Genomic DNA, 70,404 nt, shown 5'->3' with positions numbered 1-70,404 from the left:
AGAGAGTACCTGCAAGAATTGGGCCAGTAGATTCCTGCAGAGTGGATTAGATTAATTCCATTACAAAACCAAGCTTCTCTGGAATCATGGAATAAAAATAACTTTAAAATACTTTTTTTGCAGGGGGGAAGCATGGTTCTATGTTGTAGGTTAATTTAGTACCCAAACCCTGTCAAGTGCATGTGTGTGCACTTACTCACACAAAATCTTAAAATGTGCCTTGCTGCTGCAGTTGCATTCAAGTTCAGTTTGCAGAGGTGAATGCATCCTCAAAATACATATTATTGAATGTCAAGTTTGCCTGAAGCAGTACAGATATCTTCCAAGTATACAGTAAGTAGATGGCTGTTGCCCTTCTATATTCTTCAGGATACAATCTGCATGAAGCAAGTACTGGATAGTCCTTGTTGAAATAAAATACTGACATTTATCAGAACAAACATTTTGAAGGAAAGTAGCTGCCAATAACTTCAGTACATATTTGGATCTGCTTTCTCTATAGAACAGAGTGGGGTGGAGTATTGGACTTTTTTTTACAAGATTAGCCATGTGTACTACACTATCCAGCAGATCTACAGTAATGGTCTCTAGGAAAAGCAAAGGACAGATGGAGAGAAGATGGAAGTTAGAGGAGAGACTACCTTAGACTTTTTACCCTTTGCTGGTTTGGTCTACCCCTTCTTCCACATCATCTAGTGCAATTTTAGATTCTGTAGTCCCCCTAAGCTATACAGACATGGTCATGCGTTCTCAGTAGCTTTGATTTATCTGATCAGAATAGCTGAATACAATTTCCCCTTGACTTCTATGGCACATAGACTAGAACCAAGGCACAGATTTATCTCAACTTTGTTGATAGTTCCAATTTACTGGGACAATTGGGAATAGACTATGCAGAGCATACCACCGATCAGGAAAAGTAGGTTAATGCACATAAACCAGACTCCCCTAAGTAAGATGAGTTTAGTAATTTTAATAAGTTATTCTAGGACAGCAACTGAATGCATATGGATCACTCCTCACCAGAAATATTGCCTGCATCAGTTCAAGACAGAGTTTTCTGTCCTGAATAGTAAGTGGTACTAAGACAAACTGCATAAATGTCTCTCCACCTATGTAATTTTCTGCAATAGTCTTCTCATATGTTTTGGATAGTTAGGTCCTTTTGTGCAAGTCTTCAGAAAAACCTTCAGTGCAGATTCAAAGCTGATCTAAGGAAAGAAAGGGGAGAACTGGATGATAGGAAGAAATACCTGGTAAAATGCAAAGGTTGCTTTTTTTTATTTTTAAGTTCAAAATTGTAACATACGGGTTAGTAAGAAAGCAAACCATGGACCGGTGAGACAGGCTGAAGACTAGGTGCAGTTTAGTATTTTGTCCTATTTGGAACCTTTTCCTACAATAACTTTCAGAGAGCTGGAACCTTTTATGGGAACTCCAACTTGTACCAAGTGTAACATGCATTTAGACAAACTTGCAGATGGCTGCGACGCAAGGCAAAAAGGTAATTACTAACAGACAAACTATATGTTTAAGATCTTTGACTCTAGAGCCTGCACATTCAATTGTATTCAAGGATGGATTGATACATTGACCTACAAATCTATCTAACTCCAACTCACTGAGGGTATATCTACATTGCAATTAAACACCTGTGGCTAGCCCATATCAACTGACTCAGGCTAAGGAGCTGTTTAATTGTGGTGTCGACATTCAGACAAGGCTGGGACCTTCCCCCTTGCAGGGTCCCAGAGCCCAGGCTCCAGCCCAAACTTGAATGTCTACCTCACAGTTAAACAGCCCTTTAGCCCAAGCCCCATAAACCCAAGTCAGCTGACATGGGCCAGCCACAGGTGTTTAATTGCAATGTAGATATATCCTGAGGGCCAGACTCTTGCCCATCCATTAATATTCCATCTGCTTACTTGTCAAGTAAGCTACTACATCACATGAGGAAGGGTGGTAGGTTCCAGCCCCAAAGCAGTAATTCCAGGAGTGAACTTACACCATGAGGAAGAGCAGGGTTTGCCATGTAGGCATTACTGGGAAGTGCATTACTGCAGCCTGCCTTTGTACCTTCTGGGATAGCTCTGGGTATGTGTTTCAGCTAGCACATTCTCCAGTTCTTTTCCCATGAGAATTTTATATTGGACTTTGCACAATTTCATTTGTGAAATTCTTAATACACACAGTAGCAACACTAAGGGCAATTCACTATTTCTGTCAAATCTGGCACTAGATACCATCTGAGATTGCTCAAAGACAGAAATCTGCCATCTGAGGCAACTGTAAGCAAACTTTTTACACGGGGCTTTGTTACAGTGTTTGCAAAAGCTTTAATCAAAATGCAAAATGTTAGTGTTGGACAGACTCTTCTTTTACAGTTTGAACTAAGGCCAAGAGATGCTAGACCAAGTTCACCTCTAGTGTATCTAGAACAAATTTGAACCCTTTTTTTTTTTTTAAACATAGGATAGTTGGAGTCATCAAATCCTCACTACTTAACACTTGATGGATTTAAAGGCACACTGCAGTAGCAATCCTAATTGATCAGGAGGGTGCACTAGAGTTTAGAGTACCTCTTTTGTAGAAGGGGTTATATAGCCCTAAATGGGCCAGCTGAGTTCTCATTAACACACCTTTAGTAATTAGGAGTCCACTGAGTTTTATTAAGCTTTCTTGCTCAAGACTGTAAGAACATCTGTTTCAAACTTCTCCCCACTTACTGAAATTTTAGTGTCAATCTGGTTATACTTGTCCTCATTATACATAGCCTAATGCCTTAGACAATAGGATTTCAAAAGGTAAGCATTTAATTAAACCCTACCTTGTTCGGTTTTTTGTTGGCCATCCATCTCTACATTTCACAAACCAAAGATCTTTACCAGGAGATATGTTGGTCAGCTGAAGATCCTCTGCACAGAAAGTTAACCTGAAAGGAAAAGGTCAGAAGCCATGGAGACATTACACATACAAACTGATGCAAGTTATTTATACACTTTGGAAAGTAGTTTCTAAATGGAACACATAGCCATCATTCTTTTCTAGAGTCAGAGAAGGGGTCAGCTAGAGTTCTAGCACTGTTCACTACCAGGAAGGCAATTCTTGTTGGATTTGGGCCATTTCTATTTCAAGAACGCTGTTGCACCACTCCCTTCTAGAGTATTAGTTTTAACAGTGATCAGTCTGCTATTGAATGGCATTCAAAATAATTAGTTTCCTTCTCTAGTTTAGTGCTTTACAGGTAATGTAAGGGGCAGTAAGAAGCCAAGTCCTTGACATGGCATGTACATTCTTCTGAATTCATTAGCTTCACAGAAAGCCTGTTCTCTAACAAGCAGCATCAGGAAGTCACCACTGTAAGCCATGCTACAGGGTGCCATCTAACAGAGGCATTGCTTGAACCATCAAAGTTCCCTCACTAAGCAGCAATTAGTTACTTTTCTTGCGGTCTTTGACACATCTGAACACTCTTGATTCAGAAGTCTCAAGCTCACACCAAGTCACGAGTGTTCCCTAAAGAACTACTGCTCTACTCACTTCTGTTGAGTTTCCCCAGACTTCACACGTATACGTCTGATCTGCAGCTCCTTGGAAGATTTATCAGATCGGAACCAGTAACTTTTGAGCTCTCTCCACAGGTTGTACCAAGACTGAGATGATCCTTCCCAGGTGAGCTTGATCCTTAAGAGGTCACCAATGTCTTCTTCAGTATAGACCAGGAAGGGGCAGGTAGAATTCAGGCCAATTTGCTCAAGTCTGAAAAATAGGCAGAAACTCAGTATTCTTCCTCATTAATGAAGCAACTTATTGTACTTCTCAAACACTTGTGTTGGGAAAAGAAGAGTTTGAGAGAGTATCAAGCATTCTACACAGGAAGTTGAAGATCATGGTTCTAGTTTGTTACTGGTTTGATTAAAGAAAGTGACTCTGGCTATCTGGTTTAGTGTTATCCTTGTGGGGTGTCTCATATTTGGCTCCTCCATTTTTTCCATCCCTCCTAAGGCAACATGCAGTTACAATTTACTTACTCCTCCAGAAGGATGATGTGAAGGAACCATACACCCCTTTTGTAATCCTCCTGGATGAGGAATGCTTTTTGCCAAGAACAAACTATAGGGGGATGCTTTTAAACCAAATAAAAATCCTCCATCATGCAAGGCAGAGGGAAGGTCTTTGGTAAGATTGGTGGTGGGGAAAAGAAAAGTGGAAACAAGGCACATTACCCCTTACAGCCCAGGGTGTATCTACTGTCTCCTACATGGCTGTTCATCTCCCCAAGAATAACATCTGGCACTAATTAGGTTGCTGCTTTACCATCATTCAGCAGATCTTTGGATATTAGAGTCAACTGCAACAATAGCAATAATTCTCTCTCAATTCTACTTTTATTGTTAACTATTGCTTCTAGTCCCATGAGTCCTTCCCACTGTCCTCATCAAAATAGGGAGATGAGTCAATTGTACTCCACTTACATTTCCAGAGAGAGGGGTTGAGACTCGCCATTGGTACCATGAAGGGTAACTGAGAAGGTGGGTTCTGTTTCTCCTAAGCTTTTGTAGCTGAAGATGTGCATTTTCATCTGATAATGGTAAACTGAAGAGAGACAAGCACAGAGCCCAGTTTGTGAATAGAGGGCATCGTTTATTCCATGACAAGTCATGGTTTGCAAGATGGTGTCTGTTGGCAGAGACAAGATCACCCATACAAGTACCTATGAGCCTTAGCTCAGATTAGAAAGCTGATAATTACTCAGCCACAGATGGAACTCTAGGACCATTCTACTCTTCGAGTACTCCCTGAGCCTTGTGTTGCAGCAGAATCATAGCAATCTTTTACCATCCCCACACAGAGGAACACTGTTGAAAGAGTCCTCTTATAGAAGTAGTCGGGGAAACATTTGTTTTAGTGGGGAGGTGGAGCTTGAACGTTCTTCCTTAATACTAAACGTTGCTGTCTTACTACCCTGAAGCATATGTGTATTAGTGAAAGTTGCTTTTATTGTCACTATCTGCTACACATCTGTTCTATTTTGGGTTCTGCTAAGCCCTCCAAATTCTAAATCTGAATTCAAGCATTCTGAAACAGAGGCAGATAACCCACTCATCTCTCTGACAAAAATATTATGTCCTCTCTAAAGTTATGTACCCAGTAGCTTAAAAAAACGTTACCTCGGTAAGGCATATCCGCTCTGGTTTTCAAGTACATCTTGCTGTTCCTTTTGTTCCTCATTTTCTTGGCATTGTAGCCAATGCTATTGCAGCGGTTCTTTCGACAGCTCAGGCAGATTCCCTTCTTGAAACGACTGGAGTCGGTGCACTGAAAGGCGAAGCTCTGCTTATCTTGGTTCACAAGGGAGTCCACGAAGAGGTGTACAGCTCGTTCATGTTCACATCTAACAACATCCCCAATATCTAGCTCAATAGAGAAAGTTGTGGGGGGAAAGATAGACTTCAGCAATTTAGCATTCACCACCCCAACACCTACAATCTGCTGCACAAATTAGTGAGTTAGATTAATTGTAGTTCAACACAAAAGTTAAGTCTGACCAAAACCACTTTTCAGTGAAAAACAACGAGATGTTAATACACTACATTTAAAGCTGACAGACTTTTGTTCAAACACATTTAGCTGCGGAGATGGAAGGCAAGACTTCAGAGCCAGTATAATGTGGCCTGGAGTAAAAATTCATCTTTCAGTTCATGATGATTAACACCAGACTTACCAGATTTACTGATTTCAAGAGGAGAGGGCAGTCTAAAGACAGCTTAGATGGAGAACTACCTCTTGTTAGGTTGTAACTATTATTCCAATACACCTGCCTATGTAAGGTGGGTGTCTCTTCTCTTCCCCCCCATCAATTATTAAATAGGAAAAAATAAGAACTTACTCCCATATGCGATTGCTCCCAAAACATCACTTAATCCACAACCAGGCTGGAAATCTCCCCCGTTGGGATAGACGTCAATGTGACCCACAGGCATCTGGATCCCAATGCTGACACCCAGTGTTTCCTTCGTAAACGTATGAAGAACGTCCACAAAGTCTGCATCATCAGGGGAGAGACGTCTGTGAGGATCAGCTCCTTCAAACATAGGGCCAGCTGGATCCAAGCCTGTTAAGCAGAGCACACAATACAGCAGCAGCAAAAAATCTGCTAGGTACTTTCCTAGCAGAGTGTGACACAACCAGACCCTACCCCACAGAGTACAATCTAGAAAACCAAGTATCAAGTTTTCATTCAATCAATGTCACATGGAGTGAGAGTGTGCATTAGTATTTGGAATCTTCAAGTTATTAAGGGACATTTCTTCAAAACTGCTGCTGTTAGAAGCTGTGATGCAAAGAACAAAAGTCCAAAAAAAAAAAAAAAATTGTGAAGTCTCCATGGTGCTGGACACTCCAGCCACTAGGCACTTGTGAGTCTGTATTAGAGGGATCCAATGGTGTGGCACACCAGAGCAGGTACCACCACGAGGTGTCTGATCACCAGGAGAGAAAGCTGGTCATTTATGTTTAGCCATTATTCATGTCATGAAAGGAGGACGTTTGTGTTGATACAGTTCTGAAATGCGTCAGTCTTACTGCTTAAGTATTCAGGGCTAAATCTGAACTTCAATAGGAGTTGAGTGAGTGAGCAGTGGATTGAACAAGTGAAGGCCTTTACCCTATCCCTTCACATGGTGTAGAATGGATATAAAACTAGAGGATTAAAGTTAAGCTTAAATTTGGTTAAAGAAATGTGTTGTAAAGAAAGGCCCTAACTAGCAACTAAGAGAAAGGCCTTGAAAGTAACGAGTTATAAGTAGGGAGGGTGGCAGGTGCACAAAGTAACTAATGAAATAAGGGAAGTTTCTAAAAAGAAGGTCTCTGACTGATAGCGATGACTGCAGATGGTTTTAAATAAGACAGATTCTCTGTCTTAAAATGAGCCAACGTGGATCTTCCCACCCCATATACCAGTGTTATCTCAAAAATTAGGGCCTATGTGAGCCCAGGTGCAACAGAAAAAAAAAATGTTTGTCAGAAAGGAGGAGGAGAGGAATAGCCTTGGAGAAAGGTGGTTGTAAATCTTATCTGGACTGAGACTGGAAATGAGGGTAAACGGTCTCAAATTTGTTTTTAGCTGACGTCAATAATTGGCAATGACATCTCTTGTTAAAGGGTATAAAAAAGTAAACTCTTAAAGGGTTCATTGCGAATACCTGCCTGACCACATCGGAGCCAACCAATATGGATTTAAGGTTTAGCCTGGTGTAGTATCTTGATCAAATGCTTATCAATATTTCGTTACTGTTTGGATGTAATAACTTATTTAGGCATGTTTACAGCAATTGTATAAATACCATTTGGCCTTTGGATTTAATAAAGGAATTTATGGTTAAATTAGCATTGTAGTAATACCCTGCATAAATCGTAACTCCAACACAAGGTAACTTCTAGGGGTAGGTGTGTTAGTTGAGATTTTCATGTAGGGGCATAAGACATGTGACTTGGAGACAGGTTCATTAGTATGGGAGGGGCACAGGAGACAGTCTATGAAGCATGAATTTCTATAGGGGAGAGGAACCACTGCAGATGGTAAATTGGCCGAGGAGAGACTGGTGGGGAAGAAGAGAGAGAGGTAGTGAAGAAAATCTGAATGATTGACCTTTCCCAGTGTTCAAGGGATCCAAATTCCTATTAGTAATTCCATATTGATACCTCGGACAATAGGAAGTTTCTTTATGGTAATAAGGTCTAGACAAGAGTAGCTGGCTAAGACTAAGAACTAAAGATGGGTCAAAACCAGAATGTTTTGTCTGAACCATCCTGCACTTTAGCAATTTTTAACGTGAGGGACCTGGTTATAAATAGGGCCCTACCAAATTCACAGTCCATTTTAGTCAATTTCATGGTCAGCGGATTTAAAAAGTCGTTAATGTCATGAGTTCAGCTATTTAAATCTGAAATTTCAGTGTTGGAATTGTAAGGGTCCTGACCCAAAAAGGATTGGGGGGTGGGGTTCCGCACGGTTATTGGGGTGGGGGGGGTTGCAGTACTGCTATCCTTACTTCTGCGCCGCTGCCTGCAGAGCTGGGCCCTCGTTAGCAGCCGCCACTCTCTGGCCACCCAGCTCTGAAGGCAGCAGCGCAGAAGTAAGGGTGGCATGGTATGGTTTTGCCATCCTTACGTCTGTGCTGCAGCTGGCAGGGTGCTGCCTTCAGACCTGGGCGCCCAGCCAACAGCCGCCGCTCTCTGACCACCCAGCTTTGAAGGCAGCGCAGAAGTAAGGGTACTCTGTTTTGGGTCAGGACCCCCCAACTTGAGAAACACCAGTCCTCCCCTGTGAAATCTTCATAGTATACGGTAAATGCACACAAAAGACCAGATTTCACAGTCCAAGACATGTTTTTCATAGCCATGAATTTGGTAGGACCCTAGTTATAAGCCGCTACTACCCACTCCCCTATTTTGCCTTATCTAATAAAAATTAACCTAGTTGTCTCTTAATTGAGGACTACTGACAATTGGAGTTCACCAGGTGGAAATGTAAATTTCCACTGTTTATTAACTTTAAGTACTAGTTTATTCAAATGGTGGTATTACCTGCTTTCCCCTGTCATTTATATTGGCTTTGTTGCGAGTGTTTATGGGGAGATGCATATCTTATCCCTACTGTAGCAGGTAATTAAGCTATACACTTTATTGCGGGGAACGTCCTGTTCTCAATGCGTTCCTCCCCACCATGTTCTGTACAATCAGAACAATGTTCTGTTCACCACAATAATCTGTACAAGATCCAAATCATTCCACATGGAAAGATGAAAGTTTCTCTTTAGAGTACTGGCTTTCTGAACCAATGGCACTTTACTAGGAAGCAAGTTATGGAGGGACACGGTAGCTCTTCACAAAGGAAGGGCAGAGTTTAAAATCTGATGTTGGCCAAAAGGGAAGCAAATGGCTCTCTCGCTTAGGCTGGCTTGAAAGCCATGTCTACTCCGAGATTTAGAATTTTGATAGCAGGGATGTGTCTGAGGGCATTTGAGTGAATCAGAGTTTAGCTTGCACACCTAGGTGAGACCTGATGCTAGTCTGTGCCAGCAGTCTCACTTTCATGAGAAAGTGTCAGGATTAATAAAAATCCACCGAGGGTTTGGGTTTTTTTTGGCAATATGTGGGAGGTAGAATTGGAGCAATCGTCTTTGTTTAATATCCTTAAGATGCAAGAAAAACCATCAGTGAGGAGTGTCTGACTGGAGAATTACAAAAGAAAAGTTGGATACTTTAATTATGACTAACCCCAGAGTAAGACATCTCAACAAAGCAGTTAGGATTTTGAGGTTCTGACAATCCCATTAACATTGCAGGAGACGACGAAAGTATTGCATTGTAGTAGTTTTAGGACAGCCTTACCTGTAATTCTGCCTATTGTTCCGTGTGCATAGTTACCAGCATATCCAGCAGCATGGGCACCAAGACTGTACCCAATTAAGTGGACGTTCTCAAACAGGAGGTTCTGCTTTTCCTGCAAGTGTAGAAATAATTAAGTTTGTTCATATTTTCAAGACAGTTGATAACTCCGATCTAGCAGAGGGACTCAAACTGGAAAGTTCAGGTCTACACATCCCCAGTGTAAAAGTGGTTTTGGATCATACCTCCAACTGTTATGTTTTCTCAAGACACTGGCAAGATGATTCAGTAGTTTGGAGACTAGTCAGTCCCTTCTGGTTTCTAGCCTTCAGTCACAGTAAAGGTATGCTTTGAAAAAATTATCTGGAGTGATGAGTCTGGGCTTCAGTGCATTCAGAGTTTTGCTTTGTAGCCCTACAGGTTTAGTAACTTAGTAGCAGCATTAGCAGTTTGGTTTGTTTTTTCCAGAAATTGTACTGATTTTTGGATGCCTAACTTGACATCTTGAGCCTGATTTTTCAGAGGTCTGAGCACCCAAATTCCAACTGAAGTCAATTAGTTCTGCAGGTACTCAGCACCAAGGGCACTGGAACATTTGTAGAAGTGGGGAGGGCCCACCGGCACTGGAACGCGGGGGGCCAGAGGGCCATGCCCGTCACTTTTTAACATGGGCATAGTTTGGGGAGGGCAGGGGGCAGCATTGCACCCCCCAAACAGCAAGCCTCGGGCAGGCGTGGAGAGGCACTGGCAGGGGCTGTGCTTTGTGGTGGGGATCAGCTCAGTTTGGAGGGCAATACTGCCCCCCGCCCCCTAAACTACACCCATGTTAAAAAATGCCCCCCTCCCCCTGTTCCAGCACTGTTGCTCAGCACCTCTGAACACATGCCCAATCTGGACATCCACAAATGGAGGCACTCAAATCACTGGTCACCGCTTGAACACTTGGGCCTTAGTTTTCATCAAGTGAAGGGTCTAAACTTTAAATTCAGTAAGCACTGTGTATCTGCTCTTGTCTGTAGCATTAGATAAGGTCATCCCATTGACCGGAACTCCAATCCTAATGCAAGCAGATGTATCTTCACTAAAGCAGGAACAGAATCGCTTAAGAGTTCCTCATGCTTACACAAGGTTTGAATTTGGCACATCTTGGTGCTTGACCGTGCCGCTGAACTGAGGACAAGAATTACACCACCATCTTTCACATTCTGGAAGTGCTAGAACGTTCTGTTCCCGTGTGCAAACTGAATGATATGGTACACTACAACACAGGGGCCATTATTACAAGTTTTACCTGTAACCAGTTGAGCACCCTTGCAACGGCCTTTCCAACCACCTTTGTGTTGTTCACAGCATCAGTATAGAGCTGATGGGCAAGTCCAAGCCAGTCTACCACCACCACATTAGCATCCTTCTCTCGCTCCTGAAGAGCGGCCACCAGGCTTTCCAGCCAGGTTTCAAACATGCCACTCATCTACAAGAGAGAATATATTAGTTCTTCCTGCTCATAGAAAGCTGGACACACACATGCCATTAGGTTAGCCTTATACGCTTTAAAATTTACATGGTCAACTTTTTACAGTTCCAGCTTTCGTTAGGCACCAGTGCTTGTATCCCGCACTTTGCTACTACCTCTATAAAAGGAAGTCTGCTTTTGAACAATGTCTCCACGCTTTCATTTAGAAAGTTTGATTTCTTTGGTCAGCTTCATGTGGCACAAATGTAAAATGAGAATAAAAGACACGGGCAGGTCAGTATGATTTTGCAGAGTTCTTATAAGTGCTAGCAACATTGCATCACTACCTCAAATTATGCCTTCAAGCATAAGGAGTAGGAGGTTGCACAGTACAGAACACAAAAAGTACAGTATCCTGTATATTCTACACCAGAGACGACTTGTGCCTCCGCATACTGGTGGGGGAAGGGCACAATCTAAAGGGGAGGACACATGACTGCCCCACATCTCCTCTGCCCAGTGACACCACCTTCCCCCCAGCCTGGGTCATGGAGCTCTCCCCGCCCCACGTTATTTGTGGGGGGAGGAAGGGCCTCTGTCCTTCTCTCCCTGCACCTCCTCACCCCACCCCCCGCACGTTTGGCTGCTCTCCCTGGCACAGAGCCTGGCTGGGAAGCAGCGATGGCTCACTCCCTGCCCGGGCTTGGCTGCCGGGGACAAGGGCCAAGCAAGCCAGAGCCCCTTTCCGCCCTGGCATGTTTCCGGCTCGCTCAGCTCTTGTCCCCGGCAGCCGAGCCTGGGCAAGGAGTGAGCCGCCACTGCCTCCAAGCCAGGCTCTCTCATGCAGAAGCAGCTCCCTTCCGCTTGCCACCTGGCTGCCGGGGAGAGCGTCTGAACATGTTGGGGGGAGCCCCTCTCCCTCCCCATCCTCAGAAGGCCAATCTGGGGGGGCACTTGCAGTGGCAGATTACAGCACAGGCCCAGGGTGCCCTGGCCAATTTGGAGGCCACGCAGGAGCGCTGGCACTTTCTTCCCCCCACAGCTCCTCTGCTTCCCCCTCCCCTCCCGAGGCCAGGCCAGGCCAGAAGAGGAGCCTATGGTAGAGAGTATATTCCTCCCTCTTCTGCTACTCCCCCCAGCTTGGAGCTGCCTGAGCCCCTCCCGCCATACAGAGATATCCCGAGCCGCTCATCCAAGGCCCCCTTGTCCCACTCGGCGGCTGGCCTGATCCTGCTGGTCACCCCCATTCTCGTAGCCCCTTTTTGGGGAAAAACTGGGCATTTGTCCCCTTTGGTCTTGCCAACTGGTGATCAGTTGGCAAGAGCAAAGGGGGAGGGACAAATGCCCAATTTTGCCAAAAAAGTTGGGACACCCAGGACCAAAACAAGACATATAGTCACCCTGGGCCAGGGGTCCCCAAACTTTTCCGGTCGTCCCCCTCCTCCCCGTCCATGGTCCATGCCCCTCTCCCCCGCCCCGAAGCTGAGGCCAGGAGCTGCGGTCAGGAGCTGGGAGTGAGGCCGCGGTCAGCAGCATGGCCAGAGGTCTGGCTGGGGCGCAGCCAGAAGCGGAGCCGCAGCTGGGAACGGAGCCATAGCTGGGGTTGGGGTGGGGCCAGAGTGGAGCTGGGGGCAGAGCAGGGCTGGGTGGCGCTCCCACCCCTCCCCTTTGGGGGCTGAGCCAAGCCCCACTGCGCCTCCCCCAGCCTCACTGTACCCCCCCGAATGTTCCTCTGTGACTGTCTAAGGGGACACACCCCACAGTTTGGGGGCCACCACCCTAGGCTGTGATAAGAGCTGCCCAGGGAGCCTGGGCTGCTGTGGGGAACCCAGAGCCCTCCATCTTCCCTGGGCAGGGGGCTGAGGTGCCTGGGAGCCCCCGGCCTGTGTCCCTGCCACCCATGGGAAGGTGAAAGGTCAAGGGCTCCCCATAATAGCCTGGGCTCCCTGGGCAGCTCTTACCCCGGCCCCAGCTTCCAGCCAGGCCGGGGGCGGGGCCTTGCGGGAAGGGAGTGAGCAGGGGACAGGACCCGTGGCAGGAAGGGGGAGGAAATGTGGAGGGGCCCAAATGTTCTTTGTGCCCAGGACCCCAATAAATCTTAATCTGCCTCTGACCCCCCACACACCCCTTCTAGGGGTCACCTCTGTTCTAGACACAGACACATGCATGGAAACTCAAGCATACCAAATAATATTGTTAGAGCCATTTGTGGTGCCCAGTTAAAGAGCACAAAGAAAACTAAGTAGTGCCTAGAGCTACACAGAATTCCCCATACTCACTGTCCATCCATGAATAATAAAGAAGGTTTTAGCTGTCAAATTGAATTTGCAGTCCTCTAAACATTTGTCTTGGCCTATGGAGAGAAAGCAGCCTTCGCCCCCTGGAACTGTGGAGGAGCGAAGATTAAACTTCACTTGTAGTTTTTGAGCCTGTGCAAGTTCTTTTTCTTTCTTCAGCAGCTCAGCAATAGTGTCATCTGGAGACAGATCAGCAGGGTGCATGGTTACTACTTTTTTGGTCTGATTCAACAAAGTAAGTGCAAAGTAGGGTTTGATTTTTTAAACACAGAGACGTAGGAGTATTTTAAGAGTTTGTTGGCTGCCCTTTTGGTATCAAATGAAGGCCGGGAGATGGGAAATCAGATTCTCCACTTCTTCAATTTGAAGAAGGGGAGGTGATTTTCTGGCTTACACAATACAGTACTTCTAAAGATACCTCTAAAAGATACCAGCTGGCATGTAGTTTCAGAGACAGCTGCATAGGGAGGATACCTCAACTTCCTTAAATGCCCTTGTCTACATCCTCTGCAAGTGATTCAAAGTCAGACACTACATCCCCCTATTTATCCTGCATCCCGGCTTCATGCCATGTTCTTCTAAAGTTTTGGAAAACAGGTTTCTCGGTAATATCCAAAGTTTTCTGAGGCCTGGGGCTTCTTTAATGGAAGATTGGGACTTCAGCCACTTTGCTGTAATTGAACTTCACCCAGGGTCTCCTACACAGTATGGCAAACTATCCTGATTACAGATTGGTGAGCTGCCCAGTCACTTCAGTCTGCTAGCCACAGTAGTTTGGTTTGGAATTCACAGACATTACAGGGGGGAGGGGAGGTGTCCAGAAGGATGCCATGGGGGGATACTGTGCTGTCCGTTTAATTAGTGTAAGTCAGTTATGCAGAGTAGATAATGTTGATTGGCTTTCAAGAGCATGGCCAAAATTTATTGACCTTCCAAAATCTAATTATCCATGGAAAATGCTACAGCCCTTATTAGCACAAAATCCCCACTGACTTTGATAGTAGTTCTGAGAAAGGGTTAGTTACAGAATTTGCCTTTCACCTTCCCATCTGAACTTGAAGTGGAGGCAGGGGGTGATTAACAGCTGGGTTTTTGTGGAGCAGCAAGTGCTATATTTGACACTGAATCAGTTTAATTTCATTTCAAAATTGGTGTCTAGTCTTACTGTAAGTGCAACTTTTATAAACGGAAAGGAAATCCAGCCCTCATGCCACTCCTGTGACTTCAGTGGAAGTACACCTGCTTTAGATCTCTATGCCTTTACTAGCATCTTACAGCTAACACGTAGGATCAAGCACACGTTAACATGAGATTAGGTGTGTCTTGATCACCTCAACATGCCATTTTCCTTGTCTCTGTCATGTTACAGAAAACAGCAGGACTCCGCAGCTCATGAGAACACGTGAGCAAAACTAGCTATGCAAATGTGTGTATGTGAGAATATCTAACAGGTTTCCTGCATCCAGGCTTCCAAAGAAAGAAGTGACAGTTAGTTAGGGGTGCTAGAGAATTATTGCTTATGCCTTAAAGCTTGTAGAGTGAATAAAATATTTCTAATGTTTAGGGGGAACTTTCATACATTCCTAGAGCATTAGCTCGTCTACCCGTTCAGCTGAGAAAGGCTACTTCTATTTCCTACCCCATGCCTACACTGTATGATGCATGTACCAGCTTTCTACACACTAGTCTTGTCAAATACTTCAAAAGAAATCACACAGCAAGTTTTCTCTTAAGATGTTTGCTATTACAGTAATAGAGCAACCTCTCCCAGCAGTTATCCCCTTAAATCTGAAACTTTAGTGCCTCGTATGTATCTATTAATCAAGACTGTTGTCTCAGGTGGAGAAATCCACCTGAACTAAACCATTATGTTAAACTAAATTTATATGAACTTTATTTTTACAATACCAGCATATTTAATAACCATACAAAAAAATATGAAAGTAGGTACTGTAACAACCAAAGGAGCATAGACAAGAATAAGTTAAAATCAATATGGAGTTATAAGTGGGGCACATAAATGACTGGAATCTGACTGGTTTCAGAGTAGCAGCCGTGTTACTCTGTAACCGCAAAAAGAACAGGAGTACTTGTGGCACCTTAGAGACTAACAAATATGCATATACTAACTATATGCATCGGAAGAAGTGGGCTGTAGCCCACGAAAGCTTATGCTCTAATAAATCTGTTAGTCTCTAAAGTGCCACAAGTACTCCTGTTCTTTTTGTGGACTCTGACTGTAGTTTTATGCCTAATCCATGCGTTAAGTCAATGAAACAACTGTTGCACCGATCCTTACACTAAATTCTGGTGTAAATTACCTTTCAGCAGTTCTTCCTTTGCAACCGGTGCGGAGTCCCTCGCGGCAATGCAATATACGATTCCAATGCACAGCAGGAAAGCAGAGCTTCTCATTGCTTAAACAAGTCAGGATCTCTTCTTTTTGTGTGTGTGTGTGGGGGGGGGTGTCTTTTCTCTTTCACTGCTGCTGGCCGTATTCCAATCAGAGCTGGGGTGACAGAGGCACAGCGCTTCTTAGCATCCCTCCCCTAGAAGAAGGAGAGAGAACGTAGCAAGTTAAAAAGGAGAGAGAGGAGAGAGAAAGAAAAGGAGAAAACGAGAAGAGCAACTGCAAGGCGCCTAGCGCTGCCGGTGAAGCGTTGCTCCTGCCAAGAGGAGGGCTGGGGGGTAGTTGTTAAAGTCGGGAATTGGGAGTCACCTGATCCATGGCCAGATGGGCTTGACTAATTTATTCATGACTGCGGGATCCGATTGGTCAGACCCTCCCCAGACGCGAGGCGGCAGCGCTCCAAATCTTCTGAATGAAGCCGGCCGCCCCCGGCGAGCGGCGGAACGAGTCAGGAGAGCGACTGGGGAGCCGCATGGCATTGGCGGCGGCTGACAGACTTGCAGCCACGCGGGGCCCGAGCTGCCCCGTGGTGTCCTGGGCCCGGGGGTGGCAGCGGGATCTTTCCTTTGCTCATAGGCTGGGGCGCATCACAGTTGTCCCCCCCTTCTCCTGTGTAACAGGACGCCTCCAGGGACTGCTCCTCCGCGTGTGGGAGGCGCTTGCTTTCCCCGCGGGGCTGAGGGAGCCCTTCTTTCCGCAGCTGCTCTGGGAAAGGAGGCTGGCGTGGGGAGAAGGAGACTCTATACTTATACATAGGGAGACTTGGGCGCTGCAGCCCAATGAGTGGCTTTGCGGGGTCCCAGAGTTGCTTGAGCCAGCCCTGGTGCTTTACTGCTTCCTCCCTGCCACAGTGCTGCTTTCTGACTCCCAGCAACACCCTTACCTCTCCCCCCATGCCACTGCCTTCTCCACCCAACCCCTTGCCTGCTTCTCTCCTCCCTCTCTCCCCCCCCCGACCCCCAGGGCAGCTACTTCCTGATCCATTGCCCCCATGTCTGTCTACATATGCCAAGCGCACCTGTCACCATGGGATCAGTCGGGGGTCCGGTTCTGCTCAATGTCTTCATCAATGATTTAATGGCATAGAGAGGACACTTATAAAGTTGGCGATTTATGCCAAGCTGGGAGGGGTTGCAAGTGCTTTGGAGGACAGGATTATCATTCAAAATGATCTGGACAAACTGGAGACATGGTCTGAAGAAAATAGGGTGAAATTCAGTAAGGACACATGCAAAGTACTCCACTTAGGAACAGTCAGTTGCACACACACTAAATGGGAAATGACTGCCTAGGAAGTAGTGCTGCGGAAAGGGAGCTGGGGGTCATAGCGGATCACAAGGTAAATATGAGACAGCGCAACAGTGTAACACTGTTGCAAAAAAAGCAAATGTCATTCTGGGATGTATTAGCAGGAGTGTTGTAAGCAAGGCATGAGAAGTAATTAATCTGTTCTACTCCACGCTGATTAGGCCTCAACTGTAGCATTCATGCTTTAGGGGATTTACTGCATTCTACATATTGGCAGAAAATTATACTATTAAAATGCTACCTGCAATATGTAGAATGCAGTAAATCCCCTAAAGCATGAATGTTAATTCATTGCTACATAGTTTGGTTCTTGTGAAGTCTTTCGTCATGTAGCTATTAGACTGCAGCTGTGAAGATGATCAGAACTGTTAACTGAGACCAACTGTAGCATTGTGTCCAGTGCTGGATGCCACATTTCAGGAAAGATGTGGCCAAATTGGTAAAAGTCCAGAGAAGAGCAACAAAAATGATTAAAGGTCTAGAAAACATGACCTGTGAGGGAAGATTGAAAAAAAATTGGGTTCGCTTAGTTCGGAGAAGAGAAGACTGAGAGGGGACATAACAGTTTTCAAGTACATAAAAGGTTGTTACAAGGAGGAGAGAGAAAAATTATTCTCCTTAACATCTGAGGATAGGACAAGAAGCAATGGGCTTAAATTGCAGCAAGGGAGCTTTAGCTGGTCCAAGACTGGAATTGCTCCAGAAGGAGGGGAATAACTGTATGTATGCAAGGTCTGAATGAACTCTCCCCTGACAGCTAATGATGAGCTGGGGAAGGGAAAATACCTCAGGACCAGACTGTATTTACATAAACACACCCACTCTGCCTAGGTATGAGCAGACAGGAGCTGTGTTGTTGGGTTACCCTGCCAGTGGGTCAGAGCAACGAGTGGGGTGGCGACACCAGAGCAAGTGCTCAGATGGAAGAGCGAGCCAGGTGCCTTCTCCCTTCCAACCCCCACAGCATGGGAGTTGAACTCCAGCAGATACAGCTCTGAACTCTGAGTCTTCGCTGACCAAGGACAACCACTGTGAGTGGGATGTGGTGGAGGGAGAATGTGGGGGCAGGTTAAAGGCCCTTTTGGTTGTTGGACTCAAGAACCTGAGGCAAAAGATGCTGCCCAACATACTCTGGGATGGGTGTTTTGCTCACGGTTTTGTGATTATGAATCCCGCTTGTGGCATTTTCCCTAATTAATGCTGGGTGACTTCCCTCCTTTCATTAAAAGTTTATTTTTCTACACTCAGACTCTGTGCTTGCAAGAGGGGAAGTATTGCCTCTCAGAGGCACCCAGAGGTGGTGAATAATTTCCCCAGGTTACTGAGTGGGGGCTTGAGCCAGTTCTGTATTGTATTGTTGAAAAGGAACCCCAAGATATTGAACCCGGCCCTGGTTGCTGCTGGCTCCACCTGGCTGAAGGGTTACACATGGATCCCACCACCATTCACTGCAGTTAGCTTTCCCACAGCAAAGACTATATGAGAATGGAGGGAAAGGAGGAGGAATAATTGCGGCAGAGTAATTCCTGGCTGCCTCAGTGGAAGATGGAATGTGGGCCTTGTGCTGGAGGGGCTAATTCTGAAGTTAGGAGCTTGGACACAGTATTAATGCATGGACCAAAAATACTATCTGCAGTGACCCCTCCCCTCAGTAACCTGAATGGGCTGGAGAAATGTCTACTCTCCTCATCTCAGCCCTGGCCTGAGAGGCGGGGATTGACCTATCTTCCATCTATAAACCCAGAGTAGAGCTCCCCACTGAAAAGACAGGAAGGGAGTTAAGTTTTGAGGTGGGGGGAGTGTATTCTACTGGGAAAACCAACACTGTTTATTTCCATGCCACCTTTCACACGGAATTGCCTCCCCTAGGCACTTTCCAAATCGTTACACTCTCGACATTTACAGGCACTTTCCAAACCGTTCCCTCTCGCCATTTAAAGCCCTTCCAGGAGATCTATTTTCTACTCCATGCTCTGCCACTGACTCGCTGTGTGTCCTGAGGCAAGGCCAGTTTGTCAAAAGTGGCCTCACATTTAGTGTGTCTCCATTTTTGGGTGCCCACCAATGACACACTTGATCTGATTTACACAGGTGCTGTACTCCGGTTGAAGTCACTCAGAGCTATAGGGGCTCAGCAATGCCCAGAATCAGGCCTTTAAGGTGTCTCAAGTAAGGCATCTGAAATCAGAAGCCACTTTTCAAAAATTTGGCCTTGCCACCTCTGTGCCTCAGTTTCCCCCTCTGTAAAATGGGGGTGACACTTGCCTTCCCTTTGTTAAACACTGTGAGGTCTATGAATAAACCATGCCACATAAGTGCTAAGTGAAAAGCGAGGGTCCTGTGAAATCACATCAAAAAGATCAAAGAACTTCAGAGGGTCCGAGTAATATATCTAGATTGAAATTTTTAATGGGAAATAAACAGCAACAATCTGTGTGAATGGGGCTGAAAGTGAACTCACAAGCTACTTCAAACTCTCACCAAGGAACTTCATTCATTAACACTAGATAAACTGTTCAATATCTCAGGCCTATTATTTGTATGACCACACCACGTAGGAACCCTAGTCATGGACCAGGTCCCATTGTGCTAGGTGCTGTACAAACACAGAACAAAACAGTCCCTTACCCAGCACTAGTGCATTTAGTTAGCCAGATAATGCATGTACATTTCCAAATTGATCTGCAAATTATTCTCTCTTATAACTATAAACCTGTCTCATTAACCTTACAGATTGGGCAAAAGTGGAACGCTGAGTCTGAATGGCCCCTTCTGAACTTTGGATCCAGGTCAGTATAAGAACTTCTTAGCTTGGGCCTAACTATATAATAGACAACCAGGAAAGCAGAGAAGAAATGTGGATTGGGTTCTGTACTGGGACTAACTCTCTGCAGGCCAAACCATCTTTAGGTGTTTTACTTTAGTCACAAACAAACAAGTCATTCTCTTGCGAGTATGATGGCTTTGGGCTACTTGGGGTTAGCAGGGTATTTATTATTGAAATTAATGGCACAACAATAGGAGTGGGAGGTATTCCAATAAAGACTTTTGATTTGCACACCAAAGATACAAATAAAACTGAATAGGAGTTTTATATTTTAATCTCCGATCAAAAATCCAGGGTATGGTAATGACCCAATACTAGGTTGTTAGGGTTCCTTTTCAATTCTCTTCCATGCATACCAATAAACAGAACCTCTTCCCATATATATTATCCACTCTCCCTCCCTCCCCCCCACACTTTATTTTCCTTTCTCTTCTCCAGTTGCAGAGGGAGTGGAATGAAGGATTTACAGCTTTTTTTTTTTTTTTTAAGGTTTAGTTATCAAATGCAATTTGGGCATCAGGATTTAATGGGATAGACTTTGGTTACCAGGTTCCCTTCCCAGCTCCCGCCACCTAATCTGGGTTTGAGAGGGATGGGAGCGGGGAAGAGAGAGGGGGAGACTAATGCTGGGGAATGAATGGAGCGATGTGGGGAAGGGACGGTTTTGACCGGCAGTAACCCTGGAGCACACAGGAGCTGGGAACAGGGAAAGGGCAGAGAAGGTGCATATGCTGGGCAGGGACACCGACCTGGCTAAAGGATCTGATGGGAGCTGTGGCAAATGGAGTGCTGTTGAGTGCACCCTATTGTTGGGATTCCCGCTGAAACCTCTTTCCACTCGATTTCCCAAGAACTCAGTTTGACTACACCTACCAGCATCCTGTGCAGACACTGACTCCATTCCACATTATATGATCTTGCACAGGGCACTTAGTGTATCTCCAAAGAAAGCACCACAGCACACACAGTGCACTGCTCCCTGCTTTATACAAAAGAACAACCGTCTCCTTTTCCAGCAGTTTTCCTTCTGACTCTTTTCCGGAGCGTCCTCCTCTCCAAACCAGCCAGGAGCTCTACTTCTCCTCCTGGGTTCAGAAAAGCAAAAGCCTTTCGCTAGCCCATGGGAAATGTTGTCTGTTACACATCTTGGGCCAGATTCAGATGTCAGGTTCAACACCATTGAAGTCCATGGGGCTAGTTGTGGAGTAAGAGTAGTCAATAAGGGTAAGGGCATTGTGATCTGACCCTTGTCATTAAGTTATACAGTCTAGTAGTTGACTGAGCACAAGTCAGGAGCCCTGGGTGGTTGCTAATTATTATTTGCACAGTGTCACTTGTGTGCTGGATGTTCTGTAGATCAGATGGAGATAAGGTCCCCCTGTGATAACTTCTATTGAACAAAATGTTCCATGTTTCCAGGACTATTACAATAAGAAAGGGAATTTCCAGTTTATCTGCATTGCTGTAGCAGCTGGAACCCCAGTCATGGACCAGGAACCCACTGTACACAGTACAAAGAGAAAGTCTCCACCCCAAAGAGGTTACAGTCTAAGTACAAGGCTAGCTTTGGTATTTATTTTTCTTAGCAGTAATGCAGGGGGCCTACAGGCCTGTATCCTGTAAGACATTGGCTTCAGCAGTTAGTATAATGCTTGAGGTCTAAGAACTTTGGCCCAATGGTCACCTGTGCATTTTGGGGAACTGGGAACAGAGTGCTTAAGGGAGAAGTTGGTACATAATTAGTCCAGGCAACCACAGGAATATTGAATTGATCTTAGGCTTGGATATTTTAGGGTAGAATCATTGGCAAATGCTTAACCACAAATTTGCCTTTGCAACAATTTTAACGTATATGGTAATAAGCTAAATTTATTATTATAGATTCATAGATTCTAGGACTGGAAGGGACCTCGAGAGGTTATTGAGTCCAGTCCCCTGCCCGCATGGCAGGACCAAATATTGTCTAGACCATCCCTGATAGACATTTATCTAACCTACTCTTAAATATCTCCAGAGATGGAGATTCCACAACCTCCCTAGGCAATTTATTCCAGTGTTTAACTACCCTGACAGTTAGGAACTTTTTCCTAATGTCCAACCTAGACCTCCCTTGCTGCAGTTTAGGCCCATTGCTTCTTGTTCTATCCTTAGAGGCTAAAGTGAACAAGTTTTCTCCCTCCTCCTTATGACACCCTTTTAGATACCTGAAAACTGCTATCATGTCCCCTCTCAGTCTTCTCTTTTCCAAACTAAACAAACCCAATTCTTTCAGCCTTCCTTCATAGGTGATGTTCTCAAGACCTTTAATCATTCTTGTTGCTCTTCTCTGGACCCTCTCCAATTTCTCCACATCTTTCTTGAAATGCGGTGCCCAGAACTGGACACAATACTTCAGCTGAGGCCTAACCAGCGCAGAGTAGAGCGGAAGAATGACTTCTCGTGTCTTGCTCACAACACACCTGTTAATACATCCCAGAATCACGTTTGCTTTTTTTGCAACAGCATCACACTGTTGACTCATATTTAGCTTGTGGTCCACTATAACCCCTAGATCCCTTTCTGCCGTACTCCTTCCTAGACAGTCTCTTCCCATTCTGTATGTGTGAAACTGATTGTTCCTTCCTAAGTGGAGCACTTTGCATTTGTCTTTGTTAAACTTCATCCTGTTTACCTCAGACCATTTCTCCAATTTGTCCAGATCATTTTGAATTATGACCCTGTCCTCCAAAGCAGTTGCAATCCCTCCCAGTTTGGTATCATCTGCAAACTTAATAAGCGTACTTTCTATGCCAATATATAAGTCGTTAATGAGGATATTGAACAGATCCGGTCCCAAAACAGACCCCTGCGGAACCCCACTTGTTATGCCTTTCCAACAGGATAACCTATAGGATAAGGGCACCCCAACATTAGTAGGGTGAGGAAATACAAATAAGGCAGAGGGGAGAAACCCCTATTGAATATGCATTAGGCATAGTGGTATCAGCGTAACATATTATGAAAGTTGTATCTCAGCCTGTGCGTTTGGGGAGAGAGAGATGAAGCTGTTGTTGGGAGGTGCCATGATGATGGCCATTGGCAATGGTGAAGAGGGAGATGATGGTGATGAGGAAGATAATGACTAACATTTCAGGTTCTTATAAACATTAATATACTCACACCATCCTATGCAGATGGACATTCTGTACTATTTCTATCTACCTTGCTGGGCTAGAGTGTTGGTGACTTTGTGAAGTGCATTAATAAAACTATTACAAATACAGAAGGGTTTTCCTAACTGTGAGTATTGCAACCATGCACATCAGGGTTCCCAAATGAGCAGTAATGTTAATAATACTGGGCCTGTCCTTGGGACAAAAACCTATTAAACCTCAGGGTGTTCACTGGAAATTCTTAAGGAATCAATATAACACATACACCAGCCATCGATCAGGCAACAACATCTAGTTTGCTCCTGTAACTGTCCCGGCCGATGACAGCAGGAGCAATATCACACACGTTGATTTATCATCACACAGTTCTGTGCCTATTCAGGCCAATATTATTTCTTGTATTATAACATGCAGCCCAATGTTCTGTCATGAAGCAGAATATATCCCAGTATTTCCTATCAGTGGAGGAGAAGTTGCCAATGCAGATGCATTGGCGAGTGATTTTTTTAAAAACTCTATTGCTTTAAGGGGTATCTCTTCCTGGTGCTAACTGTGGAGTAAAGAAAGCTGATAATGCTCCTTTGTGCTGTCCCTGTGTCTGGTTCTGTGATGCTGTCCTGAATCTGTGCTCCTCCTTCTGCCTGCCTTTGATGAGTGTGTCATTGTGTGTGTGTGTCATGAGTGTGTCACTGGACTATAAGGTATAAGGACTATAAGATAGAAAGCTGGCTAGATCGTCGGGCAGCTCAACGGGTAGTGATCAACAGCTCAATTTCTAGTTGGCAGCCGATATCAAGCGGAGTGCTGCAGTGGTTGGTCCTGGGGCCAGTTTTGTTCAACATCTTCATTAATGATCTGAATGATGGGACAGATTGCACCCTCAGCAAGTTTGTGGATGACACTAAGCTGTGGGGAGAGGTAGATATGCTATAGCAGAGGTGGGCAAACTATGGGCCACATCCGGCCCATGGGACCATCCTGCCTGGCCCTTGAGCTCCTAGCTGGGGAGGCTAGTCCTCAGACCCGCCTCTGGATAGAGGTCAGGGGGGCAGTCAGGGGACAGGGAGCAGGAGGGTTGGATAGGGGGGAGGTTCCGGGGGGGCGGTTAGGGGGGGGGGGGGCCAAGCTGTTTGGGGAGGCACAGCCTTCCTTACCCGGCCCTCCATATAGTTTTGCACCCTGACATAGCCCTCGGGCCAAAAAGTTTGCCCACCCCTGTGCTATAGGGTAGGAATAGGGTCCTGAGTGATCTAGACAAAATGGAGGATTGGGCCAAAAGAAATCTGATGAGGTACAAGTGCAGAGAACTGCACTTAGGATGGAAGAATCCCATGCACTACTACATGCACTACTACAGGCTAGGGGCCGACTGGCTAAACGACAATTCTGCAGAAAAGGACCTGGGGATTGCAGTGGACGAGAAGCTGGATATGAGTCAACAGCGAGCCCTTGTTGCTAAGAAGGCAAACAGCATATTGTGCTGCATTAGTAGGAGCATTGCCAGCAGATCGAGGGAAGTGATTATTCCCCTCAATTCGGCACTGGTGAGGCCACATCTGGAGTGACTTATGAGGAGAGGCTGAAGGAACTGGGATTGTTTAGTCTGCAGAAGAGAAGAGTGAGGGGGGATTTGATAGCAGCCTTCAACTACCTGAAAGGGGGTTTCAAAGAGGATGGAGCTCGGCTGTTCTCAGTGGTGGCAGATGACAGAACAAGAAGCAGTGGTCTCAAGTTGAAGTGGGGGAGGTCTAGGTTGGATATTAGGAAACACTATTTCACTAGGAGGGTGATGAAGCACTGAAATGGGTTACCTAGAGAGGTGGTGGAATCTCCATCCTTAGAAGTTTTTAAGGCCCGGCTTGACAAAGCCCTGGCTGGGATGATTTAGTTGGGGTTGGTCCTGCTTTGAGCAGGGGGCTGGACTAGATGACCTCCTGAGATCTCTTCCAACCCTAACCTTCTATGATTGTGCAAAATGGAGAGAGGTGTATGAAATGAAGGTAGAGTTGTAGGACTGGACCCAGCAGGACTGAACCAGCATTACCCACCCATCTTTTCTGATAAAAACTGCATTTTGGGACAGAGTGTGCCCCTAATAGTTAGAAATACAAAACATTTGAGCACAGCCAACCCGGGGATGAGATTTGAGCATTGGTTGGTGGTTTTCTTTCTTTTGTTTTTTTGGCAGGGAAAGGAGAGTTTGTTTTTTGGTGAATGGAGGGGAGGAAGAGTACAGAAAGACCAAGGACAAAGGAATAGGGCAAGGAGGCTAGACTGAGATTAAGACTATGTCTACACTACAGACTTTATGCAGCTGCACCACTGTAAGTTCTCTTTGTAGCCGCTCTATGCCAATGGGAGAGAGCTCTCCCACTGGCATAACTAAGTCACCCCCAATGAGTGGTGGTAGCTCTGTTGATGAAGAGCATCTCCCATTGACATAGTGCTGTGCACACTGGTGCTTTTGCCAGTTAAACTTATGTCGGTCAGGCGTGTGTTTTTTCACACCCCTGACAGACAAATGTTTTGCCAACAAAAATGCTAGTGTAGACAAAGCTTTAAGGGGGAAATGTATGAGTGGAGTAAAGGAAAGGAACCCAGAAAATTCTGCATAATTGGCAGGTGACCCTAATCTCATTGTTTCCCTTTGCTCACACATACAGAGTAGATTCATGACCAAAGAGCAGAATGTAGAGATGGAAAAAGCGTCTAAGATCCTTCATACCAGTGGTTCTCATCCAGGGGTATGGAGAGGTCTTCCAAGGGGTACATCTGCTCATCTAGGTATTTGCCTAGTTTTATAACCGGCTACATAAAAAGCATTAATGAAGTCAATACAAACTAAAATTTCATATAGACAAATGAGAAAGTAAGCAATTTTTCAGTAATAATGTGCTGTGACACTTTTCTATTTTTATGTCTGATATTGTAAGCAAATAGTTTTAAGTGAGGTGAAACTTGGGGTATGGAAGATCTATCATACTCCTGAAAGGGGTACAGTAGTCTGGGAAGGTTGAGAACCACTGCTTCAGACCATTTCCACTGCCAAGGCAGGATTGTTCTCTGCTTAATATTTTCAAGTGATTTCCATAGTCAACACCTGCCTACCTCCAGCCAGTTAACCTTCCCGGGTCTAGCTCTGATTACTTCCAGCAACTGGGATTCTACCACTTTTTTCACAGGGCTGGCCCACGGTCTAGGTCACCTTTGGAATCTCACCACCAATGAAATTAGGGCAGGCTTTTCCATTAGGTCACCTAGTTACCTCTCAGGGCAGGATCATTCCCTACAGCTCCCATTCTTATGACTTGTCCAGTTCAGTTTTACGTGTCTCAGGCAATAGGGCTTCCACTCTGGATGCTTTCACTAGCTCAGGACTTGTCTGCACTGAGGATTTGCCCTGGTCACAGCCACCGGTAGCTGGCCACCAGCATACCTCTATAAATCCATATTTGCACTGATGTGTGTGGTTTGCCCCAGCTTCTAGCAGGGTTAAGCTACACTCGTGTCAGTCATGGCATTGGCTGTGTATACTAGGGGTTTGCACGGGGGCAGTTACACTAGCAGCTGTGGCTGGAAATCCCGGCGTAAACGAGGCCTCAATTCCATCCCATTTATTTCAAAGCCATTCCTCTGTGAACCACCCTAAACACATTTCTTCTCTCCTCCCCCCCACCCGCATAGTGATTCCTTTCGAACACTGAATGGCTATGAGGACAACGCTTCGGTTCCTTCATGTTCTTTGATAAACAAGTCTTTTTGCTTACAGAATAAGCTAATGGCCTGGAGGTTTGGTGATGCCAGGCCACAATCTTCCATGGCATTGTCCTCTCTTGAAGGCCCAGTCTGATCTCTGCAAAGTTGTCTTTGCTGAAGGTAACCCCCCCTTCCACCTCATATTTCTTCTAATCTGTTTTTTATGCAGTATCATTCAGGTTCAATATCCCCACTGATATTTAGATGCAGTAAAAGTGATCAAGGAGGATAAATTGCAGCTAGATGGCCAGCTTAACTGTCTGGCCACTAAGTGTTCTGTTAGCCGCAAATTTACTTTACCACAGCATGTAATCCTTAAATGAATGCCTCTAATTGTGAATAGATATTTACAACAGACCCTGCCAGGGATCTGAAAACCTGCAATGGGCCTCATGTCCACCACTAAATCCCCTGGCATCTGTTCGCGTGTTCTTATCAAGCACATGCTCCCCTGGTGCAATGTTCAGGCCCACTGTAGCCCTAAGAGCTGCAGTCTAAAGAGTAAATCCATGCATTCCTGGAAAATGTTAAGTCCCATTCATGTTGTCAGGCAGTGAGGAGAGTTACAGGGTGTACCTGCCTCCAGGCATCTCTGTCAGCAGTGAGATTTTCAGAATGGTTTGAACTGAATCCATCCCCTCTCCCCCGTGGCAGGTCCCTATTCTGTGGTGGGCTGACCCTTAACCAAAGAGAGGCTCTTTGCCTGTGACCTCTCCCTGCTCCTGCTGGCCTTCTTAACCAGTGCCAGCCAAGCTAGATCCTTATTTTTAGTTGCTTTCTCCCCGAGACCTCTGACTTGCCTTAATGTTCAGATTGCTCTTGACTCACACAGTGTTCTTCCAAAGCGTCTCAGGTAAGAGTTTCCTCTTTCTAGCTACTGGGTTTCCAGACAGGTGTCTGCTTGCTATTGCTCCTCTCCAACACCTAGGGTGACCAGATGTCCCGATTTTACAGGGGCAGTCCTGTTTTTTGGGTCTTTTTCTTATATAGCCTCCTATTACCCCCTTCCCCCATCTGGATTTTTCACATTTGCTGTCTGGTCACCCTACCAACACCTGTTCTTTGTCTCAAAGACCCCCGGTACTGACTTGGTCCTTGCAGTAGCCCTCACCCTTTGAAGGTGTGGGGGAGAGGGATGAATAGTCAATGGTGTTTTTCTGGCTTCACTTTTCTCCTCACCCAGTAACAGGGACAAGATTTTTTTTTTTAAAGAATAATATTTCTTCTCCTTCCCTGTTTTCTAAATGCACCAGCTGACTTTCCCATCCCTGCTACTTATCTAAGTATGTTTATAGCTCCCTTGAACTAGACTGGACCTCTCACTCTCTTCTTCCAGATCTCTGGGGATGATTTGCCCAGTCCCTGAGGAGAATGTGTGTGAATGCCAAAGTAACCTTTGGGTGGGGGAGAGTTTACTTCACTGCCCTTCTCCAGGGCCTAAAAAAACCCAACTCCCACAGAAAAGCACACGGAGACCCACAATTCAGTCACTGGGGATTTTCAGCAAGGATTGCACAGGGTCAGCCTCCCATAATCAAGTCCAAAAAGAACAAAATAAATGTACTTAATTATTAAATACCAACTTTATCAAATCGTGTCATGATAAAGAAACATCATAACTTAATTTCTATAACATAACATGGGTACTTTATAATCCACATATATTACCTTCAGCGATACATAAACATAAATAAAGAACACAACATTAAATCTAAACAGGTCAGTCCACAGAGAAATACAGTGAGAAGTAACTGAGTTCCCAAAATCTTAGATTGAGTTCACCTGAGTCTCAGTTACAGTCTTTGATCATCAAAATCTATACAGGGTGCTGGTCAGAAGCACTGCAACAGTAACTTCCCTCCACTTGCTCACAGACATCTTCAGCTGGAATCCATGCAGACTCTTCCTCCTCCTCCGCTGAAATCACTCTGTCAGCTAGTTAGCTAACTAATTAGCCAATTACTCAGTTTAAATATATAGATTTTTTTTTTAAATCCTGTAACAAGAAAAATAGCAAAATATAAATGACTCTTTCCACATCATCACATCTTAAATAAGAGAAGAGTTGGTGAATCATACTGGTTGAGACCATTTAACTAAAACGGTTTGGCTAAAAGCAAGCAACATTCCAAGTGTACAATTAAAATTAAATACAATAAATGAGTTTTCCCTCCCAATTTCCTCTTTCCATAACTAACAGTGCCAGGGCTTCCTCGTTGGAGAGTTAACAACATCACTAAACTGCTTCAAAATGCTTCAGAGTTAGGGAAAACGGCCTGCTTTCTGCTCCTCTGGTTCAGCTTCTCCTAACCCACGCAGGGCACATGGCCTTTTGTGCTCTCATGGAGTCTGAGTCCAGCTGCCTGGAACCTATTGAGCATACCCAGAACTGCCACACCCAATCCAGAAAGTTCTGAGTGTGAAGTGCTAATTGTACATCAGCCTAGCACGGTGGTTTTCAATTTGTGCTCTGCGGATCCCTGGAGTTCTGCAGATTATGTCTAAGGCGTCTGTGAAAGGTGACTATGAAAATAGTTTCAGCTCCCAGAAAAGGCATTCTGTTTTTCCTGATCAATCAAAGTATGTGAATATCCCCACCTACTGGTCAAAACCCAGAAGTGTTCTCGTTACCATAGCAGCCCACAATTTAGTGCCCTTTCTCATGCTGCATCAAATGCCATACCCAGCACATGCAACATTGGTAGCTGAATTCTGTTCACTCAGTTTTCAGTCTAAGGCTTCTATGGTAAGGGTCCATGGACCAGAGGTTGAATTTCCAAAGGGATCCGCACCTCCATTTGAAATTTTCTGTAAATGGAAAATGTTGCTAGGCCAGTGGTTATCAGCCATCACTCAGGGCAGGTCTACACTACAGCCAGGATCGACGCTCTGAGATCAATCCACTGGCGGTCGATTTAGCGGGTCTAGTGAATACCCGCCAAATCGACAGCAGATTGCTCTCCAGTTGACCCCTGTACTCTACCCCCAACGAGAAGAGTAAGGTAAGTCGATGGGAGATTTTTCTCCTGTTGACCCCCCATGGTGTAGACCCCGCAGTAACTCGACCTAAGGTACGTCGACTCCAGCTACGTTATTCACATAGCTGGAGTTGCGTAGCGTAGGTTGACTTACCACGGTAGTGTAGACATAGCCTTAGACACTACTCATTCCCATTCCTCCTTCTCTATAGAGCTCTTAAAGAGATATCTACCATTAGGCACATGGGTTACACCAACAAAATGAACATTCAGATTGAGGCTCAAAATAGACTGCAGTACATTGTTCAAATGAGCATCCACTTGCCCTGGTTTTGTGACTGTATATGTGGCTATCAGACATATCATTTGATGACGGGGTACATTTCTTAAGAGGATGACATGAATTCCATGGAGTATGGAAAGGTGGAATTAAATAGAGATAGAGGATTTATAAAACCTGCTATTCCTGTCTGCATCCTCAGGTTTTGTAATAGGCTCAGACAGTCCACACTGAGCTCTGCTACTCGGTGATGTCACTAAGAGCTGAAATCACAAAAGACCTGGGTTAAGTGGTGGAACATTGAACGTGGCATCGCAGAAGGGGCAGTGAGTGTCCGACAGCGGCAGCATGCCACCAGTGGCAGCAGAAAAAGCAGCGGAGGCTGCAACAACCACCAGTTGCAGAGGCGCACAGCAACCACAGACATTGCTCGATGTCTCGCTCCCCTGACTGGACCTTTCCCCCTGTGAACCCTGGATCTTCGCTAACCAAGGACTGCCAGTGACAAGTGGGGTGCAGCGGAGGGAGAGGGGAGTGATGTGTTAAAGGGACATTCATTCGTTGGATTTTCCCATCGCAAGGTGAGAAACTAGGCAAAGGGCACTGTCCAACGCACTGTGGGATTGGGTTTTTCTTATGGTTACATACTTTTGAATGTGGTTGTGGTGTTTTCCAAACTAATGCTTGGTTCCTTTTCCCTTTTATTAAAAGTTCTCTTTTTGTCACCACAGACTCTGTGCTTGCAAGTGGGGAAATATTGCCTCTTATAGGTGCGGGGGTGGGGTCAAGTGTTCCCAGATTACTGGGTGGGGGCTCGAGCTGGTTCTATTTTTAATTGTTAAGAGGAACCCCTAGATATTGAACCTGGCCCTTGTTGCTGGCAGAAGGGTTACACTGAATTACTACATTCCCTGTCACGCATCTTAGTGGATATGTGTTGATATTTTAAACTACAAATGAACTTAACACGGTGTCTTCTATTTCAATAAGAGCAAGACAGAGAGGTATAAATTCAGCTCTTGGAAATACACAGTACAAGGCTGTACTACATACCAGCTCCTCTCTTAAATTACTATCTTGTTCTTCTGATTTCCAACTTTCCTTTGATGTATATAAAATATGTCTTTAATTGTTAGAGTTGCAAAGAGAATCTCAGAAATGTGAACCAAGGATAAACTAATGCAGAGACGTCTACTGGAGCCTGCAGATAGCCTGGAACAATACCTCTGAGAGGTATGAACTCTCCCATTCTTCTCAGGTCTTAACTCAGACATTAGTTTACAAAGGTGACATTTTAAATTATTTCATTTCTCACGGTTTTGCACAATTTGCTCCGACTCTCATTTTGTTGCCGCAAGTAGGTGGTATTTAGGAGAAACCATCATTTCCCTCCTCACCCCAAGTTAACATGGAGCCTGACAGAGCCCAGTATGGACACCTTCAGCCTCACTGAAGATGAGCCAGTGACATTCAGAGAACGGGCATTATCATATCTTAAGCATCTGCCTAATATACTGTGAGCGGCATCTCATGCTAACAACTCATTTGGGCGGAGCTTAGAAGAGCCTTGCCACCTTTCCCCTCTCCCCAGCCTGACCCCTGGATGTACAATCAAAAGTTAATATAAACAAATCTACACACTAATTGTGTGTGAAATGTGAAGAACCTCTTGTTGTGTGCAGGAAGAAAAGGATCAGGATGGATCTGAAAATGGTACCCCAGCATAGAACTCTTGTTTACACTCTGGCTATTTACCATTTATTGCTTAACTTTTATCCTCTTAATTACTCACTCCCTTTAGCAGCTGCTTGTGTGTGAAGAAAATATGGATATTATTAAAATGAGCAAGTTTACTATAAGGAACTAGGGTATGTATTATTAATTATTTATTTGTGTTTCCCCGATGAAATGCTAGATGCTTGCCAGACATTCAAGAAGGCTCAGTCCGTGCCCCAAGAAGCTCACAGACTAAGGACAGGCAGGCAGACAAGTAGATAGAGATCAGGGTAGGGGAGCAATGAAAGAAATTTTCTATACAAATCAGTTACAGGCAGCACAGCAGAAGTGGGTTCTTAAGAAGTTAAAAGCAGGAGAGAATAGGGGCCTGGTGGATGAGTTCAGAGAAATCATAGCGTTCAATTCCCAGAGGCCCACTGGGTCACCTTGTGCATGGCACTTCACCTCCTTGTGTCTGTTTCCACATCTGTAAACCGGGGATAATGATACTGACCTCCTTTGTAAAGCACTTTGAGATCTACTGATGAAAAGTGCTATTTGAGAGCTAGGTATTATTGTTATTTATTATTCTAATAAGTATTCTAATGTTATTTATTATTCTAATGTGGGGTCATGTGGAAGGAAGCATAGATGGACTATAAGGTGGATTGAAAGCTGGCTAGATTGTCAGGCTCAATAGGTAGTGATCAACGGCTCGATGTCTAGGTGGCAGCCTGTATCAAGCAGAGTGCCCCAGGGGTCGGTCCTGGGTCCGGTTTTGTTCAACATCTTTATTAATGATCTGGATGATGGGATTAATTGCACCCTCAGCAAGTTTGCAGATGACATTAAACTGCAGGGAGGGGTAGATACGCTGGAGGATAGGGATACGGTCCAGAGTGACCTAGACAAATTGGAGGATTGGGCCAAAAGAAATCTGATGAGGTTCAACAAGGACAAGTGCAGAGTCCTGCACTTAGGAAGGAAGAATCCCATGCACCGCTATAGGCTGGGGATCGACTGGCTAAGCAGCAGTTCTGCAGAAAAGGACCTGGGGATTACAGTGGACGAGAAGCTGGATATGAGTTAACAGTGTGCCCTTGTTGCCAAGAAGGCCAACGGCATATTGGGCTGTATTAGTAGGAGCATTGCCAGATCGAGGGAAGTGATTATTCCTCTATTCGGCACTGGTGAGGCCACACCTGGAGTATTGCATCCAGTTTTGGTCCCCCCACTACAGAAGGGATGTGGACAAATTGGAGAGAGTCCAGCAGAGAGCAACGAAAATTATTAGGGAGCTGGGGCACAAGACTTATGAGGAGAGGCTGAGGGAACTGGGGTTATTTAGTCTGCAGAAGAGAAGAGTGAGGTGGGATTTGATAGCAGTCTTCAACTACCTGCAGCGGGGTTCCAAAGACGATGGAGCTTGGCTGTTCTCAGTGGTGGCAGATGAGAGAACAAGGAGCAATGGTCTCAAGTTGCAGTGGGGGAGGTCTAGGTTAGATATTAGGAAACACTATTTCATTAGGAGGGTGGTGAAGCACTGCAATGGATTACCTAGGGAGGTGGTGGAATCTCCATCCTTAGAGGTTTTTAAGGCCCAGCTTGACAAAGCCCTGGCTGGGATGATTTAGTTGGGGTTGGTCCTGTCTGTCTGTCTTTCAAGCAGAGCAGAGGGGCTGGAGAAGGGGAAGGAGGGAACGATGTGAAAGTCATCCAAGGAGGACAAGTAAACAAGGATAGATGATTTGAAGGAGGTGACTAGTTGTTGATATTTCATGCAACAGCAGATGGGGAGCCAGCGGTGGCTGGGATTCAAAAAGGGGAGTAACATGATCAAATCAATAAGCAAATAAAATAACTTTAGAGCTGCATTTTGTGTAGACTGAAGTGTGGACTGAGGTGTGTGTGTTTTGGAGAAAAGAATGTGGCAGCAGTCAGGGCAGGCTACAATGCGGGCCCAGACAAGGGATTTGGCTGTGGGAATGGAAAGAAAACACAAATCTTGGAGATGTTGCAGAGAAAGAAATAGCTGAACTTGGACATGGCATGGATGGGGCCGGGGAAAGAGATAACCTCCAGCTGCCAGCCTGAATGACAGGAAGAAAGGGTAATGTCCACAATGATGAAGAAGAGGGGAAGTGGAGAAGGCTTTCAGAGGGAAGGTCAGGAGTTTGGTTATGTGCATGCTCAGTTTAATCTGACAGTAGGAGGAGACCACTGAGCCAGAGAGTGAATGACTCCGTAGCCCACTGGTTAGGGAGGTGAGAGACCCGGGTCCAGTCACTCTACTCCAACCACTCTTTCATTATTTATTCACAGTGGAACAGCTTCAAGAGGAGAGACTGAGGGAGACCCACATCAGCATATCCCATAAATTAGTGATCAGAGTACTGTCTTTTAAATCCTTTCTCTCCTTCTGGCAGAGAGGGGAATTGAACCTGGGTCTCCCACCTCCCAGGTGAGTGTTCTAACCAGGGGCTAAAAGTTATAAGGCTGGTGCTGGTGGCACCACCATTGTGTATGTGGAGCAAGGCAGGCACCTAACTCATTACTGCACCTAAACTGCCTGACTCCAGGCCTGGGTTCCCATTTGTGAATTGCTAAGCACAGATGGGCTACCAGGAGGTGCCTGACTTAGGCATCTCCATGAGAGGGGCAGGAGCAGGGCTCAGCACATACCCCCGTTGGCTGGCTTAGGTGGCTCCCTGCTTTGTGTGCTGGCTTTTGTGGATCGCATTCTAAGGTGCCTATCACTGCCATTCATTGTGCACGGAGCCTCATCACTTAGCTCAGGCTTTGTGGCTTGCACTGGTGTTTCTGTGATTTTTCTAGACACCTAAAACGTAGGGTCAGCGTTGCAACACCTAAGGCCCCTTGTGGTTATAGGCCCATGTAAGTCCCTGATATGTAACTTTTATCTACAGCTCTCAAATTGCATTATAGCCTTAATTAAGTAAATTTTCCAGCATTCCTAGAAATTAGCATTGTCCACATTTTACAGAAGAGGAAATTGAGACACTGGGAGATCCAGGTTACATTTTCAAAAGTTGCTTCTGAGCTTTGAATGACTCTCACATTTTTCAGAGCTCAACATAAGACACTTAAAGGCTGATTTTCAAAGGAGCTGAATACCTCTTTTTTGGTTGTTTTTGTTTGCTTATCTGTAGGTATGTCCTGTTTACAAAGAAATGTGATTCCAGATATCTTGACAACAAGCTGTTAGGACCTGCCTACGGCAATCTTGTCTGGAACTACCATCCCCTTGATCCAACTGTTAGATATGTGTACAGCTCTATTGTACCAAATATGTATACATGATTTACAATTTAATACCCTGAGAGAGTCACAAAAGTCTAGTTATAAATCCTCATTTGAGATCACTTATGTGACCTGCGAAAAGTCATTGAGGCTGAAATTTAAAAAAATGCCCACTAATTTGGGAGCCTCCATTTTAAAAAGTCCAATTAGGACCTGCCAGTCAAAGGTGTAGAGCAACCTGAGCTCCAGTTGAAGCTGATGGACGATGGAGGTGCTCAGTACCTCTGAGAAACTGGATAATAGGTATTTCAAACTGGACCCCCAAATATTTAAGTGCCAGAAGTTAGTGGGAGTTTCTGAAAATATGGGCAGCTGCCTCAATTTCCTCATCCATAGAATGAGGATGATAATAATCCCCCACTGTGAGGATTAATTCATCAGCACTTGCAAATTACTTTGAGATCCTGCAGAGAAACTGTGCTTAGATGCCAAGGTACAAGGCACCTTATAAAGATAGGTGGATGAAATGCACTCTAGAAGGCCACATCATCACTATTAACATACAGCCATTCACCTTTCTCTTCTTTTATTCTGAAGCTTTTAATTTATTTATTATCACTTGCAATTTATAAAAGAAATTGTTCCCGAAAAATTATTATCCTTGGTCCATCTCTCAGATTGGTTTATTTATCCTGTTGAAACACTTTCCTGTTCTGTTTTTATTCTCATCCGAATCTGCCACCTAGCTGCTGCTCTCTGATTTGCTCCTTATTCTTTTCTCACTCTTAAAGTTTAGTTGTTTCCTACTGTAACTAGAAGTGGTCTTGATAGGGTGACCAGATAGCAAGTGTAAAAAATCGGGACGGGGGTGGAGGGTAATAGGTGCCTATATAAGAAAAAGCCCCCAAAATCGGGACTGTCCCTATAAAATCAGGACATCTGGTCACTCTAGGTCTTGAGCCAGTAGTTAATAACACTAGATTGAATTCAGAGTAGAAGCCGTGTTAGTCTGCATCCGAAGAAGTGGGCTGTAGTCCACGAAAGCTTATGCTCTAATAAATTTGTTAGTCTCTAAGGTGCCACAAGTACTCCTGTTCTTTTTACTAGATTGAATGTGGCATTGCTACCAGGCATATGCAAACAAAACACAAGGCATCGTGCATGTCTTCAACACATGACTGAGAATCTACCATGGTTATTTCTGATTTCGTTCATTAAGACGTTTGGCACACAAGTGTGTTGCACACTGAGATGTAAACAGCTGCTATATCTTAATTGACCGGTAGGGTTTAAGTATTCCTTGTAGTTAAGGAAGACATCTCTTTCTTAGTACAAACAAGTCTGTCAGGAGCTAGTCTCCACACAAGCTATGACCTCTCCAAAATACTGCTATTGCAAGATAGCTTCTGATTTCCATACATATATTCCTGTATACATGGTGTCTATGCGTACACCAGGCATGTTGCTTCCTAAAAGTCAGGTAGGCTGTCCCAAATTATTCACATTCAGTATGCATCCCACCAAAATTACTGGAGCAAATTTGTTTTAAATTGAAACTCTCGTTTGTGCATTCTGTCATCTACTGTGTTTTATTTACATATAGGGTCACAGCCTAAACTTTAGACATACATAATGTTATGTAGCACTCCAGTATCTAGCAAACTTTACTTGCACTTTTTGTTCCATGGTATAAAATGATTTATATAAAAGTCACAGTGGTGCAGTATACAGCTGTTGTCCGACAGTCTGCAAAACACACCAGTCTAACCTGCAAATGATGTGTAGATCAGTAATTCTCAACCACGGGTCTGGGGCCCCCTATGGGGCCACAAGCAGGTCTCAGGAGGGCCTGTAAGCAGGACCAGCATTAGACTTGCTGGGTCCCAGGGCAGAAAGCCGAAGCCCCACTGCCTGGGGCTGAAGCCCATGTCCCTGAGCCCCGCCCCCGGGGCTGATGCTGAAACCTTAGCAATGTAGCTTCATGGGGGCCCCTGTGGCATGGGGCCCCAGGCAATTGCCCTGCTTGCTACCCCCCTAATGCCAGCCCTGGCTTTTATATGCAGAAAACCAGGTATTGTGGCACAGGTGGGCCATGGAGTTTTTATAGCATGTTGGGGGGACCTCAGAAAGAAAAAGGTTGGGAACCTCTGTTGTAGATACAGCTACTACTCTGAAATCTGTTGTAGATAGTTAGTTGATTTTATAGGGCTACTAACCAGCTCCACCTAGTGGCTTCTGTGGGTTTTTTTTCTTTTTCAAGGGTTTTTCATTTGCAGTGTGGGTGATCTGCTTTGGATCAAGGACATGGTATGGCCATTAATGAAGGGGAGGAAAGCAAAGACCACAAGTTCTATTACTTTGGTATATTTCCTTTCATACACTTTCTCCTGTATGTTGGGAGTGAAGGCATATTTAGGGCTGACAGAAGCCTGCTGTGGCTCTGAAGAGTTTGTTCTGATAACATTTAACAGAATAAGCATAAGTAGAACTGTGCATGTGTAAGAAATTGCAGAGTAATCACGTTTATGAGAAAAAGAAAAGATAAAGTAACTAAAAAGCCAGAAAAGACTGGTTTGAACTAACACTAAACCTGAACTGATAGGGGAGAAGAGTTAATGTGGAAAGGAGATACTAATACATATGTATAAGAAAAGATAACAAAGACATAAATAAGTTTGTGTAAGAAAGGAAGGTTGAAGCTGTATTGTCTGGTGCTGGAAGCGACTGTGATGAGATTGTCCCATTGGGTTCCCACGTGTGGGTAATTGATCACTACCTGCTGAGTGTTTTGCCTTAATAAAGATTTGTTCCAACTACCTGCTGAGTGAGTGCTCTTTTTCCCATATGGAGCATCCGTCCCCCGACACCCCCCCCCCCCCCGCCAACACTCACCATGCTTTGGGTGTTCGCAGAGATGTGTGCTTGCTCAGGGTCAGTGAGAAAGTGATTGTTATGTTACAAAAGTATTTTAATGAAATGTTTCAATACTATGTGTGAATTTAACAATTGTGCTTCTGTGCATTGTTCCTTGTGCTTTGGCAGATGTGGCCGTCAGGAACACCCCCCACACACCGGCCGAAAATCTCCGCCAGATCAGAAAATACCCAAGATGGAACAGTGAAGACATGTTCCGGGAGATACTGCACTTCTCCAATGCAGAGAAAAGGGAATGCAAGTAGTGGAGGGAAGCCAAAAGGTAAGACAGAAAAGAAAATCAGGAGTTTGTTAAGGACACTACTGAACGGATGATTAAAGCAATGGAGGAGCATACACAGATGCTGACGTCCTTAAAAATGCTGCAGACTGAGCAGATCTGTGCCCACACTCCCCTGCAGCACATTCAGAACTCTTTTCCATGCCCCACCGAAATTCTGCCCGCTCAGTCTTTCTGCTTTCCGGGACTTCTCGGTTTCCCCTTCACTGCACCCCCTCGGACAACTTTCAAAATGATAGCTGGACCTACACACAGCTCTGAAAGTGTGCCCTTGCCTGGTGCCTCTTTCCCAACAAGCATCTTTGTGTGTGTGTGAGTTGTTTCTTGTGCAACAAAAGCCAAGTTTTTGAATGGTAACTCATCTTTAATTGTTTCCTACAAATTAAGATAGCAGTCACTACCAATACATACACAGGACGTTTAATCATCTACTTACTGGAATGTAAGGCCCCAAATTTCACCACTGCTTTCTAAGAAAACTACATGTAATGTAACATTGCAATACCAATCACAGAGATATACATTACATTTTCAAAGTGTTGCCTCAAAGCTTCCCTGATTTGAATTATCCCCCTTTGGGCCCCTCTGATAACCCTGGTATCTGGCTTCTCCAAATAAGCAGCCAAGTGGTCTGCCTCAATACTCCACCCCTGAGTAAACCTTTCACCCTTAGCATCATAGAGATTATGCAACGTACAGCATGTGGCTATGACCATAGGAATATTATCCTTATTGAGGTCTAACCTGCCATAAAGGCCTCGCCAGCGCCCCTTTAATCTGCCAAAGACACATTCCACTGTCATCCGGCACCTACTCAGACTGTTGTTGAACCACATCTTACTGCTATCCAGGTTTCCTGTATAAGGTTTCATGAGCCACAGCTGTAAGGGGTATGCCGGGTCTCCCAGGATCACTATGGGCATTTCAACATCCCTCACTGTAATCTTCTGGTTTGGAAAGAAAGTCCCCGCTTGTAGATTTCTATACAGGCCAGTGTTCCTGAAAATGCATGCGTCATGCACCATCCTGGACCACGCTGCACTGATGTCAGTGAAATTCCCACAGTGATCCACAAGCACCTGCAACACCATGAAGAAGTATCCCTTCCTATTGATGTACTCCGTCGCAAGGTAGTTTGGTGCCAAAATTGGAAAACGTGTGCCATCTATTGTCCCTCCACAGTTAGGGAAATCCATTTCTGCAAAGCCATCCACTATTTCACGCATATTTCCCAGAGTCACGGTCCTTCATAGCAGGATGCGATTTATTGCCCTGCATGCTTGCATTAACACAGCCCCAACAGTCAACTTCCCAACTCCAAATTGATTCAAGACTGACCGGTAGCAGTCTGGAGTCACCATCTTCCACACAGTGATTGCCACATACTTCTCTACTGATAGGCAGCTCTCATTCTGGTGTCCTTGCGCCACAGTGCTGGGGTGAGCTCCACACACAGTTCAGAAAGGTGGCTTTCTGCATCCAAAAGTTCTGTACCCACTGCTCATCATCCCACAACTGCATGACGATATGATCCCACCATTCAGTGCCTGTTTCCCGAGCCCAAAAGCAACGGTCTACCCTATGCAGCTGTTCTGTGAAGGCCAAAAGCAATCTAAAGTTGCTCCTATCCATATCACACAGCATGTCAGGCAACTGGGAGTCTTATTCAGTTAGGAACTTCATGATTAAATGCACTGCCATCCGTGATGTCTTCATGACAGTTAACAGAGCATAGGAGAGCAGTGCAGGATCCGTCCCTTCTCACAAAGATGCCAGCGTGCACAGCAAAGAACGGCCATTGAAAAATGTTGTGAAAGAAAGCCGGAAGCCCATGGAACGCTGGGACAGAAAGCAATGCATCACGGGACACTGAGGAGCCCAGCCCCAAGATGCGCCGCGATCCGCTTTTCTCACAACACATAGCGACAGAAGATGTTGAGCTGGACTGTGGGATAGGGACCCACAGTACATTGCTCACACTGGCAGTGATTGTGCCCCAACTGTGGACGCGCTCTGCCAACAGAGGGAGCGAGCGTGAACATAACTTTCCGATTTTTATTATGCCGATTTTTGAGTGTCAGCATCACTTTTGTCGACAAAACTTGGTAGTGTAGACAAGGCCTGACTCTTTTTTGCTTATTCTCTGGTTATGAATAATCCAGCTCGTGATGATCCAGGCTACCCACATCTTATTATAGATGGGCTCCTTCCAGAGCTGAGAGAGGCAGTTAAAATGATATGTACTGGTCTCCACTCAGGGTCTGGTTGGGAAGCGTCGCCTAGTGGTCATGGCCGCAACCCCAGACTGCCAAAGGGGTTGTGGGGAGGGGAGCCCAGGCCCTCCCACTCAGGGCCGGCTTTAGGAAGTGCGGGGCCCAATTCGAACATTTCCGGCGGGGCCCTGGCCGGGATGACTAAAAAAGAAAAACCATGTAAAAAAAAGCCTTTCATTTCTTAGCAACTGGTTCCCTATAAAATGTTCTGATTTAAGGGATGTGCCACAGTATGTATTTTTTGTACCAATTGGGTTACCATACATCCGTATTTTCCCGGGAGGAATTTTTAAATTTTAAAAATTTCTCCTGGATGGCGATTTAAGAACCAAAAAGCCTGACATGTCTGGGAAAATACGGATGTATGTTAACCCTACCTAAAGTTCTTTTTTAAAAAGATGGGCCTGAACTAGAAATGAGCTCCGTTTCACATGTGTGGGTCCCCGCCACTCCCTGGGGGTGTGGCGTGCACATGTGTGGTCCCAGCTGCTCCCTGCCCCCCTCATTGAAGCAATGGGAACTGCAGGGCACCACTGGACATGGGGCTGGCTGGAGGCAGGGCAAGGGGTGCGGGTCTGGCTGGAGACAAGGGTGTGTGGGGTGGGCTGGCTGGCTTCAGGCAGGGCCGCAGGGGGGTACGGCATGGGTTGGCAGGGCTGGAGACAGAGGAGTGTGGGACTGGCTGGCTTCAGGCAGGGGGCTGCAGCAGGGGTTGGCTGGAGACAGGGCAGGGGGTGTGGGGCTGGCTACAGGCAGGGCAGGGGGTGCAGGGCTGTTGTAGGCAGGGGTGTGTGTGGGGCTGGCTGGCTTTGGGGAGGGCCGCAGGGGGGTGCGGCAGGGTTGCCTGGACACAGGGCAGGGGGTGCAGCAGGGGCTGGCTGTGGGCAGGGGGTGCAGGGCTGGCTGGAGACAGGGCAGGGGGTGTGTGGCTGGCTGGAGACAGGGGCTTGCTGCGGGCAGGGCAAGGGGTGCGGGTACAGCCCACCCTGTACGGTAAGTGCCCCCTCCTCCTCCCTCCCCCACCGGGGTAGCAGCAGCAGCAGCCCGGGGCTCGGGGGCTATTTAAAGGGCCTGGCGCTTCCCTGCTTCCACCACCCCGGCCCTGTAAATAGCCAAGGGACCCCTGGGGAAGCGGCAGGGCTCCAGCGGCTATTTAAAGGACTGGGGAGGCAGCTGGAGCCCTGGCCCTTTAAATAGCCCCCAGAGCCCCCTGTTGCCCCAGGGCTCTGGGGGCTATTTAAAGGGCCTGGGGCGCCCCTGCTTCTACCGTTCCGTCCCGTCCCTTTAAATAGCTGAGGGAGCCCTGGGGAAGCGGCAGGGCTCCGGTGGCTATTTAAAGGGCCGGGGTGGTAGAAGCAACGAGAGCCCCAGACTTTTTAAATAGCCCCCAGAGCCCCACAGCCCTATCCCAGGGCTCCTGAAGTGGGGCTTTGGTTGCAATTTAAAGGGCCTGGGGCTCCAGCCCCTGCTGGGAGCCCCCTGGGGAAGCTGGGCCACCCCGGTACCGGGGCTTGGGTGCGGGGCTCTCTTAGGGGTGGGGCCCGATTCAGGGAAATTGGCTGAATTGGCAATTCACACTAGAGAGACTGGTGCAAGAGAGACTGGTGCAAGAGTCCCTGCCAGGATGAATCAGTTATCTGTTGGGAGAGGCTCACTGAATTCCTTCTGGGCAGTCTTGTGATAATTGGGCATGAGAGAGGTTGACGTACAGACTTCTTGGTGAGATTGGTGGCAAGGACCCAGTCATCATGGTATGGGAAAATGAGGAATCCATGATGCCTGATGTGAGTTGCTACCACTGAAAATATCTTGGTAAAGACTCTGTGTAAACATAGAAAAATCTGTTTTTACCCCTACACATTCTTTGGGCTTCACTGGAGCAGCCTTGAACTCCATAACCACAAGGGCATACTTGCCCACAGACAGATTCCAGACCATGAACAATATCATAGCTCACATCACAAGTTACCCTTGGGTAATGGTCAACACGTTTGTCCCTACTTGGCCACATGGCCTCATGCACTCCATTTGCAAGACTCCACCTTAGTTTCCTTCAAGCATGGCTACAGTCGATTTACTCCCCAAATCGTCATTCCATGAACCTACTGCTGGCAGATCCCACCAAGGTACTGTCCTGACAAATCCTCATCACTTATGCATGGGAATCTCCTTTCTTCCCTCTTTACTGGACAAGACCATAATTACGGATGTGTCCCTACTAGGTTGGGGAGCCCGTAGGGATAGAGCCCTACAAATATCCGTTTTATATCCAGATGCAGTTATCTGCAGACCATGTTTGAGAATCGCGAATCGGATGTTGATACAAATTTTGTATCAGCGCAAGGCTCTACATATGGGCAACCACACTGCACAAGAAACGTGGATAACAGGAGAGGCCAGAATGCACATCGATGTCCTCAAATTTCAGGCAGCAAGGAACATGTGTGAGTCCTTTCTTCTGTTTATCTGCTTTTATGTCCTGATAATGTCAGACAATACTGCAACAATGGTCTTCTACATCAACAAGCAAGGGGGAGCAAGATCAGCCTTCCGGTGTGCAGAAGCAGTCCGTCTCTGAAATTGATGCATTCGAATCCTGTCCTCCACATTGCTTGCAACCGTTCCAAGCTTAATGTCATCTGCAAATGTTATAAGCATACATTCCATTAGCCAAGTCATTAATGAAAATATTGAATAATGCTGGACCCCGGACAGACCCCTGCAGGACTCCACTAGATATGTCCTCCCACTATGACAGTAAACCATTGATTAGTATTCATTGAGAAGTTTCAACCACTTATGCACTCATTTTATAGTAATTTAATCTATATCATATTTCTCTCGTTTCCTTTTGAGCATATCATGTGAAATTGTGTCAAAAGCCTTATTAACGTTCTAATATATCATATCTACTGCTTCAGCCCATCCAGTATTCCAGTTATCCTGACTAAAAGAAAGTTAGATGTACTGAACAAAGAACAGAATCCATTTTCCAAGGAATATACAATCTACGCATATGAATAGGTACAATCAGTGACACCAAATTATCATGGGGAGTATGAAAGTCATTTCATGACAGGGACAGTTTATGACCACATACCTACTTTCTGCAAGGGTGCCACAGAATTCTTCTTGCAGCAGCCAGTTAGAATTTTTGTGATTGGTGCATAATGTGGGGGGAGCTTTTTATTAATTGCTGTTGTTAATGATTTATTATCAAATTATTATATTTTATAGTCTGGTAGTGCCCAGGACCCTGACTCCAGGATTCAGATAAGTAACAAACAAGATCTGGGGTTTTGGTTCTGGCCCACTTTCCGTGGGTTATACCTGGTACCCTCCACATCCCCAGAGTTGGCTGCATTTCAGGCTCTGTGGGATTCTTTGACATGAAAGATGTTACAAAAATGTATATTAATTATAAGTTTGAATTCACACAATTGACAGTTTTGTCATTTTCGTAGAAACTGGAGGTCTCAGTACTGGGGAAAAACCCCAACTCCTCTAGTTTTAATCTTTTGCAGCACACTTTGAATTACCCAAATACATGTTATTTGCAGACGGTCCCTTACTGCTCTTCTCGTCTATCGGCCAGCTCAGCACCACCACAGCTCTCCCTAACTGAAATCCCGTCCCACCTCCTAGACTCTCGCGAGACTTCGAGGTTTCACGAAATCTCCCAGCAGGCCTTGTTCTTTCTCTTCCCCGGTGCGGGTGGCCCCAGAGGTGAGTCTGTTATGGCTGCTGCGCCCGGCTGCCCCGGATCTGGCTTCAATCCGCCGCCCCTCGGCGCCATCCTGCCCTGGGAGTCCTAGAGCCGGCTCTGGGCGGCGAGGGGACGGGCTCAGCCGCCCGCTGGCACCGATATTTCCGTGCCCGGGGGCCGCCACAGGGAGGACGGGGGAGGGGGAGCAAAATGGCGGACTCTGAGTGCCCCCGCATGGACGCTCCGAATGACCCGGATGTGCCAGCTCGGGTGAGGAGCTGGGGAGGGGACGCGCGGCCTAGAGTTGTTGGGGGACGCAGGGCGACAGAGTCCGTATGTCGGGGCCAGATGCCGCGGTGAGGGGCTCGGACGTGGCGGTGGGGGGGACTGGGCTGGCTCACTGCAGCGGGAGGGGAGATGGGGGGGACTGGGCTGGCTCACTGCAGTGGGAGGCGCGCTCTGTACGTGGCTCGCTAATCGCTGCCTCTCTGACTAGAGTGTGTGTAAGAGCCCTAGTTACTGATGTGTTGATCGGGGAAGTGAGGCTGTTACATGCATGTATATAATGCCTGCATCTGTAACTTTCACTCTATGCATCCGAAGAAGTGAGGTTTTTACTCACGAAAGCTTATGCCCAAATAAATCTGTTAGTCTTTAAGGTGCCACCAGACTCCGTGTTGTTTTTACATGCTGAAAGGAGCCCACTCGCGGCCTGGGCTATTTGCGTGCTTGTTCTTCTGCCCGCGCTCATTGCTGGAGTATCTGAGCACCGGTGCCCAGTGCACTGGGGCTAAAATGCTAAGGCAATGGCTAGATTTCTGTCTGAAACTGTTTGGGATGAAGATGTTTAGGTAACAATATTTATAATTACAAGTTCTCTCTGTGGGTGCATGTATGTGTATATGGTATATAACGAGTTTTCAGTATGGAAATCCAAAGAATGATTCTATGTAAAAATACATATATATTCATGAGTCCCCATATGTATGTTCTTCCAGAAGTCCTGATAGATTAAGGATGTTTTACTGTTGTGTTGCAACAGGCCACACACAATTTGAGCGGTTTAGGTCATATGTATACCCTCTGCCAAACGCTACAGGAACTGTTCTTAAAAACAACAGCTTTCATGAGAAGGTTGTGGCTGCAGTGATGACTTTCTTAGGACACCTTTGGATTAATCATGAAAATAAAATGCATTTCTGAGCAGCTGCTTCTCTCTGCTATCTCAGCCAAACTAAGAAATAACAGCATATTGGACATACATGTGATAGAACTTTGAAATCTAACTCTTCATTACTGTTTTCCAGTTTAAGCTCTGAAAATGGTCCGCTACTCACTTGATCCAGAGAACCCCACCAAATGTAAGTGATTTTTCAAGTATTGGTTGCACTTTTCAGGAATCAATCAGGTTCTGTAAGTTCAAAATGTTGTTTTTTGTTTCCATAGCATGCAAGTCAAGGGGTTCTAACCTTCGAGTCCACTTCAAGGTATGTGGAGTGTATGTTTGGATTTTTTTGGTTTTGTTTTTTTTAGAATGTAAGGAATAGAAAAAACATTAATTTTAGAAGAAAATACCTTCTCCCTTTGTATTTCTTGAATTCATTAAAGTTACTACTTATACAAGTACAGTAGTATAAGGTAGTGTCAGCACATGGGTAGTTCTACTGTGTACGACTAGGTGATCACAATGGTCCCTTTTGGCCTTGGAATCTATTAACACTGTTTGTAGTGGTTGTGTTCATAAATATAGAAACAAAACAGTTTGTATCCCAAGGAGTTTGCTGCCTAGCAGATTATACAACGCAGTGGGAAAAGTAGCTGCTTATAAGGGGAACATAGGAATTGATACATATCAGATCAGACCACTGGTTCATCTAGTCCTATTCTTTTTTTTTAGCCAATGGAAAAGTGTTCAAACATGTTGGTTTAATGCTTTGTTGTTCGTATGCTTAAGGATAGAGACAGCTGAGGAGTTCTGTTAAATTTCATTAAATTATTTTTTACTGTTCGTAAAGACCATGATGCCAATTTTACTGTGTCATACTGACCATCAAAGAAAAATATTTGAATAATTGCAGTGTAATATCTGTCTACGTATTGAAAGGGTGCATCCTTTATTGTTGGAGAAACAGTGTTGTGTGGCTGCAATGATGACTTTCTTAGGACACCTTTGGATTAATCATGAAAAGAAAATGGAGTTCTGAGCAGCTACTTTTCCAGAGGTTAAATTTCATTTATCATGCATCTTCCTTCATTTGATAGCTATTAATTCATCTCCCTCCTTCCAGTATTCTTATATGGCTTTGAAATTAATATGACCCCTTTTTTTGTTTCCTTGATTTTATAATTTTTTTTTGGTACAGTTTGGCTATGTGGCTCTGAAGTAGTGGATGAAATAGTATTAAATTAGCCCAATCCCCACCATAATACAAGAGTAAATTTATGTCAATATTTTGTGTCTGAAGTAGCTGAATATTTGTAATTTTTTATGCATTTGATTTTGGCAAACATTGTTCGACTATCAGTAGTGGTGTAATTAATAGGAAGTATAGTGAAGGGTTTGGTCACTGCTACTTGAAAGATCTGGTCCCCCCAGTGACCTCAAGGAGCAGCTAGGTTATACAAGAACTACAAAACTGTCAGTGGAAGTGGCGAGTGGATGGGGCTTAGGGATGCAGGAAGCACAATATTCATAAGTCAGTCCATGAATATGGAATTCACTACTAGACAATGTCTGCTAACCTCATCGCATTCAGAACTAAATAAAAAAATCTTTCTTTGCATTTATTAAGCTCTACAGTCACAAATTAAGCAACAAAACATAAAACTAGAACTAATCAGCTATTTCCCCTTCTCCGCTGAGAAGCAAGAGAAATATTATTCTATTTTTAAATAAACAGTTATAATGAGGGTGGCCTAAGTAGTGCCTAGATAGAAGAATACTTAAATTACCAGTAAAAAAGAACTTAGAGAAACCTATCCATGAACGTACAATACTTTGTTTTGTTGCTAGAACACTCGTGAGACCGCTCAAGCTATCAAGGGCATGCATATCCGGAAAGCCACTAAATACTTAAAGGATGTGACCCTAAAAAAGCAGTGTGTTCCCTTCCGTCGTTACAATGGTGGAGTTGGCAGATGCGCTCAGGTAAGAGTTGAGATTGAAATTTGGAAAGACTCTTTGAATAATTGATTCTCGTGGTAGAAGAGGGCTAGGTTGCATTGTGTGTATCCCACCACTGATGACAAGCAAAAAATGGTGTATTTAGATCAGGGGTGGGCAAACTGTTTGGCTCGAGGGCCACATCTGGGTATGGAAATGATATGGCAGGCCATGAATGCTCACAAAATTAGGGGTTGGGGTATGGGAGGGGATGAGGGTTCTGGGCTGGGGTCAGAAATGAGTTCAGGGTGCAGGAGGATGGTCTGGTCTGGGACCCAGGGGTTTGGAGGGAGGGAGAGGGAACAGGGCTGGGGTAGGGGGTCGGGGTGCAGGCTCTGGGCGGTGCTTACCTCAAGCAGCTTCCAGAAGCGGCAGCATCTCCCTCTGGGTCCTATGTGGTTCCCAGCCAATGGGAGCTGCGGGGTAAGCACTTGGGGCGGGGACAGCGTGCAGAGTCCACTGGCTGCCCCCTGTGTGTGGGAGCCAGAGAGGGACATGCCGCTGCTTCTGGGAGCCGTGGTGGAGTGGGGCAAGCCACTGACCCCGCTCCCCGGCAAGAGCTCGAGGGCTGGATTAAAATGTCTGGAGGGCCAGATGCAGCCCTCGGACCATAGTTTGCTCACCCCGGATTTAGATCATAAGCAAAAAATAAGTGTGAGCCCAGTCCATTCTAATGAGTATAAACCTCCGTGTAATTTCACATAGTTGGCAGCCTTTGTTTAGAAGGTCCAGGGCAGCAGTCATTAGCGATACTGTAAGTCAGAACTGATGTGTTCAGACATGCATCGGGGAGGCTGACATTATAGCACTCATATCTTTTAAAAACAAAACAAAAAATAACCCCACAAAGCCAACTTGGGCATGTATATAAAATGAGAAGACAGATGTATTTTGGTTGATCCTGAACACTGGTAAAGGGGAATGGAAAGCTTGTGCGGGGCTAATTGCATTTGGAAAGAAGATACGGTCATTTTGGTGTGTTAGCTAAAAAAGCAAAAAGGGATTTCATCCTATATTTTTGGGTTAGAATTGCTGGTAGAGTCATGTGCATTTATGGTTGCTATGATGACTTTCTTAGGACACCTTTGGATTAACCATGAAAAGAAATGTGTATTCTGAGCAACCTTTGTAAAAGACAGGTGATTGTTTTTGTTTTGAGTAAAATTAAAACAAAACTCTTAAACGTTCCAGGCCAAGCAGTGGGGCTGGACACAGGGGCGTTGGCCTAAAAAGAGTGCAGAGTTCCTACTGCACATGCTCAAAAATGCTGAGAGTAATGCTGAACTCAAGGTATGTTAAAAATGCAAATGGACATGTACATTTTAATGCAGTGGTCCCCAAACTAGAGTGTGCGGTTTGGAGGAATGTAGGGGATAGAGTGTGGCTCAGCTGCAGCTTGGCCGCCTGCCCCTGTTCCTGGCTGCAGCTCTGCCCCTGGCTTGGGGAGGGGAGACGTGGACACATTCCATTATTGATTTTGGGTACCACTGATTTAAAGCAGCTCAAAACCTTGGATCCAAATACTCCTAAACAGTGGTTAAAAAATCTGAAAGGTCAGAGGAGCCTGGAGAGCTTTGAGTTGTGTACTGAGGTCTGGATCTGGGGTTTTGGTTTGGCACCATATCTCTTAAAATATTTAAATTTATGCACATCTTTGGAGCACAAAACATGGCGTGAAGTCTTATAAATTGTACCTAGTTCATACACTAAATTATCAACTTGACTACATAAAGAATGAATACATGTGTCAAAAATGAGTCTTTTAAGATCCACAGTTAGGTCCATGTTTTTTTGTTGTTTTTTTTACACATGGAAAACTTGCATTTTGTTTATAATGTCGTAACTAAATTGTAGTGACCTGTGGTGGCAGTGATGACTATCTTAGGACACCTTTCGAATAACAATGAAACAAACTTCATTTCTGAGCCATCATAATGATTTTGAATATTTCTTGTAAAAGGCCGTCTGAATTTTTTAGTCTTCCTGAGCTATTAGTTGACTCTTCAACTTTATACATGCATAAAAATGCTATGTACTTTTGTGAGATTTTTTCCATGATAAACTAGCACATGTTCCCATGTAATAACTTTTCAGTTTTCATGTTCTGCCATTTTTTGGTACAAACAAAAATGTTTTGTTCATAGAGGAAAATAAACCTAGAATAAATCTTACAAGTTACTGTTGCATTTTTTCAGGGTCTTGATGTGGATTCTCTGGTAATTGAGCACATCCAGGTTAACAAGGCCCCCAAAATGCGCAGGCGTACCTACAGAGCTCATGGTCGTATCAACCCGTATATGAGCTCCCCCTGTCATATTGAGATGATCCTCACTGAGAAGGAGCAAATTGTTCCAAAGCCAGAAGAGGAAGTTGCTCAGAAGAAAAAGGTATGAAAACTTTAGTGGTATTTATTGAGTGGTTTTTCTCTGATCTTGTGTATTATAGACTTGTTCATTTGTCAGTGTTTTAAACACATCTGCATTTTTCAGATAATCATAATAGCAACAATTTTATCTTAGGACACCTTTGGAAATAACCATGGAAAAAAATGCATTCTGAGCAACCTTAATAGTGTTACAATTTAAATATAGCATTCAGAATATGAAAGGATTCCCTATAAATAACTTCACTGAAAGGGATGGCTTTCATTTGTATGCTTCCAGTCCCCAATTTAAAAATACTTATACCGTATATACTTGTTCATTAGCCCATTCATTTATAAGCTGACCCTCACCCTCTCCCCCCCCCTCCCAGATGGATAGGTAAAAACTGTATGACCCTTTCATAAGCCGACCCTATATTTCAGGGGTTGGAAGACTTTGGCTCACGGCCTGTCAGGGTAAGCCGCTGGCAGGTTGGGACGTTTTGTTTACCTGGAGCGTTCATAGGCACGGAGCCCCTCAGCTCCCAGTGGCTGCAGTTTGCCGTTCCCAGCCAATGGGAGCTGCGGGAAGTGGCACCATTCCTGCAGCTCCCATTGGGTGGGAACGGCGAACCGAGGCCACAGGGAGCTGAGGGGCTCCGTGCCTGCAGATGCTCCAGGTAAACAAAACGACAATGTATTAGATACTCAATTCAATGATTCCATAGAGTTTTAAATGATAAAATTTTGGTGTAGACCTGTTTATAAGCCGACCCCCGCTCTTTGAGGCGTCACTTTTTTACCAAAAATATTCAGCTTATGAACGAGTATATACAGTAATTGTTCCTGAAGAAAAATTCACATGATAACATCAAGGTAAAAAGAGTTGTTCAGTTATATCAAAATGGGCTATTAAAATAGCCACACTAAGAGGACAGCTGGTGAAATAGTACACACTTAGGGCAGTCCCATTTCTAAGGTTTCCAAACTCTTATGTCAAACTGAGAATGACAATGGCCTAATTGTAGGCCGTGTTGCTGTGTTGATCCCAGGATATTAGACAAGGTGGGTGAGGTAATAATACCTTTTATTGGACTAACTTCTGTTGAGAGAGACAAGCTTTCAAGCTCGGAGCTCTTCTTCAGGTGTGGGAAAGGTACTAAGTGTCATAGCTAAATAGAAGATTGAACAGTTTAGGACAGGGGTTCTCAAACTTCACTGCTCTGCGACCTCCTTCTGACAACAAAAAATACTACACAACTCCAGGAGGGGGGACCGAAGCCTGAGCCTGCCTGAGCCCTGCCACCCCAGGTTTGGGGAGGGGCCGAAGCCCAAGAGCTTCAGCCCTCGGCCCCAGGAAGTCTAATGCGAACTCTGGCAACCCCATTAAAATGGGGCTGTGACCCACTTTGGGGTCTGGATTCACAGTTTGAGAACCACTTAAGTACACCTCTACCCCGATATAACACAAATTCGGATATAACGTTGTAAACCAGCGCTCCAAGGGGGCGAGGCTGCGCACTCTGGCGGATCAAAGCAAGTTCGATATAACGTGGTTTCACCTATAATGCGGTATGATTTTTTTGGCTCCCGAGGATAGCGTTATATGGGGGTTGAGGTGTAGTTAGCACATATTCTAAGGGATGACTCAAGGTGAAGTGGCCTGTTAAAATACCCCTGTATTTATAGGACAAAAAAAGGGTGGGGGGGAGATTTGTAATAAGCCATAAATTCAGTGTATTTATTAAGACCATGATTTTTAGTGTCTAGCAAAGTTATGGATTTAAGCTCCCACGCTTGTCTTTTGAAAGTGTTTCACAGGTTTTCGATGAGGATGGATAGGTCACATATACAGTGGTGGTATAATCTCCTTGATAGATGCAGATTTTCATTCTTTCCTTTTTATTTTTCAGATCTCTCAAAAGAAGCTGAAGAAGCAAAAACTTATGGCTCGGGAGTAAATCTGACATAACAGATGTATATAAATAAAAAAGAAAACGGATATCGTGTGTGCCTCTTTCTTGAGAGATTAACTTTTTCAGGGTTTTGCTTTGTTGATCATAACTTATTTGCAATATTTAACTGTTTTGGGTTTTTTTGCCCTATTTAAATATTTGCATGTTACTATTTGAGATTCATCAAGTCTTTGAAAAGTGTGCTTCTTTCCCTATTCCTTCCTAAGCAGTTATTTGTAAATTATCTCCAGATTGGAGTTTGAAAATTCTGTTTGGATTATCAGCTATGGCCTTCATGATAAGACGCATCACAAAAGTTAACAGTAAAATCAACTGGTAGTGTAAACTTCTTTTACACAAGTGTTTTGACTGCTTTTTAATGAACTTACTTACCTTTGAAAGTTGTGTAATGTCCAGAGTTATGCCTGATCTTTCATTTCTACCCCCACTACATCACTTTGGAAGCAATATTATTTTAGCTTTCATAAATGAGAATAGTAGATAGATAACATTGGATTGAATTACTTGTAGCTCTCTTAGGTGAGGCAGGAAATTAGTTTAGCAGATATTGAATTTATTGCTGAAAGATGGCTATACATTACAGTAGATTTAACTTCTATTTATCTACAAATGGTTAGTGCAGTTTTCTCCATGCTGTCCCATCAGTTTTTCAATCATGCTCTGCGGGAAGACCACTTTTGGGAGGAGACTGATGCCCATTTGATCCTGGGCATCTGGGGAGCACATAGGTACATTATGATGGTTTTCTGTGTGGAAAGCTATCCCATCATGAACATGGACTGAGTCCAGCCATTCATTTCACCTAGGCTGTTAAACAGTTCTCATTAGTTATGTTGGTCACCGTTGACTAGGGCTGGATTTGAGGTGATAATAGTTGAAAGGCTTCCAGTCCCCTGATCAGTCTTGTCCCTGGTGTATTTGTATTCTTCTCTGAATAGATTAATTTGCTTGTTAACCTGCAGAGTTACTCTAAATAGCACCATTTGACATTTGAAGTCTTGCATTTTTATTGTAAAAACAATTGAATGTTTGGGATTTGTTAGTATTAGGACATTGTTCATTTTTATAATGTCTACAATGCAAACATTCAGAAAATGTTTTTCCTGAAATTAGGAATTATAATTCCTTACCTGTTCTCTTAATCCCAGTACTCTTCCTTTCTACTCTCTCCAAAACCTGGGGGGGGGGGGGGGGGATTAAAGTATTTACATCTCTCGTGTAGCAAAGTTTGAGGAATATATTTGATCTAAAAATCCTGTGCTCAAACTGATATTCTGAGTTGTACTGAAGTAAATGCGTGGACAAAATTGAATTTATTGCTATTAGATCTATTTCTTCTACAAAATATAAAAATTACAAGTCAGTGTTTAAGGTGAAATCCTAATTTTAAAGCAGAGATAGGCAACTTTAAGGAAGTAAAGGGCCACAAAATCCACTAAAACCCTTTTTAGTTTATTGTGCAACTCAAATGTTTTACGGTACAGCATGTTCACATACAGCTAACTATTCACAGTGTAAAACCAGTTTTCTTAAATATAAATACAGCACCACCTTTAAATTAAGAAAAAAATTAAACATTTTTCACTAATCTTTTTCAATATGCAGAAGAGCAGGGGATTAATGAATGAAAATAGCAAATAACGTTTTTTCTTTGCTGCTTATTGTTACAATATCTTACTGTGTGAAACTTGAGGGTGAGCTTCAGTCTATATATCAATTTATATCTATCAATTTTAGTGCATCTAACTCGTTAAGATGGGAGAGTGTTTTCATCTGTCAGTCAATTCCTTTTCTTTGATTTCAAGTGATTCAGTGTAGAGAAGTTACCTTCACAGATGTAAGTGCTTCCAAACATAGAACACAATTTCAACAACCAGTTTTTCAGATTTGGGAAACAGGACTCTGAAAGCAGTTTCCAAAACTGAATATCACTTTCATTAGCTGCAACCAAGAAAAGATCAGTTTGCAGTTACTGTTGCAGTTCAGAAGGTTGGTCATTGACAACAGCTGCAAGTGGATCATTAAAAAGGATCAGGTGAGGCTGAAAACTTGTAAAATTTGGTGATATTAAGCATCATTTCAACATCACTAGTGTTCCTGCTAAACTGACTTGCGTAGATGCCATGCTGGGCAAAAGTGGGTAAAATGGGCAAAATCCAAATGCAACAGGTGAGTCTTGAAAAGTCCAACTTTTCTTCTGAAACTATCCAGGTGATCAATGAGATCTAACAGAGTGTGGTCTATGCCTTGTAATTGCAGATTCAAATAATTCAGAGGTTGGGTTGTGTCAATAAAAAATGCCCTATTAAAAAGAAAAATGGAATATTCCAGCTTTTCCAGTAACAACTCCGTATCAAAACTTGCAGTGTTTTTCAGAAAGGCAATTATCTCTTTGAAGTGCAAGGAATCTCTCAAAAAGCATTTACCACAAATCTGCAATGATGCAGTGATGTGTTGCCACTTCCAATCAAGTTTGTAACTTTCACAACCCCATTCATGACATGATCTGTGTTCAGCAATTTTTCTACACAACCCCCCACTGCTTTGATAAATGTTGAAACTTGACCTTTAGTTCACTCACAGCAGGTGCTCTATCTGTAACAGCCACCAACTTTTCAAAAATCTGCACTTTTCTCAACTACATCAAAAATATCTGGACCCTTTGTTGTCTGCAATGAGGTTAACTTTGTAAGTTCTTCGTGCAGATGAAAATTACTGTCAAACTAAAGAAGTGCACAGCCACTCCTAACAACTAGTCTTTCACTTTTTTATGTGCAATATGTTTATCATAGGAAAAGAACAGTTGAGAAAAAATGTCATAGTAAAATAAATCTATTAACTGTTTGTGGGCCAAATAAACCGATCTGGTACGTTGTATGCAGCCCCTAAGTCACGAGTTTCCCAGCCCTGCTTTAAATTATGGAAATGAACACTTAAGTATTTGGTGCCAGTAATACAGGCCCTGATGGTATAAGCTGTCAGGCATGTGCACCCTTGGTCAATGTCCTGGACCCAGGGCAGCAGGCAGGGCCACGGGCTATTCTTGGGTATCCTAATCCCCCACCAAGGGCAGGTGGAGGGTCTAGGGCTCCCCACAGCAGCCTGTGCTCCTCTTACCTTGGCCCAGCTCAGGTTTCGTGCCTGGCCAGGGGGGTAGGGTCTTGGGACAGAGGAGCAGCAGGGAGTGAGGCCATGGAAAGAGGAAGGGTTGGGGGCGGGGCTCCTGCACTTTTGCCTTTTGAAAGAGTGGTAACCCTATTCCCATTTCCCAAGCATTGAACAGCACTACTGATAATGGTGCTAATGATATTGACCACCAAGTGCTTTAAGACAGAGGTGGTCAAACTGGTCCACGGACCACTCCATTCAAGTGGTCCACAGACAGGTCCCTCTAAGGTGCGAGCCTGGGTGACTGCACAGAGAGAGTGAAGGGCCACCCATCTAATTAGTGGAGCTGTGCAGGCGTGGCTCCACTAATTTAGGTGCCTGGACCCTGGAGAAGACGCACAGGTGAGGTGAGGTGGTGGCCTTCGGGGCAATGGTGGGAGGGGGCATTGGGGTGAGACTAGGGGGTGGGGGAATTTGGAATGTGCAGGGCTGCGGCGGCCAGAGAAAAAAGACGACTTTTCCCTGCTCCGGGGCTGTGGCTGCCAGGGAGAGAGCCCTCTCCTTCCCCAGCTCAGGGGCTGCCGTGGCAGGGGAGAAAGGGCACATCTATTGCATTAGAACGGTAAGACTACTGTTATCAGTTGTGTGCTTTTATTTGTAGAACAACAAAACATTTATTAAGGTTTTTTTTTTTAGAGAGCTTTTATCCAAAGTGCTTTATAATAGTTAGCTAACGGTACAAACATTTGGAAAGATCATTAAGTGGTCTGCTGAGACCCTCAGCAATTTTCAAGTGGTCCGCACTGGGGAAAAAATTGGAGAACCACTGCTTTAAGACATACGGAAGAAAGGGGCCTTCGAGCTTAATGTTGGCTCTGTGGGTTTTCAGCTCACTTAGCAATACGTATGTTCTCTTCCAGTAGAAATGTTTGCTGCTCAAGGTGATCATGCGGACTGGGGGGGAAAAAAGGTTGTGTGATGCACCTAAAATCATTTGATGGGGTTAGCAAAACAACCTGGCCCGTGTTGCCTGTGCGACACTGCTCTAGCTTTGCCCGCTCTGGGGTGGGTAACTCCTGGTTGGAAGATCCAGTCTCCCCACGGCTCAGGGGAAGGGGTGGCCAGCTCCTCTCCAGCTCGATCAGGACTCTACCCTCTAGCAGTCTGGCCGTGTCCTGCCGGGTGGGGGGGACTAGTCCAGCCTCTTCAGCTGTGGCCTCTACTGCTTTGCCTCTGGTGTCATGGCGGTCGGCGTCAACTCCCACCCCTTATGTTTTGGGCACGTGACCAACGGTGCTCCTTTTCCCATTGGCGCTGGGCCGGTAGCGTCATCAATTCCATCCGGAAGACGGAAGTGAAGAGGCGGCTTCCGGCGCGGCGTTGGTCAGAGCTCAGCTGGTGCCGTTGGTGCGGGGCCGTTGTGGGAGAAGAAGCCGGCAGGTGGGTCCGTTACGCTCAGGGAGTTCCTTGTCTCTCTCCCCCCCCCCCCCCCTCATAGGGGGGGGGGGGGGTCCATCTACCCCCCGCCGGGGGTCGCGCCCCCCGCCCCCGCGGGGTGGGGGCGCTGTTCCCCGAGGGGAGCGGGGGGCTTCCCCCGGTGAAGGGAGAACCCACCCGACGCCCACTATCATTGACCTACCTGCTTCTCCCTGGACTGATCCCCAACTACCCTGCCTGCTTTCCTCGTGCCCCTCATTTCTGGTGCCTGGACACCCCTTTCTCTCCCCCCCCCCCCCGCGTGTGCCCCTCGTGCTTGGTGGGGGCACTGAAAGATGGGAGGCCCTTCTTGCCCTATGCCCAGGGTTGCCTCTGGCTTTGTTATGGCTGGTGGAGGTGGCTGGGCCCCTGGAGTCTTTGCGCTCACTATTTCCCTCCAACTCCTGCAAATAAATCCCTTTTAGGTGTCTGCGTGTCATAAACAGGAAAAGAGTTCAAGTTTTTGTTGGTTGGTTTAAATCCTTTGTGATGGGGATGCACGGCTGCCTGTCATTCATTGACTATTGCGCTTCTAGCGAAAAGTTCTCACTCAACAATTCCAGCTTTGTGGCTGCAAAATAAACACCCTCTTGTGGAAAAAGAATACTGACCTTGAAACCATCTGGCCATTGACATGTCATGCATGCCAGTTCTGGGCTTTGCTGGAAGACTTTTGAGACACCCCTTCTTCCCAAGATATATGTTGTTTGCTTGCCTAACTTAATGGAAGAGTTGGGATCAATTGAAGTTTTAACAAAGACTTCCTCTATCCGCAATGTTAAATTGATTTTATGAAAACAAAGAATTTAACAGTGACTAAAATCCCTTCCCCTTTCCATTGCTCAGTCTTCACTTTCTTATTTGCTTGTTTCAAGAAATCTCCATTCTTAGTCTCTTAGACAGCATCTGAACTTCTAATATAAAGAAATAAGCAGGAAAACTTTCAGGTTCCCTTTATACAACATGACGAGGCAGAACAGGATGACTAGTTTAAGATCTTCATTATCTTGACTGAAGTTTTTTCTTAAGTCCTTATTTTAAGTTACATACTTTAAATACTGTATGTGGTTCAGCTTTACCAAGAGGATGTTCCTGTTCCCAATGAAGTCAATGGGAGTTTTGCTGTGGTCCTCAGGCAAAGCAGAATTGGACAACACAAAGGCAATTTCAGATAATTCAGGTCCAAAGTTTGGGTAAATGTTTACAAAAACTAACATGAATTTCTGAAAAGCAACAGAGGGTCCTGTGGCACCTTTTAGACTAACAGAAGTATTGGGAGCATAAGCTTTCGTGGGTGAATGCCCACTTCATCAGACAAGTGGGCCTTCATCCACAAAAGCTTATGCTCCAATGCTTCTGTTAGTCTTAAAGGTGCCACAGGACCCTCTGTTGCTTTTTACAGATTCAGACTAACACGGCTACCCCTCTGATACATGAATTTCTAAATAATTTCACTAGTTCTAAATGTTTGAATAAAAACAGTATTTAGCTGAGGACTGATTTCCCCCCCTCCCCCCCGTGCATTGTTTGCAACCCAAACACTGCATTATAGAAACAAATCCACTGTTTCTATTGTATAAGCTGTTGGAAGGATGAAGAGCAAGCAGTAGACATGTTGATATAAATTACAGACTTAAATTGGTTTCTTAAACTTAAAGCATTGCAAAGTTATTTTATAAGTTTTTTATTTTTAAAAGTCTTTAAAAAATGTCAGTCCTTTGGTTTTCAATGCTATTTTATTACCTCTTATATCAACAGATTCTGTCAGAGGATTGGAAAGAACCATGGTGTGCATTCCTTGTATCGTCATTCCAATTCTGCTCTGGGTCTATAAGAAATTCCTTGAGCCATATGTCTACCCTATAATTTCACCTTTCATTAAGCGCATATGGCCTGGGAAAGCTGTGCAGGGAACACTGGCCACCAAACAAGGCCAAGGAGACAGTACTGGAACTATTCTGGGGACTTCAACCACAAATCTAGGCCCAACAGATGATTTTGGAATGTATAAGGTAAGCAATATATTTTAAAGCATGTTAGAGGAGGGAGGGAGGTAGCTAAGCAAGGAATCCCCAAGGAGAGCACCCTATAACAATCCAACCTGGAAGTCACAAGGGCATGGTGGATTGTTTTGGGGGAAATTCAGATACAACAGAAAAGGTTGTGACTGTCTAACCAGGTACAGTTTTCTTAAGTAGGGAGAACAATTGCCCCAAATCAACCTCTGAGACCTCTTGGAACAGAATCGTCCTAGAATGGCATGCTCTATCCCAGCTATATCTAATATTTCTGCTTAAGAGCTTTTCTGTCTCCTTACTTTTCCACTACAAAAAATTCAGCAATTAAATCCTAATCCTAAATCATCTGATGCATTAAGCAGAACAGAAGCCAGTTTCTTGTACTGGCTCTACAGTCCCACTAAAAAGTCGTGTTTACTGACCAACATGTTTCAAGTGGGTTTTTTGTTTTGTTTTTTTTAATAACACGGTAACTTTTTTTTACCATAATTACACTTTAATATCCAAAGAAATGGGCATAAGCTCTTCTATATACATTTTCCCCCCTCTGGCCTTTTAGAAAGTAAGAATTGTATATAAGGCTTTACCTAACTTCTTTAAATTTCAGTCTGTTAGTGCAAATTTCTCAGAACTGAGGCAGATGTTCTGAACTCCTCTCTTCATTCTTTCCCCCCCAACTAAACTCTAGGGTTCTGAATGTGAAGCATTTTTCTTTGCCATTGGTTCATGGTACTCTCTCTCACTTCCAATTTCAGATTGAAAGCAATGGGGTCGCAAATGGAATCACTGCAAAGGGACCAACAAAAGTTTCTGACAAGAAGACTGATTAAAGGAACTTTTCTTTGCTGCACAATGTGAACTGGTGATACTGTTCCCACTTTGAGATTTGGTGGCCCTTCTACCTGAAAGGAAGCATGAGTTGTTTATAGCAGAGGATTTCCTCTGCCACTGAAATGGGTGAATTTAGCAGCTCTCTCTTTAAGATGTTTGAGAAGTTGTTTTAAACTATTCTTATTCCTTACTACATTTTATTTACTGAAATTCTCTGCATCTGTAATGCAGTTCAGATAAGGTTAGATATCCTAGATTAATTTATTTTTATCAATAAATGAAGCTTTACATGGTAAATGTGTCAGTTTCTTATAGTTGTCTTGTAATGCATCTAAAATCCATGTATTTTAGAACAGTTCCTGAAACTCAAACTTCATTGTAGCTCATTACTCTGCTCTCAGAGCCTCATGCAAAAGGTTAGGGTTTCATCAAATATAGTTTGATGGAGTAACGTGCAATCTCTTGCTGTAAGAGATTTAACTCTCCCATCCCTGCTAAAGATGTTATGGATTGCACTGAGGACATCAGTGTGTTTCTTGGCAATGCTATGAAGAAAACTTATAAAAAGAGATCTCAACCTGGTAACCAATCAGCTAGAATAGGTGCAATATTTACAAGATTTATTTAGTTTTTGGAAGCAGAAAGCAAGCCCTGAGGAATGGCAGGGACATAGCATGAGAAAATTACTATGTTGTGTGCAAGCTACCATAGTTAAGATTGTCGATATCAGAATTGTAAAATTCAGAATAAGTCCAGAAAAAACTGGTTAACCTGCTTATGTAACTTAATTAAAACAAAATGGCATTTTATTAAAACATTTGTTTCTTATAAAATGTTTCTAGTTTTTTTTTTTTTTTCTATTTTAAAATTTAGTTCTTGGAATGGAAGAGTCTCAAAGCTCAGGAGAATATTATATAGACCGGGACCCCAATACAGGGATGGCATCTGAACTGCTTGCTTTGTTTGTGGCTGGCTTCCTGACTTTTCATCCAGTGCCAGGTCTGGCCCCCCCGATAGAAAAAGCTGCTTTCTGTCCTGCTCTGCTCCTAACTCTATTAGTGGAAACACTGCTATTTTAGATGCCTCTCAGCTCTGCAGAGCTGATAAAGGTAATAGTCCCTTTCTGTATACACCTCCAGTGCAACTGTTCTGTTTGGAATCGTACGTGAGTCAAGGCAATTCAGAGGAGGGGCTCCTTCTACTGAACAGTCCAAAAATATGTGACAGGTCTGGAGAAGAACTATTGTGGGTGGTTCATGGAGGGCATAACTAGGAGACACAGCACTGAGTCCCAGTGGGTAGATAGAAAGATTAACCCTAAATCTATACAGAAGCCCCTGGAACCTCATAAGATTGGGTCCCTAATCCATGAACTATTGGAACTAATTTACAAAACTTTTCTTAAACATTATGTGAATATATTGTCTCATACTATATAACTTGAATTTATAATCCCTATTCCATGACAAGAGATATTTGAGCTATAATGTATCTTAAAGATTTTTTTTGATGATAGTTTTTAATTTTTTTTATAATCATTGATTTTTTATTTTTTTTATCCACCCTGGCCGTTGAAGTCCCTCATCACTACCAAGTTTTGTGTTTTGGATTATTTTGTTGTTTGTTGGGGAAAAAAGCCTCATCTGCCACTTCTTCCTGGCTAAGTGGCCTATAGTAGACCTCTACCATGATATCACCCTTGTTTGTTACCCATTTTATCCTTGCCCAGAGACTTAACAAGTCTGTCTCCTATTTCCATCTCAAACTCAGTCCAAGTGTATGCATCTTTGATATGTAAGGCAACACCTTCTCCCTTTTTTTCTCTGCCTGTCCTTTCTGAGCAAACTGTACCCTTCTATACCAATATTCCAGTCATGTATTACCTGTGATGCTAACTGTCGTAGTTGTGTTTAACAACTAGCATTTATAGTTCTTCCTGTTTCTTCCCCATACTTCTCACAATAGTATACAGACATCTAAGATACCAATTTGATTTCCCCTCTATTTTCTCCCTTATCCCTGCTATAATGGCCCATGTTCTCCCCAGATTCTGACCCTTCTCCCAGGTCTCCATGTTTTTGACTTACCTGTGGGCTTTTGTCTCTTGCCCCCATCAAACCTAATATAAAGCCCCCCTCACTAGGTAAGCCAGTCTGTATCCAAAGATGCTCTTCTGCTTCTTCAGTAGGTGGTCTGCTCAGTAGTTCTTAAAACAACATCTCATGGTCAAGGAAGCCAAAGCCCTCTTGGCGACACCATCCTTGCAGCCAGGCATACGCCTCCAGGATGCATCTGTCTCTGCCTGGTTCTTAAGTGGTATTTTTACACATTATGCAGATCAAGCTCCTGTGGGTTTAGTCTGAAGCTCCCCTAGGGCCAGGATGAGGTGCCTAAAGATGCATATAGACACCTGTGACAGGCCCATTGGTGCCATCTGGAAAAAAGGTTTATTGTCCTTTACAAGCCCATCCTGTGTCAGACCTGACAAACTCATTATACCTAATATAGTACCACTTTCAGAGTATTTCTTCATGAAGGGTAGCATGTGAGGTCTCAGCTGAAAGCTTGTAACTTAGCAATACTCAATCATTGCAAGTTGTGTGTATGGGTAGTTTTAAGGAATAATTTAACTATATTGAAATTTATTCCTTATGGCCTTGAAGTAAAAGTTGAGAGTCCCTGGTGACTATGTCTCAGTGATGGCCCATTCAAGTGGGTGGTTGTTTTTCCCCTACTTGATTAGCCAGTAAGGTAAAGCCCTATCTCTACCATTCCCTTATGCCAGAACCATCAGTGGAGAACAATCAGACACCTGCAAACAGTGAAAACCACTTGGGAGTAAAAAGGAACATTATAGGAGACATGAGATCATCCTGTCTATGGATAAAGCCAAAAGACTGATTCAGTATATCACAGGATGGAGAAAGACACTCTACATCCATTCATTGAGGAGACTTCTTGTTGAGCAGGGGTGTTTCATGAAAGATTAGATCCTGGTGCTTGGGAAGCCATCCAGCTCTGTGCCAGACTGCACTTTGACAGGGGGAGAGGAGGTAGAACCCTACTTTATTAGCTAGGAAAGGTAACAAGTGTAAGTTCTAATTCACGTTTTATGATTTTGTTTTATATTGTAACCATTTGTTTCCATTCTTGTTTCTACTGGAAGTATTTTTTCCACACAACTCTCAGACAACCTGTGGAACTCCTTGCCCGAGGATGTTGTGAAGGCCAAGACTATAACAGGGTTCAAAACAGAACTAGGTAAGTTTAGGAAGGATAGGTCCATCCATGGCTATTAGCCAGAATGGGTAGGGATGGTGTCCCTGGCCTCTGTTTGCCAGAAGCTGAGAATGGGCCACAGGGGATGGATCACTAGATGATTACCTGTTCTGTTCATTCCCTCTGGTGCACTTGGCATTGGCCACTGTTGGAAGTCAGGATACTGGGCTAGATGGACTTTGGTCTGACTCAGTATGGCTGTTAATGTTTTCTTAAATAATTCTTTTGTTTTATAAGTGCACTGTGTTATACAGGAGCAGTGCAGAACCTAAGGTAAAACTGGGGTATGCTTTCTTTGGGAACAGAGGATCCAGAATTCATGTAAGTAGCCAATGTCAGGGGCTGGATATCTCTTGGGAATACATCAAGGGCACTTAAGTGCACCTCTTCTTAACCTGCAAGGCAAAGACAGGGCTGTGTAATCCGGAGGAGAGTGAGAGTTGCTGATAGCTCCCTGACACCTAGCTACCACAGGCAAGACTCCCTCATGCTAGAGATAAAGTGACTCACAGGGATGGGTTATCTGAGAACTGGAGACTAGTCTACTCTCACATTCCACTTCTAAAGCTGTTCTACTTTGTATAAACTCAAATATTCATTGAGCCAGAAAAAATGATTATAGGCAGGTAAAAGGCACTCACTTGGAGGTAAGAGATGTGGATTCAAATTAAGTCAGGCAGAGAGAAGATTTGAATCTTTACCTTCTACCTCCCTAATCCACTAGACTACAGAGTCACTAACACTCTCTTTTGGCCAGTGAATACTAATAATCTAGTTGGGAACCTCCCAAGAAATCCAGGAGACCTACCAGAGAAGCAAGAAGGAGTGACTGCAGCAGGGGAATGTGTGAACCATATCCCATGACTCTGCAGACTGGCTGGTGCTGTAACAAACCCACCAACCTCACCATCAGCCCCAGCACCCTCTATAGAATCCCTTTTATGGATTCCTGCTTGCAAAGACTCTCTGCCGTCACCTGTAGAAATCTGTGTTCCTCAGGGCTGAGTTGTCTCCTCATCTGATTCTGTAGCCACTCGAGGCCATGTTCCCCTCCTCACCTCCCCACCCCATTATCCTCTGCAACAAGTGTCATTTCCTAGCCTGCAAATGCTTGACTTTGCAACCTTCGTGTTTCGAATGTAATTTTTCTTGGCAGCATCAATTGCAGGGAAGGTCCTGCATGGCCCCTGCAGCCCTGAGCTGGAGCATGCTCAGCACCAATGGAATCTTTGGAAGAACTGTGAAGCCAAAATAACAAGTCTGGCTATCTGCATACTGAGATCTTTCCAAGGCTTATAACTTGAGCAAGTGTTCACAGGGACAGCAATGGGAACAAGAGACCCAGGTTACATTTCAAGTCCCTGCTCCAAAGCTCGTTAGCCCTAGAGCTTCTCAACAAAATGGTTGTAAAAAAAAAAAAAAAAAAAAAAAAAAAAAAATTTAACCTGGGCAAAACACTTTTCCCTAATCTCGTTCTAGGGAGCGGTTGAACCATCTTTAACTTTCAAGAAAGAGTTCAGCCTGAGACAGGCACTAAAGCATGGAAAATTTCAAACTGAACAGTTGAAGTTTGGCAAAGTTATAAAAAACTTAACAGAGTTTTTATAATGGGAAATGTTGTGGAACTTTAACTACAGGTGTTGTTAACAGTTGATTATTTTATTCTGTATGGCACAGGTAAGTGGAATATTAAAATAAGAGGTTCAGTTCCCCCTCCCCTCTGCCATGTATTAATAGGAAACATTCTTGTATGACTTCTCTTTAAGTTCAGTTTTAGGACATCTCAAGAGATAAGGCTCCAGCCACAAGCAATGGAAGAGTGGGCCATAGCCTCATATACATCAGTAACTTTTCCTATTTTAATGAAAAAACAGATTGACAGAGCCAGAGGAGTACGCAGAAGTCACCTACTACAGGACAGGCCCAACAAAGAAAATAACAGAACGCCACGAGCCGTCACTTTCAGCCCCCAACTAAAACCTCTCCAGCGCATCAAAGATCTACAACCTATCCTGAAAGATGATCCCTCACTCTCACAGATCTTGGGAGACAGACCTGTCCTCGCTTACAGACAGCCCCCCAACCTGAAGCAAATACTCACTAGCAACAGAACAAAAACACTAACCCAGGAATCTATCCTTGCAACAAAGCCCGATGCCCATTCTGTCCACATATCCAAGTGACATCATCATAGGACCTAATCACATCAGCCATACCATCAGGGGCTCATTCACCTGTACATCTACCAATGTGATATATGCCATCATGTGCCAGCAATGCCCTTCTGCCATGTACATTGGCCAAACCGGACAGTCTCTATGCAAAAGAATAAGTGGACACAAATCTGACATCAGGAATTATAACATTCAAAAACCAGTAGGAGAACACTTCAACCTCTCTGGTCACTCAGTAACAGACTTAGAGGTGGCAATCTTGCAATAGAAAAGCTTCAAAAACAGACTCCAATGAGAAACTGCTGAACTTGAATTAATATGCAAACTAGATACTATCAATTTAGGCTTGAATAAAGATTGTGAATGGCTGAACCATTACACACATTAAATCCATTTCCCCATGTTAAGTATCCTCACACCTTCTTGTCAAACTGTCTGAAATGGTCATCTTGATTATCACTACAAAAGTTTTTTTTCTCCTGCTGATAATGCCTCATCTTCATTAATTAGCCTCTTAGAGATGGTAGGGCAACTCCCACCTTTTCATCTTCATTGATTTGAGATCTACCATACCATTCTCTCACTAGAAGGGAAAACCTATAATGGCAGCAGGCCGTAAAAGAGACCCAGTTTGGGTCTCCTCTATCTTTGAGTTGTGAAGAATATGTATTAAGGTTATAACCACCAACAAGAATGCCCTTTTATGTAGAAATCCATGATTAAATTGAGTCTTCCTGACTAGTGATTTAAATCAAATCCATCCTGGCTAGGGCTTGTCTTCACCACCGGCTAAATCGGCACTGCTGTGATTGCTGCAGCGGTGTCGATTTAGTGGGTCTGGTGAAGACACGATAAGTTGATGGGAGAGCGCTCTCCTGGTGACTTCAATACTCTACCTCCCCAAGGGGTGAAAGCTATGTTGACAGGAGAGTATCATAACACAGAGTAGACACCGCTGTAAGTTGAGCTAAGCTATGTCGCCTTAAGTTATGTAACTTAACTGGCGCAATTTAAATAAATTTTCCTCGTTAGTGTAGACCACACTCCAGCCATCTGTGGGAAAATAACACAGCAGGGCACAGATTGGAGACAATTTTTTTTTCAGAATGTGGAAAAAGCTACTAGGGGAGAGGCTGTTCTAGATTTGATTTTAACAAATAGGAAGGAACTCATTGAGAATTTGAAAGTGGAAGGCAGCTTAGGTGAAAGTGATCATGAAATGAGAGAGTTCACAATTCTAAGAAATGGTAGGAGAGAAAACAGCACAATGAAGATAATAGAGTTCAAAAAGGCAGACTTTAGCAAACTCAGGAAGTTGGCAGTTTTTCAAGGAGACATTATTAAGGGCACAACAGCAAACTATACACTGCGTAGGAATGAGAGGAAGTATGGAATGAGACCACCCTGGCTTAACCAGGAGATCTTCTCTGGGTGTACCAGCTCCAAACCATCTCCCTCTTCCTAGGGAGTGACTGCAAACTATCTCCTGCAGTCCCCAAACACTCCTCCCACTTCAACAAATTACAGTCCCCACCCCAAATCACTCACTATTGCATAAATAAATGATAATTTATATATTGTGCTTATGTTCTAAGGCAGATTATGTTGCTTTGTCATATATTGTCTGCCTGTAGCAAGGTTAAAATAATATTGCTTACATTTGCATTACTCGAATTTTATATATAATTTTGTGCACACAGATAACAGGATTGGGCTCATGACACTATGGGGGTTTTCATCTTCAGCGGAAGAATGAGATACTTAATTGAATAGATATTGATGGATACAATAGAAAACCTTAAAATACCGTGCTAGATAGCTATATACACACACACACACACATATATATATATACTGGATGTTGCCAGAAGTAGGGTAAGTGATTTGATAATGCAAGAGTCTGATGTAGTATGCCAAATCCTATGTTCCTATTGCTGTAACAGTTGCTTTTCATTCAACTTTTTATATTTATCTGAGTTCCCATTAATTGAAAGTACTGTACTATTATCAGAAAATGAAATTAGGCCAAGACATTAAGGAATATCCCAGAATATCTCAACAGGTAATGAGAAAAGCCTCTGGCTATAAGCAGAATTAATCAGAAGGATGACAACTGCAGTATTATAGTTCTGTTTCCAGTCTTATAGGAAAGTGGTGTCATATGAATCCATGAATGGACCCAAGTTCTGTGAGTCAAGGTTATAAATGTCCCAATGTAAAGGGGGATTTAAATGTAAATAATTATTTAAAAACTAAAATCTAAACAAGTCAAATGGACATTGACTGATGGAGTCACACCACATTGGACTGTGAACATATCAGATCTTATAAGCTAAGTATGGATGCAATTACTTAGCAATTAAATACCAGACAACCAAAGAAAACCCAAATCCTGCAGGTAGTAGTATATATGTGATGCAGTAGGTAATATCTGTAGTGTTTTTGTAACCCTATTGGTCCAAGAATATTAGAGAGACAAAGTGGGTGAGGTTTCAGAGTAGCAGCCGTGTTAGTCTGTATCCGCAAAAAGAAGAACAGGAGTACTTGTGGCACCTTAGAGACTAACAAATTTATTAGAGCATAAGCTTTCGTGGACTACAGCCCACTTCTTCGGATGCATATAGAATGGAACATATATTGAGGAGATATATATACACACATACAGAGAGCATAAACAGGTGGGAGTTGTCTTACCAACTCTGAGAGGCCAATTAATTAAGAGAAAAAAAACTTTTGAAGTGATAATCAAGCTAGCCCAGTACAGACAGTTTGATAAGAAGTGTGAGAATACTTACAAGGGGAGATAGATTCAATGTTTGTAATGGCTCAGCCATTCCCAGTCCTTATTCAAACCGGAGTTGATTGTGTCTAGTTTGCATATCAATTCTAGCTCAGCAGTTGGTGAGTGGGTGAGGTAATATCTTTTATTGGATCAATTTCTGTTGGTGAAAGAGACAAAACCTTTTGAGCTTACACAGAGCTCTTCTTCAGGTCCCGAAAAGGTAGATTGTCACAGTTAAATGCATGGTGGAAGCTCGAAAGCTTCTTTCTTACCTCAACAGAAGTTGGTCCAATAAAAAGATCTCTCACCCACCTTGGCTAAGTAGGTGATAGTCTAGTGGTTTTGGAGGAGACATAAAATTGGGATTCCAACCACATGGGATCATTAAGATCCCATAGTACATTTTGCATGAGTTTGCCAAGTTTGTATTAATTCTGATGTCATGACTAAATTAGCTATATTCTACCTACTTAAATTCCCCTGTAGAATCAAGGGGATAACAATATTTTAGGATGGAAAGAAAAAAAATTGTATGCACTGTTAAACAGCTGCTGTGTTCCATCCCTGAGGCAATGTCATTTATTAGTGGATGAAGCAATCCCCAGCTATAGTTTGAGTATTTGAGAATCTTTTAACTAAACAGGTGCTAAGTGAATGTAACTTATCATCATCTCACTCTACTCTTGGGAGTATTTATTAAATGAAACACCCCTTGGCTGCTCTCCCACCAGCATCAATACTACCGCTTCTTGAGGATGGTTTAATTATGCTGAGGAGAGAGCTCTCTCCCATTGGCATAGTGCGGCTACATGGGAGACTTTACAGTGGTGCAGTTGCAGCGGCATAGCTGTGCCGCTGTAAGGTCTGTAGTGTAGACACAGCCTTAGCCCCTGTGCCTCAGCTCCCTATCCGTAAAATCAGGATAACAGCACTTTCCTACCTCACAGGACTGTTGCGATTGTGAAGTGCTCTGGTACTATAGTGATGAGAGCTGTATAAGTACTTCAGCTAGAAGATTAGATAGTCTTTCTTAAAACTCCAGCTCCTGGAGTCACATGGTAAATGAGAATGTTGGCATTTGTTTAATAGAAAGTTTCTAGTAAACTTCTCACAGTTGTGAAAGAAAAACATGAAAATGTAGATTCTAAGGCCAGAAGGGACCACTGTGATCATCTAGTAAGTTTAGCCTCATATATAACCCAGGCCATATCCCTGCATTAATTCCTGTTTGAAATACAACACATCTTTTAGAAAAACATCTAATCTTGACTTTAAAATTGCCAGCAATAGAGAATCCACCACAATCCTTGGTAACTTTTTCTGTTAAAGAGTCCAATATCAACGCTAACAGTTTCAGAAACCAGAATGCAAATAAAACAAGTGTATTCTTTAAATCTAATGAACCCAATCTCTTGGGCTTGTCTCACAATTTTTTAAACACATCAGGTTGTTAATACTGCTTCTATCTTGTTAGGTTTTTATACCATGCCTCTCTGGATGACTTCTGCTGTCTTATGTATCTTGAACATTAACTGCAAGTTTAAAATTCAGACCTGAGCCTTTCCCTTTTCTCTTGGCTTATGCCCTACCCTGTGACTTAAAGCCCCTTAATCAACCTTAAAAGCATCTTATATTAAATTACACCACAACCCGGAGATAAACTTGAAGGCACTCTGTAACACAGCAACAGTGAGAACAGGGCAAGAAAACTGCACAGCGCAGTAGGAAAAGGAGTTCAGGTCATGCTCCTGGGGCCAGGACAGTCCTCTCTCTCTCTCTCTCTCTCTCTCCCCATTGCAAGGGAGAAATGCCTGATTCAAGCCCCTCCCTCGCCCTCCAGTGAATGGTAACTGGGGTAGATTTCCCTCCCTTATGGGCACTACCTAGGGCAGGTCCCCGCCCCGCCCCGTTCGTGGACGCGCTCTGCAGCAGTTGGGCAGGTTGCGCCTCCAGCTCCCACGTAAACTCCCCGAGAGAACTACATTTCCCAGCATGCTCCTCCTCGCCTGTCGTTGGCCGCGGCCGGACGCAGCCGGGGGAGGGGAAGCTGCGGCGGTGACGACGTGGAAAGATGGACGCAGCCTGATCCCGGCGGAGCCAAGGGGCGTATGGGGTGTCCGGAGAGCGAGCTGGCCCGTCCGACCGTCAGCCGCTGCCCCTCACCCCCTCCCACGGGAGCAGGAGCCAGGTGAGTCTCCGCCCCTTCCCCCCCTCCCAAGGTGCGCGGCTGAGCATCTCTGGGGAGAGGGGGTGGTGCCTGCAGGGGAGGCTTAGGGTTGGCTGGGGCTCGAGACGCGGGGCTGGCGGTTGGTTGTGTCTGGGTGGGGGTCGCTGCTGCCCGGGAGATGGCGGTTTGGGAGGGGCGGGGGGAGTAGGACTGGGTGTTGCGATGCAAGGGAGGGGTTGGGGCGGGCGATTGGGGGTGGCAGGTGGAGGAAGAAGGGGTGTAGTGCCGGTGTAGAGTCAGAAACTGCTCCCTGTAGGAATGTGCTACCTGTACCAATGTTATCTGATGTAGCTAATTCCTACCTGGGCAGAGCCTCCCCAGCCAAAGGGAGACAGGTTGGAAGTGGCCTCTCTTCTGCAGGTGTGTCTTTGCTGGAAAAGGGGCCGGGCAAGTATTTTAGGGGTGGTGATCTTTTTTAGGAGTGGATGAATTGTGACTTGGTAGGGTTTGGAGTTGGGGTGTGTATGTGTGTGTGTGAGAGAGGGAGATTTGGAGGGATGGTCTATGGTTGTAACTTGATAGGCCCAGAGCCCATTTAAACAAGAGGGTTTCCAAAAAAAATGCAAAGATTTAAAAATGTTTTTGAAATGCAGAAAAATCCTTCATCATGAGCAGGTTATACAATACTCTTAAAAAGTGTCTAAAAGACTAATCTATAGCGAAGGAGTCTTCCTTTCCTCATAGCAGATCTGCCAGAGTAAATGGTAGGACTGATGATAAAGGAGGACTAACTAAATACTGTTGGATTTCAGTATAGTTCAATAACAAGTGTGTTTGCTATGCCTTGGTTGGTGCTGCCATCTGTACTCTGTTCCATTTACAATATTTTTGTTTGTTGGTTTAGATAAACATACTAGTGAAAAGAGTAAGATGAGATTCAAAACTATTTATCATCGTAGTATCTTAGCGCCTTGCAATCTTTAATTCATTTATCCTTGTAAGTCATAGTAGTAGGCATCCTTCAGTCTCGAGAGACAATGGGTA

The 70,404-nt window shown here is 44.4% G+C and overlaps 4 protein-coding genes and 5 non-coding genes across 10 annotated transcripts in view; 8 read left to right on the top strand and 1 right to left on the bottom strand.

Moving 5' to 3' along the window:
• Nucleotides 1-785: 785 nt before the first annotated feature.
• Nucleotides 786-15,961, bottom strand: LIPG (lipase G, endothelial type). Its single transcript, XM_034774479.1, has 11 exons — nucleotides 15,863-15,961; nucleotides 15,465-15,692; nucleotides 13,126-13,322; nucleotides 10,685-10,864; nucleotides 9,397-9,508; nucleotides 5,891-6,115; nucleotides 5,172-5,414; nucleotides 4,476-4,596; nucleotides 3,541-3,759; nucleotides 2,828-2,932; nucleotides 786-1,211 (listed from the first exon to the last, which is right to left on the bottom strand). The coding sequence occupies exons 2-11, from the start codon at nucleotides 15,556-15,558 to the stop codon at nucleotides 1,190-1,192; spliced, it is 1,518 nt and encodes a 505-aa protein (XP_034630370.1). The 5' UTR covers nucleotides 15,559-15,692; nucleotides 15,863-15,961; the 3' UTR covers nucleotides 786-1,189.
• A 27,995-nt stretch (nucleotides 15,962-43,956) lies between these two features.
• Nucleotides 43,957-51,551, top strand: RPL17 (ribosomal protein L17). The gene is made up of 7 exons (XM_034774202.1): nucleotides 43,957-44,044; nucleotides 45,332-45,385; nucleotides 45,471-45,511; nucleotides 47,038-47,172; nucleotides 48,379-48,477; nucleotides 49,383-49,574; nucleotides 51,463-51,551. Exons 2-7 carry the CDS (start codon nucleotides 45,346-45,348, stop codon nucleotides 51,508-51,510), a joined length of 555 nt encoding a protein of 184 aa, XP_034630093.1. The 5' UTR covers nucleotides 43,957-44,044; nucleotides 45,332-45,345; the 3' UTR covers nucleotides 51,511-51,551.
• On the top strand, nucleotides 45,166-45,232 carry LOC117879695. Its single transcript, XR_004646350.1, has one exon. It is a non-coding gene; the product is annotated as a small nucleolar RNA SNORD58 (small nucleolar RNA).
• LOC117879696 lies at nucleotides 46,167-46,233 on the top strand. The gene has a single exon (XR_004646351.1). It is a non-coding gene; the product is annotated as a small nucleolar RNA SNORD58 (small nucleolar RNA).
• On the top strand, nucleotides 48,245-48,311 carry LOC117879694. Its single transcript, XR_004646349.1, has one exon. It is a non-coding gene; the product is annotated as a small nucleolar RNA SNORD58 (small nucleolar RNA).
• On the top strand, nucleotides 49,052-49,117 carry LOC117879697. Its single transcript, XR_004646352.1, has one exon. It is a non-coding gene; the product is annotated as a small nucleolar RNA SNORD58 (small nucleolar RNA).
• LOC117879698 lies at nucleotides 49,687-49,751 on the top strand. Its single transcript, XR_004646353.1, has one exon. It is a non-coding gene; the product is annotated as a small nucleolar RNA SNORD58 (small nucleolar RNA).
• Nucleotides 51,552-55,980: 4,429 nt separating the features above from the next.
• On the top strand, nucleotides 55,981-59,786 carry C6H18orf32 (chromosome 6 C18orf32 homolog). The gene is made up of 3 exons (XM_034774203.1): nucleotides 55,981-56,073; nucleotides 57,868-58,121; nucleotides 58,883-59,786. The coding sequence occupies exons 2-3, from the start codon at nucleotides 57,894-57,896 to the stop codon at nucleotides 58,955-58,957; spliced, it is 303 nt and encodes a 100-aa protein (XP_034630094.1). The 5' UTR covers nucleotides 55,981-56,073; nucleotides 57,868-57,893; the 3' UTR covers nucleotides 58,958-59,786.
• A 9,438-nt stretch (nucleotides 59,787-69,224) lies between these two features.
• The window catches only part of DYM (dymeclin), a 333,130-nt gene continuing 331,950 nt past the window's right edge, over nucleotides 69,225-70,404 (top strand). For both annotated transcript variants that reach the window (XM_034773755.1, XM_034773754.1), the window contains exon 1: nucleotides 69,225-69,381. The gene's annotated coding sequence lies outside the window, so the exon portion shown is untranslated. The remainder of the gene's footprint in view (nucleotides 69,382-70,404) is intronic.

This window comes from Trachemys scripta, chromosome 6 (assembly GCF_013100865.1).
Source record: "Trachemys scripta elegans isolate TJP31775 chromosome 6, CAS_Tse_1.0, whole genome shotgun sequence".
In the NCBI taxonomy this organism is placed as follows: domain Eukaryota; kingdom Metazoa; phylum Chordata; order Testudines; family Emydidae; genus Trachemys; species Trachemys scripta.
This window is presented reverse-complemented; position numbering and strand designations above follow the sequence as displayed.

Bases quoted from the DNA above. Each gene is read 5' to 3' on its own strand.
- LIPG (XM_034774479.1), bottom strand. From the start codon at position 15,558: ATGAGAAGCTCTGCTTTCCTGCTGTGCATTGGAATCGTATATTGCATT. The intron at 10,865-13,125 runs GTGAGTATGGGG...TCTCTCTTGTAG, and splicing joins TTATTATTCATGGATGGACA to ATGAGTGGCATGTTTGAAAC. The intron at 3,760-4,475 runs GTAAGTGGAGTA...CCTATTTTTCAG, and splicing joins CAACCCCTCTCTCTGGAAAT to ACTTGAGCAAATTGGCCTGA.
- RPL17 (XM_034774202.1), top strand. From the start codon at position 45,346: ATGGTCCGCTACTCACTTGATCCAGAGAACCCCACCAAAT. The intron at 45,386-45,470 runs GTAAGTGATTTT...TTGTTTCCATAG, and splicing joins TCCAGAGAACCCCACCAAAT to CATGCAAGTCAAGGGGTTCT. The intron at 49,575-51,462 runs GTATGAAAACTT...TTTATTTTTCAG, and splicing joins AAGTTGCTCAGAAGAAAAAG to ATCTCTCAAAAGAAGCTGAA.
- C6H18orf32 (XM_034774203.1), top strand. From the start codon at position 57,894: ATGGTGTGCATTCCTTGTATCGTCATTCCAATTCTGCTCTGGGTCTAT. The intron at 58,122-58,882 runs GTAAGCAATATA...TTCCAATTTCAG, and splicing joins ATGATTTTGGAATGTATAAG to ATTGAAAGCAATGGGGTCGC.